A 60948-nucleotide genomic window follows, 5' to 3' on the forward strand; every position below is an offset into this window, starting at 1 on the left:
TTGGAATGTGGAGTACTGAAGTTGTAGGGAATTTACACAGCAAAATTTGTCTTGTTTCATCAAGGCAGCACAGAGCTACGGAGGTGCGAAAATTGCGTTTTCTTTCTTCCTGTCAATATACTCACGGGGTTGCGCGCCGGCTTCTTGGGCCGCACGACACACTACCGTGTGTCTTGATATAGATAATTAAATTTACAGAAACACTTGATGTAACGCATGTAGTGATAAGTATTAGATTAATAATAATTGTTGTATTGTAGATACTTTGCATATATGTACATATGGCAGTTCAAAGTGCTAATAATTGACTATAGTACACATTCATAACATGGTCACATAGTCAAATCAGTACTTTACTACATACAAGTTTGTGGGGAGGGAAGAGGCTGTGTTTTTAACAGTCTCTATTCCCATATTCAAGCTAGTCTGCACAAACCTTATAGCACTAAAATTTAATATTTATAGTTAGCTAATGCAAGGAAAAAGTTGCATTCATAAAACTCATTAATTCATAGTGGAACCAGGAAGTGTTTGATATGTAGCAAACACAATGGGGATATATAGAATAATTTTCACTTCAGTTTGTGTTTAGTTAGTAATAACACTCAACTATGTGTCTACCACGATATTAGGGACTCTTCCCTCCAAACAAAACAATAACTGTAAAACTAGTCATTTATATACTAATTCTTTATTAGAACAGTCATTTAGTTTATCAAATGTACATACTTGTATAGTAGAGCCTCAGTGGATATTTACTAAAATTGTTCACTTTGTGATAAAACACTAACTTTTTTTTTGAGTAAGGTGATGGTCCCACATCAAAATCATTGCCTTGGGGCATTTTGGAAACTTTTAATAAAACAGGCCATAAAAGCGATTCTAGCTAACCAGGAAGCCATACACCCAAAATTGTATTTTTTACATAGCATGAATTTATGTAAATAATACAGGTGCAATCAAAAAATCTCTCAAAAATGTGATAAAATAAACTGTTTTAGTGCTCTTATGATGGCGCCAATATTTCATAGTAAAAGTACAGACACAATCCAATCAAAATAATGATATGTTACACTTCTATGGCTTCATGTGGTGTAGTCCTCTGTGCTTTTAAACTTGCAACCTAGTAGCTTGGATGGATGCTTCCCTTTGGACCTGACTAACCCTTGCTTTTCTATGAAGGCACAAAGTTCTGTTGAGTACTTTTAGGGCTTTACCAATACATTTTATCTTTGTTTTGCATGTTCGATTCTTTGTGTGTGTAGTATGATAGGTAATTTTATTGGCACCGTATCTAATAGGAAATAATATGATTTGAGCAAAAAATGTACCAAATTTGGTGCTTTTATGAAAAAGTGAACATTTTTTTTGCTTAGCCATGGCTCTACTATTAGATGCTTCAACTAACCTAGCACACAAAAATTTTTCACATATGGAACAGTACGTATGTATTAATATAGTTATTGTAATTATCTCCTCTTTCAAGGAAAGCAGTAGTATACGTACCAGTAAAGGTAGTTGATATGTCAACTGTGCATTTTAAAAACATTCATAACACTTAGTGGAAAATAATGAATTTACTATTATTGATTGTTCTGGTCAGTTTCATATTCAGACAAGGAAGTTGCATTAGTATAAATAGTTGACAGCATTTGTGTTGTTTCAGTCAAACAATTGAGCCAAATACAAACAGATATTAAAATCTCTCCAATCAAGATGAGCTTTATTTTCTTCACTACACTACTGATGCCATTGCTGATAGTTCATTCTCATCCAATCAATATGGTTTGTGTACCAGTTTGTAATACAAGTATTACAGCCAATGAGATACTTATCAATCACTGGTTGAGCAATGATGACTCTACAGGAATAGAACAACTTCTGAACAAAGAGGGTACTGTGACTGAAGAGCTACTGAAATTATCATCCACTGATGTGAGTATGCGTACTACATACATTGCTATAAAACATGCTACTTATGAGAGAGTACATGCATGCTAGCTATTATTTGTTCTGTGTTATTTTTTGCAGTTCAACGATTGTTCTAGTGAATACAACTCACTTTCAACAGTTACCACTGATGCTGAGAATATATCAGTTGACAATTTGAGGGAATTTTTCAATGCATACCTTGTGCACAAAATGTTTGTGAAGCGTTTGATGCTCTTTACTAAAGATCAGCTACTGCTCAAAGACTGGGTGAAACAAGCAAATATTGATGGCTTGCTTAATGAGCTTCAAAAACTGCAAATTGTTCTACACTACAACTTAAAAAATCTTGCAATTATGGTAAGAGCCATTACTATTCTAGAAATTTGTGTAGCTGAGTTAAAATGAATTACCAGGAAAATGCATGCATGTTTTAATTACATATAAAGTTTAATGATTTTACTATGTCCGTAGGACTTAATATTCATCTTTATACTTTTATCCAGCTCAATATTAATGGTACATGTGATGCTTGTAAGAGAAACTGTTCAAGATCAGATGAAGTCAAAGATTATTTTGTTCAAACTATGAACAGCTGCTCTAGTCCTATCTATAACTTCATTGTGACAGTGGTCAATCACTCACACAAACTATCTCAAACATTAAACAAGTTAAAAGAGACAATCACAAACAGTGGTGATATACAAACAATGGATGTTACATCTCATGATGATATCAGTATTGATGAGCTCTGTTGGTGTACACCTAGTGAATGACGGAGATTTTATTAACACTCTACTAATAATATTATTGATACATACACACAATTAATACTTCATTGAACTATTTATATGCATATGTACGTATGTAGCTTTGCAATTACTAGCACTGTATAATACTGCAATTTAGTAATGTACTAATTATGTACAGATTCATACATGTAAATATACTTAAAATAATAAAATGAAATGTGTATTACGAAACACCATGCAGTATTTAATTTGTGCCACAGTATATAATTAAATGCTGTAAATGCACAACGCAATCTAATACATAACTATGGGTGGCTAGTGTACACTGTTATGGGTGGCTAGTGTAGACTGTTAGTAACAAGCAGTCTAAAATCACTATCTACTAATGATCTTGGGCTTTTCTAAATAACTTTCAGTTGTGCAGTTATATAGTCTAGTCTCCTATCACATACACTTCTACAACAATGATATAATAGCTATGATTAAAACATGTCATAACAATCATGATGCTATTAACTAATCTTCATCTAATCTACACAAATTAAGACGTACATTAGTAATATACATACATGTGAATGAATACATTATTTCCTGTTCTTTTCTTTTATTGAAATGGGAACAGTTAAGTCAGTTGCTTTCCATTACCAATAGCTTCTAGATTGATTGATTGATCAATTGATTGATTGATTGAGTGATTGATTGATTGATCGATCGATCGATTGATTGATTGATTAGTTTAAACTCCAAATAGTTAACCCAATACTCTTTTTCTGTACTGGAGTGTCGTCATAACAACAGCAAACTACAGCATATACAGAAAACAATTACAACAACAAAACTGTGATAATAATAGTAATAATATTATGTATGGTATGCACAGGGTATGAGGTGCTTCCATATATGATGTAACTATATTTGTAACTGAAGTCTATGAAATACTGAGCTTGTTTCTCATATTAATTATAGGAAAAGTTTTGTAGATCATATACATTTGCACCACATGAGGATTCTTATGGTTACTTGTGCCACACGTAATTCTCTAGCTGTTTATGTATTTACTATCTCATTGGCAGAAGTTTAAAAGCCGATTATATTTTACAGACTTTTAAATATGATTTACTGGTAAAGAAATATTTACACTTACCCTCCAGAATTGATTCCTATCTGAACTCTTTTTTCCCAGAGCTATTAGATTGTGGAATTCTCTTCCTGATCATGTTGTAGAAACTGACAATGTTAACACTTTTAAATCTTACCTAAGTTTAGCTGCTAGCCAATCATGTACTTTATACTCATTATTGAGGTCCTGTACATTGCACAATATATATAATAATAATAAAGGGTCTGGATAAATTTATTTAATGATGTTTCATTATTTGATTAAACTTATGTGTATATATACATGCAAGTACCAGGGTTATGTGTATACTGGCATGGAAGACTTTGTAGCTCATTATGTGGAACAAGGTTAGTTCACACTGCTACATAATTTCACCCTATTTAACTGTTGAAATGTTATGAATTAGCTAGCCGAGCTACAAAGCTATGTAGATATAGTTTATGATAGTACATGGGATGTTAGTTCCTGATGATTGTAACTGTCACTATATCATAATCAAGCCACCAAACATAGTAGCTATATATGGCTCTATCATCTGTAATATGTGAGATGTTAGAGTTATCGTGTTCTTATATACCAGTAAAGTCAAATAAGGAAATAGTTCCAACAAACATAAGTATCATACGTAAGTGAAAAATTAGTCCATAGTTACAATAACACCAGTAACTACAGGTACAGAAGTGAAAGTACACTGGGATAATACGGCCACCAGCAGCTGCTTGCAAAATTACGCTAAGTAATGAGGTGACTTGATGTTTAGGAATAAGAGATATAGTTTTGGTTCTTAACTATAGTGTCTGCTGAGATTAGCTGGCTGGGATTACATAGGTGTGGTCATTTTTGAGAATACACACACACATGCACACATGCACGCACGCACACATAGTGATTACTGGTAACTAACCAGAGCTTGAGTGATATTATCCCTTTACTTACTGTGCATAATGATTAAATGCACTTATTTTTGCTATAATTATGATTGGTGTGAAGGCAGCTATATACAAAGCTTATACAGTACACTCACAAAGTACAGCATTGAGATTTAGTTTATGTGCTATGTTGATGTCCATGTAAACTTTAGCTGGCTTTAATAGCAGATAAGATGGAAGATTGGCATAGCAATGAGGCAGAAATGGTCACCTAGTGCCAACCCTTACTAAACTTCTTTGTATAGCTAGTTGATTTATACTCTAGAACTGTGACAACTTAACAACTACAACTATATAACAACTACAATTATATTATACAGTAGTACTGTATATAGTAGGAAAGCAGTGGTGGATGGATACAGGGGGGTTGTAATGGTTTCAGCTGAAACCCCCTCTGAGAATAGCATGCTCCCCAAATTTATTGACAACTCATCGTGTGGGTGATAAAATCACCACGAGTTGTACATAGTGTATTATAGTAGGACTTTCTACTGGCAAAACTTCATACTTTTGCCTTTGAAATCACAATTATGGCATTTGTGACCTATTTTTGATCTTCGATTTATAGCTAGGCTGAAGTTGAGTGGGTCTGAAACCCCCGCTGAAAATTTCTAGATCCGCTACTGGAAAAGATGAAAGGTTGGATCTTAATGCCCAGAAATATCACCCTAAAACCAGACTCACTTTTCCTTTCTGAGAACTTGTGGTTATGCAAAAATTAAACCTGAAAATGAATGCCTTCAGAGTGAACTCAAACAGTGGTACCTTCAACTGAACATAACTCAAGGCTACAGAAAAGTCAAGTTCCTCACCATTGTAGAAGTTGGATAACAATGCCACTCCTGAATATGTATGTGACAGATGTATACTGATAATATGAAAGACCTTATTCAGTGTCAGATGTGGCTGTGTATTAGGCGTGAGAAGGTACCATCTGAGAGATGATCTGCTACTTTAGTTATCACCTATGTAGGAGTCAGTGTTCAATGTTACTTCAGCCCGTTTTTGCCAATTACAGAAGCAACAATGCATGCATCATACTTTGTCCTTCATTCAGTTCATTGTGTCTTGTGGTAATAAACATGTTATGGCCAATCGCTCCTTATTCATAGTGACTGAATTGATTGCAGAGGCACTGATCAAAATCTTTGTAACTCTAGCACTGTGTAAAGGGTGGAACTGACATGAAAAACAAAGGATATTTTGCTTTTCAGTAACATTGGTTCACCATATGGTTCACCAAAAGAGTGAACAAATAAATTCAAGAAAATTTGCAGTTGAGCGTAGGGATTACTATAAAAATACAGTATAGCTATAGAGCCACAAAACCACACCTATAGCCATCATACAGTACAATAGTACTGTATAGTAGGGACCACAAAGGTTGGGCACTTTTCCCTGACAAGGATGAAGCAGTATTGGTTAGGTAAAACTAAACCCTTCAGGTTGACCCGAAATGCTTTCAACAAGTTGCTATGGATTTTTTAAAAAATGCTATATGGTCCCTACTCTAGTTGAAAATTGCATTTTTTATGTACTTGTATACTAATGGACATTTAATCCCTATAGCTATACTTTTGCCAGGCCGTATATGACTGAAGTAGAAAACTAGTATAGCACCAGGTGTAGATGATATCCCTGTTTATTTATTTCTGGCATCCCTATAGGCTATACTCAAATTTAAAATTTCTGATATTCCTTACAATATCTAAAGCGATAATGTCGTAAACGTTTCATAGAGCAGACTGTGTAGTCTGTATTTTAATACATGCAGGTATTGGCTTACAATTTCAACTAGTAGAAATGCTTTAGTACAGGGAGTTCTGGTAGAACAACCCAAAATCAGGGTAACAAGTGGCAATATTTAAACCACAGATTTTCCTTGTGTGTGTGTTTCCTGTAAGTTTAGATAATCAAAGTGAAGTCATCCACATGAAGTTAAGTAGTTTGACCTTGGTGAAATATTGAATTGCATCACCATATTACAAAAAATTGTGCAGAAAGTCCTTCCAGAAAGGGGATAAAAGCCTTTTGTTAGTGTAAAGAGCTCTAAGTAAAATGATAACACTTAACAATACTTAATAGTTTTAGAGGAATAGTATACAGTAAGGTACACACATCAAGTCACCACTGTTGGGTCTAGGATTTTTTTCTGCATTCCACTGAGATTAGGATACATGTTTCTGACTCCATGTATTAACAAGCTTAGCCTTCCTTCTTACAGGTTCCTAGTGTACACATATACGTGATGGATACGAGTATCTTCTTTATTGGGAGCCCCCTGACTTTTGAACATCATGCAGACATTTAACCATGCAAATTATAATCCTGGTTAGTCTTTCTAATAAGACTGCTGGTGCAGTTCAGTTTATAGCTTGAATATTAATATATATCTAGTCTTGTTATGAAACCGCCCTGGCACAATCAACACAATTACCAAATTGTATACAACTTGGGGGCAGCTACATTTATACAAACCATATGTGTGTTTCAGGTTACTGGTAGGTATATAGCTTCTGCATAGCATGCCATGTGCCACTAATATATAGCATATTGTAAGCACCAGTTGTAGAGGTTATATAACAACCTCTACATTCTTTACAATATGCCAGCTTTAATTTTATTTGTTGATTGGAAATTTTCTTACACAACTCTTTATATTCATACTATGAAATTTACTGATCATGTCTACACACTTTTTGAAAAGCCTATAAATCACTCCAGGTTTTATATATATGCATATCCAATTTGAATTTGTCTGCTTTATTCTTGATATTTGAAATATTGTTTAAAATATTTTTTTATATGTATCCTATACCTGTGAACACATGAGAACATGATTAAATGTGTAGTAATAATAATTATCGAACATACCATAAATTATAACTCAATAAAGGAAACAAGGAAAGTTTTTTCCTTTGTGCAAATATAGCTTACTTCATTTAACCATAAATGTGTACTGTTATGCATTCAGGCATTGATGGCTTCCTTTTTCACACAGTTGTTATATACTGACATAATGTATTGACCTTAACACCTTGGTAGAGCCACAGTTATGCACTTGCATGGTCATTCACTCAAGTTATATGTACAAGCACTTGACCCACAATACACATTAAGATACATACAGTATTTCTTCTCAAAAAGAATAATTTTGGAATGTACCACCAGAACACCCAGCATCATCAACAAGACTTCATAATTTTAAGCAAAAGTTGAACATAAATTATAATGGCTAACTATTTGTGTGACAGTTTATATGCTACTGATTAATGTAGATACAGTATAACAAAGACTAAGAGATAGCAAAACAATGAATACAAGAATAAATGGTACACAGCTGTGGAGGAGATTTCTGTTGGCAAGCCTGAGCATCAGTTTCTCATGCAGGCTTCATGATACTGGTGGGCAGTGACATCAACAAAGTTCTAGTACATGTTTAGGTTCTCAATAACCTGAAGAATACTATTCAAGGTTCAGCAATTCTAATTAAGCATCAAATTGTGAACATTTTAATGATGATAAATCAGGTTACAGATGTTACAATATTACAGATGTAACTAGTGCTACAAATTGATCCATGTAGACAGCCCACCCTACAGAAGCTAGCTTGCTAACTTTCATTTGCTGTTGGGGGCAACAAGCTACATTTTTTTCAACCCTGCTAAAATTAAACCCCATACACAGTTTAGCTTGATAATGTGACAACATATAATCTATACAGTTGGCACGTACGTATGTACAGTTAGATATATCTTGTACAATATTTCTTTCTACTTTTACTTCTGTATTCTATACAGTACACATACCATATATAGCTAGGTGATAGCTTGTCCTGATGTTTTATACCAGTACTATACATATACATATATAGTTATACATACTATATATACTTCCAAATGCTATTTCTATATATATAGTCAGACCTTGGATAATACTTCAACTGTAACTATGGTGACCATAACTCACAAGATATCATCATAGTATACCTGTTCAACCCTACTAAACTTGGTAAAAGAATAAGTGAATACTCAAAACAATTTATATCACTGAAACAAGATTTTGATATTCTACAAGTTTAGTTGAAGATTATAAACAGTGTTAACTTGACCATTAGTCTATGGGACCCACTATGCAGACAAGGTGTGTCAGAACAATAGGGTTAGCTTGATCACTATGCATTGTGGTATTCATTAGAAGGTATCAACAACAGGTTTGGTTGGCATATGTGGCAGCCAGTGTTGGGGGTAACATATTACTTATGTAACGCGTTATGTAATAATTACTACTTTTGTGATAACTAAGTAATATAATGAAATACGCTATATAAACAGGTAAATTACTTTACTTACAAATGTAATGCGTTACCTAAGTAATATAGTTACTGTAACGAATCTAATATTATTACTACAAGTAATGAAGTTACTAATCTTGTTAGTGATCCACTGAGTAACGCCTAGCCACAACAAAGTAATGAAGGCTACTGAATGAAGCTTATTCACCAGCTTCATACTTATGACCAAGATTTGCACATTGTCCAACAACGCAATCATGTTACGTGATAAGGTGGTAGTTTCACACCTGACATCTTAAGGTTGTGGACACAAAATAATATAATATGTAATATTATTATAGTTACTTTATTTTATGGGTAATATGTAACTAACTAAATAGTTCAGTTGTAAGTAATATGTAATATGTAACTAGTTACTTGTAAAAAATAACTGTCCCAACACTGTAAATGTCTCATTAAGTTGATAATAACTAATGCTGATTAGCCATTCAACCATCAGCGACCTGTAATCAAATTTAACTGTTAAATCTGCAACACATTAAGGAATGAACATAAGTGTTTTCCTTTGTTCATATTCACCTTGTTGGTGTGTATATATAAACTGACAATGGGTCATTGCCATTCAGGAAGCTTGATTGATATAAAACATCAGCACTACAGGCATCAAGCATATTGTAGTTTTAACAGCTCATCCAACGAAGCAACTTGATTCAAGATAGAAGAGATGCAATCTGTATTAGCTTCTGTTTCACTACTGGTACTAGTAGTGAATTCTCACCCAATCTGTACTTCTGACACTGGTCATGGAGATCAAGCCTGTACCGATGCCATCACTACTAATAAGATGTTCTTGGATAAGTGGTTGGATGTTAGTGATAATTCTAAAGGAATCGATCAACTTCGCCGTCGCAGTAGAAACAGTGTAGCCAGTAAGCTGCTAAACTCAGCATTTACATCAGTAAGTCACTTTTATTTGCCATTCCACATGTGTACCAGTTACTATTTTGTCTAGTTTGATGACTGCTTAGTGGATTATGTGACAGCAATAACAGTTCCTTATGCTAATGACACATCCGTCACTACTATCAGACACTTCTTCAATGCTTACTTGATGCATAAACTTTATGTTGAGCATCTAGTTGGATTAGGAGCTATTAACCTACTAGAAAAGGAATGGCTACAGTTTCCAAATGCTATTAACACTTATAATGGCCTCACCAAGTTAATGAACATTCTAAATTACAATATCAAGAACCTTGGTCAACTGGTAAGGGTATAATTACACACTATGTGTTACTAGTTATGTGTAATTCTTTGTTATACAGCTGAACACAACTTGTCATGGTTGTACAAGAAATTGCTCAAAATCAAGCGAGATGGCAGCATCACTTATCTCCAAAATAAATTACTGCTCTAGTCCTATCTACAATGTAGTGTTCACTATTACATCACACTCGGAGAAATTGTATAAAGTGGTAAAAGATTGAAGCATATGGTTGATGACCAGTCGAATAGTAACAAAGCAATGAACAATTTACAGACTGCTACTATTGAAAATGTTGACAGTCTTTGTTGGTGCAGCTAAACTATGACAACTCACTAATCAATATGTTATAGTGTGTACGTAATTATATTTTTATTAAATTATTACTGCAATTTCTTTGAAGGAAAATAATCCTAATTCACTTTTTTTGTTGCAATATAATTTTCACATGCAAAACTTGTACAAAAAATTTTAGAACAAAAAATTATTGCACAAAAATAAAGCGAACTACGGTACATACATATACATAGTACGATGGGAGCTTACCACACTTATATAGAAATTGTGTGTATATATATAGAGATTGTACATTTAAACATGTAGTACATTATTTATATGAGAGGTCATATTGCAGTGAACATCTTGTCAAGTGGCGTCAGGGCTCACATAATTATGTAAAATTATAAAATTGCTATACTTCTCTGACACTACTAGAACACAGTTATATGCATGCAGATGTAAAATAAAGCACTTGATCTCAAAAACAGTTAAATGGTTATCAGGCAGAGTAAATTTTTAATTTCCCACACTAAGATGTGGCAATCACACACACAGACACAGACACACACGCACACACGTATACGCGCGCGCGCACACACACACACACAAACACACACACACGCACGCACGCACACACATGCATACACACGCACACACACCTTTATTGTGGCTTTCACACAGCAACAAACAGGCCTCAAAGCGCACTCCAACAGATCAGTATCACAACAACATAGGTAGAGCTATTGCATTCCCATCCAAACAAAGTAGTGGTAGCATTCAAGAGATTGTCCCTAATCACCTCCCACTTTGAATTGAAGTGGAACCTACTTCCTGTGTATAGTCTTCAGAAAATATAACTTGTTAGCTTGAACATTTAATCCCTCACATGTACCATCATCCTCAGCGTTGGGAGTAACGCGTTACTTATGTAACGTGTTATGTAATATTACTTTTGTGGTAACTAAGTAATAAGTAATATAACGAAATACACTATAAAAACAGGTAATATAACTCAAGTTACTTTACTTACAAATGTAACGGGTTACCTAAGTAATATAGTTACTGTAACGAATCTAATATTACGTAATATTATTACTACAAGTAACGAAGTTACTAATCTCGTTAGTAATCCACTGAGTAACGCCTAGCCATAACGAAGTAATGAAGCCTACTGAATGAAGCTTATTCACCAGCTTCTTACTTATAACCAAGATTTGCACATTGCCCAACAACGAAATCATGTCACGTGATAAGGTGGTAGTTTCACACGTGACAGCTTAAGGCTGTGGACACAAAGTAATATGATATTATAGTTACTTTATTTTATGGGTAATATGTAACTGTAACTAAATGGTTCAGTTGCAAGTAATATGTAATATGTAACTAGTTACTTTTAATAAAAAGTAACTTGCCCAACACTGATCATCCTGTAGAAGAGTAACAACATAATTATATTCCCTTTCAATTTTTCAACTATCCAGCACAACACCTTTTCACTTTCAATCCCAACTTAGAACAAAGCAGCTTACCAGCATTCTGCATAATTTAAAACATGCACATCATGATCTGTCAAGTTGATTGTGTTAAAAGTGACTTGATCACCAAACCATCTAGCAACCATATTGCTCATTATACTAGACTTTTTTGAGACAGACTATGTGACATAGTATCCCAGCTCCTACATCTCATGGGAACTATGAAATGTATTTCATTTTCATATTGATACAAATAATACATGTAACATCTCATGATCACAATATGAATAGTCTTATTTTAATTATTTTGAAAGGATAGTAATACATGATTGTATCCATGATATGTTAGTGTATTATTATGCATGAATATATTACTAGTACAGTTTTCTACAATGGGTGATTACATTATATTGCTTAGAATAACTAGAAAATTGTTTAATTGTTTACACATGGCACCGAATGTTGCAATTATTTTAACAACTCAGTTGAACAGTTAAAATTTTCTATATTTCACACAAAACATAAAAGAAATGTCAACTATGCATTTCTTAAATTACATTCATGGTACTGTTGATGAAGGTTGTGATCAGTTTTATTTTCAGACCAGGAAGTTGCACTATGCGATAGTGTAAAGTTTGGCAACATTTGTGTTGTTTCAGTCAAATTGAGATCCAATTAATAATGGTTTGTGTACCAGTTTGTAATAGAAGTATTACAGCCAATAAAACATTCATCAACCACTGGTTAAGCAATGATGATTCTACAGGAGTAGACCAACTTCTGAACAAGGAGGGTACTGTGACTGAAGTGTTGATAACATTATTCTGTGCATTTTCTCTTAAAGTTTGCAGCACAACAACTGCTTCAGTGAGTGTAACTTGCTTGTAAGAGTTGCTACTGATGTTCTTGCACATGAACTGTTTGTAGTTCACATGATGAATAATAGGCTATTACTTATGATCAATGAATGGGTGAAAAAGCAAATGTTGGCAACTCACCCTATCTTAAACAGGATGCACCAAATTGCCTTATATACAAGAAATTTGCCATACCTACAAAGTACACTCCTCACTAGTGTTCCCATGCTAGTTTACATACACATCAGATTTCCCTTAAGCTGTATTGCCGCTACATCACTCTTTTGTCAGATTATATCCTATACTGAAGCCATGCAGGCTTGTTATCATACATTATTTACATAGCTAGTTAATTAAACACTGGCATTTGTTCAAAAAATTGCAATTCAAACTTGATCACTACTCAATGCTCGAAAATGATGTCTGTTTAGGTCTATATTACAATTGTAGCATAACTCAAGTGGGACTACTATCATACAGTATATATATGGTAGTACTGTATAATTATTATGGATGATGGAGTTTTTCAAAATCACCCAAAAAACAGCTTCAGTTTTCCTTCAAAACAGCTTGGCAATACATAACTAAGTCCAAAAATACCTTCACAGTGACTGCAAACCCTTCCAACAAATTTCTGCAGAATTTTAGAAGTTGGCTTTTTAACTGAATCTTCTACTAACTGACTTACTCATGCCTTCATAACTTGAAGCTACAGGCTACAGGCTTGATTTTTATACTATTCGATGTTGATTTGTCCCAAGAACTTCAGTGGATGATAATCTCATTAACACTTCAGTCACATTACAAACTGGTACAGAGATCATATTGATTAGATGAGAATAAACTATCAGCAATGGCATCATAGTGCAGTAAAGAAAAAAGCTCATCTTGTCAGAAGAAATATTGAGAGCTGTTTACATTCTGCTCACTTTGACTGAAGCACTAAATGCTGATGGTTATTTTATTGCAATACAACTGTTTTGCTCTGAAAATGAAACTGACCAGAGTCTCCACTCACAGTATATTCATGCTTGACCAGTTGAGTGCCATCACACTACCATGAATGTCATTTTAGAAATTAAGAAATTACATATCAACTCCTTATATAGGTGATCTTCTGTAACTATCGATATTGCTGCTACTTTAACTGGAAAGAGGAAGTATAGCAACTATACACTACATGTATGAGCAGTTATTGTGTGCCAATTTTGATGAAAGTATGCAGATCATTAACGTATAGAGTTATCCATCCACTCTATATGATAACTTCTTTATACTTTCAGTTCAAATCAGCAAAACAACTTGCAAAGTGGCTATAACTTATGAATGACTCTATAGCCAGTGATAGTTTCATTTTTAGAGATTTTCTGATATAATAATATTTCGATCCACCACTAAATGTTTGTTGTGTATTAATAGCTAGTAAATGTAAAATACATAATTGTAGTTAATTTCCAGAAAGAAGGAAATTGTGTACCATTATGTCAGAGGATATAAAAAATGACTTGAATTAGCTAATTGGTAGTGGATGCATATATTAACTTTCAACAACTCAACAGATATTTAAAAACTCTCTCCATATGTTAACCAGTGAATGTTACAGTTTTAAAAGGGCTTTTTCCAATATATTAATTTTTTACAGTTAGTTACATCTGATGTGCTACAATTTTAATACGAAACTATGAAAAATCAGTCATATATATTATTGATCTGTGTAGGATTGACCAGCAGTTATATTCCCAAATGTAGTATGCTTGTTTGTTACAAGTTTTCAGTTAAAAGTAACTAAATTTTAACTGAATTCATTTTCTACCAACATGGTAAAAAAGAACTACACATAATACATTAAGAGTTAATAATGAGTATTAGGTGTTGGGATACTCTGCATTCGCTAACTGCATCCATGTTATACACTGTTTATGAGAACTCTTGATTAGCTGTATTAATTGTTATCTAATTTATTTTAAAAGCAAAAACAAAGAACTGGTGATAAAAGATCCAGAGATATGTATGGAGTTGACTTTCTAAGGAAAATATAGCCACTTATTTGACTGTTTACAAATGAGTTCCAATGACCTCAGTGCATACATAGTATGTAATCTTAGCTATACTATATTAATTTTACTCTTTATTTGGCACATAATGACAATCAGTTCTAATTTATTGTGTGTATATTATGATGATTTTCTATGTAGGTATTGACTAGTAACCTAGCAACCTGTTCATGATAACATTTATGGTATATAATACTTTTCCTGTTCTTAAATTTTCTTTCCTTGATTGTTGGAAATAGCTATACTAAATAGGTGTATGTCCATTGCATATAGCTTCTAATTGTTGTTATTGCATGGTGTGTTACACAACAGTAGATAATGCAGTATTCTGATCTTTACTGATGCACTCTGGTTCTTAGTATACAGTGTTGGAAAAATCACAATATTTACTGTTTCATTAACTTGTACAATAGCCTGTTTAGATTGTTTTTCAACCACAAATAGCTGCTTAACTATGTACAAACAAACCTTGCAAACATTTGCAGGTAAGATCTTTAGACAGATGCTACTAAATCATAAACAATAGAACAAGCCACTGAATTTCATGAATTCAGTCAAGTTAGCAAATTCCTGTAAGATCAAATTTCTGCTATCCTTGTGTGTCATTCTTTGAGCATACAGTTGCATTGTTGGAACATGTATGCAAGCTGTAAGAATGGGGATATGGGTGAATGATACATGGTAATGCAAACAAATCCATGTTTAGCTATAAAGAATATGGTGTTTACCAGGAAACTGATGCCATGTCTTGTGGCTAGGGCATAAGTTACAATAGCTCTGTAATGAGTGTGCATTCAATCATTACATGTTTTCATTGATGTAAATTAAATGCTTGATGAGCATTATGTAATAATCATGTAGTTGAACTTAAATCATTAATTTATTAAGTAGATTAAATTCAGAGTTTGCATTAGTAAACTTTTGCATCTTAGTACTCAAGGAAAATAGTTAACTATACTGCTAATTATTGGCAAATGTATATAGGCCTTTTATTTTGTGGCTATGTTTTAAAGTAAGATCTGCTTTTACATCAAAGTTAATTTCTATTAACACATAAGATTGCGGCCATTTCTTGGCAGTTACCTTTCATTTCACAACATTGTTCTCACCCTGGGAAATGCACCCTTCTTTCAAAGCTTGGCTGTTTTTTTTTTGGTGTATATACTTTTCTCACTTAGGAAGGCATTTATGTAGCAATGAATTCGATAGACAGATGGTATTAGAATTAAATGCAAACATATAAACAGGGGGGAGCAACATGAGTTTTCAACAGAAAGGAAATATGCTACTGTTGATAGACAGAAAGTATATGCACTTTATATCCTTGATGTCCTAGGCAAAGCAAACCCTTAGTCTTGTATCTAGACCCTATTTCCTTGGAGGTGGTGCTTATCATACGCATTATACACTGGCTAGCCTCAATTGACAGAAAGTATGTGCTGGATAGAAAATATTCATGTCAGTACTACTGTATCATATATGGCTGCATAGAAGGAAGTGTGAATGTCAATAATAAATATAGATAATACCAATGTAATATAAATAAAATGTATTAAGCATAGTTAAATGGCTAGTGATATACATGTAATAGAGCAGCCTGCATTCATGGACATATTTATGGGAATTACTGAGGTTCCGGAAACCCCCTTTGAAAGTTTATCCTGTGGGAATACCTGACTATAGTTTAGTTTGGCAGCACAAATATAAAATAAAAATGGGAACAGAGCATGGCAGTATAGTTATAAGAAACTTACTCAAAAAGTAAATTTGAAGAACAACTTAAGAATATACACTGTATGTATGCATTGAAAACCTTTATGAGGACAGGTCTCCCTAGAAGAACTAGATACTCTAATAGAGCAGTCAAGATATATTCTAATGGAATACTCTAATAGAACATTTGTAATGGAATACAATTTTTAAATAGTTACCTAAGATTGTATATACGGTAATTAATGGAATAATCTAATAGCTATATCTTGATTTTTTCAATTCAATTGAAGACAGAGTAGCCATAAATAAACCATAATTGACATTTAGGACTTAAAGGGAACCAAAAATAGTTTATTTTATCCATGAAGTCATGAATCTAGTAAGTTGTAAAGAATTTTAATGCTAAAAATCTATCAGCAATTGGGGGCTGCCCCAGATCTCATTCCCTCCACCAATGTAAGTATAAAAGAGATAAGAGCATTTCTTGCTTCAGTCCAGTTAGTTCAAGGTGCAAACATTTACAAGAAGATAAAGACTACTTGCAATTGTTTGCTGTGGTACTACTGCCATTGCTTCTCACATATTTTTCATCAGTTAAATAAATTGATTTGGCCTTTAATATTTCAATCAAAAAAAGCATGGCTCCTCCAAAAAAGGAAAGGGGGGGGAGAGACATTTGCCACAAATTCCTACCAGTTATCAACCTCAATCAATTAATGTACACCATCAAACAGTAGTTGAAATCTTTCCCATTTAATCATTTTTTGATCCTAATAATTCATGCAGTCTACATTTTCTATGTCCATTTATAAGATGCCAATCCCAATCTACTCCTGGCCACTACTCTGATATCATAAGTAGAAACGTTAACTTTAGAATTAGTAAAATTAAATATGTGTCAGTAAGTAGTGTATTTGTAATTGCTGTACACGTACCCAAACTGTGAGTAGCTTGCCCCCAGACCGTTAATGCAAGACTTACATACTCAAAAAATTAGCCCAAAATTTTTGCCTATTCTGCTGTTCAGCATTCTAATTATGTTAACAGCATTTCATACAATAATCTTGGAACATTTTAATCAGTGAATGCTCTTCACTGCAAAGTGGCTGTTCTATTAGAGAGTACTGATCTAAAAAGCTATGTACAATGCATTTTTGCAGTTTGCATTTTCCACTGACTGCTCTATTGATCTGTTTTCAAGCATAGTTTGAAATATCCACCTACATAGTATGCTAGCACTATGCTGGTATAGCACTCCAGCCTATTTTGCTTTTTATTATGCTGGCACATTTGATGCAAGTGTATTTAATTTCTGCATTAAAAAGCCTGTAAAATGAAAATAAAATAAATAAAACATAAGTGCTATACTATAAACTGCAGTCTGCAAATATAGTCAGAAAAGTATTTCAATTTTTGGTACCTATTGCTTCCTGAACTGTAAATAAGGCATGACATTATTACTATGGCAGAAAGTATACGTCCACACTGACATCAACAACAAACATTTCTTTCCCGATACTTCATATCAATAATAAACACCAACAAAATATCAATGTAATTAAACCAACATGAGTTGCACATAGCTAGAGATGTGCATGTAATAGGGAGAAATATAATACATATATTGGTTAGCTAAATGTGTGCAGACCTGTTTTATAAATACTTAAAGGAAAGCTATATAAATTAAGCAATAAAATAATAATAATAATTACATAATTTATAGTTATTGTGAAGGTCATTCACCACACCAACAGAGCTCATCAATACTGATATCATCATGAGGTGTAACATCCATTGTTTGTATGTCACCACTGTTTGTGATTGTCTCTTTTAACTTGCTTAATGTTTGAGATAGTTTGTATGAGTGATTGACCACTGTCACAATGAAGTTATAGATAGGACTAGAGCAGCTGTTCATAGTTTGAACAAAATAATCCTTGATTTCATCTGATCTTGAACAGTTTTTTTTGCAAGCATCACATGTGCCATTAATGTTGAGCTGGACAGAAAAGAGGAAGATGTATGCATATGCATATAAGGAAGATGTATAGAAGATGTATGCATATAACATAAAGAAATAATAATGCCAGGAACATCAATATTACTATACAATTAAATTGCTGGATACATAACTTCTCTTACCATAATTGCAAGGTTCTTTAAGTTGTACTGTAGAACATTTTGCAGTTTTTCAAGTTCATTACACAAGTTGCCAACATTGGCTTGTTTCACCCAGTATTTGAGTAGTAGCTCATAGACAGTAAATCTCATCAAGTGTTCTACAAACAGTTCATGTACAAGGAATGCATTAAAAAGTTCAACAAGAGAATCAACTGATACATTTTCAGAGTTAACAGTAACTCTTACAACTGAGTTATACTCATTGAAACAGTCGTTATGCTGCAAGGAGAAAATGCACAGAATATATTATCCATAGGATCAAGAGTTTATAATATACTCTTACATACAGCATGTTTCCACACTACTAGCTATATGCAAGTGTGCAGCTGTGCATATATACTCACATCAGTGGATGATAATCTCAGTAGCTCTTCAGTCACAGTATCCTCCTTATTCAGAAGTTGGTCTATTCCTGTAGAGTCATCATTGTCTAACCAGTGATTAATGAGTGTCTCATTGGCTGTAATACTTGTATTACAAACTGGTACACAAACCATATTGATTGGATGAGAATGAACTATCAGCAATGGCATCAGTAGTGTAGTGAACAAAAAGAAGCTCATCTTGATTGAAGAGATTTTAATATCTGTTTGTATTTGGCTCAATTGTTTAACTGAAACAACACAAATACTGTCAGTATTTATAGTAATACAACCTCCTGAAAATGAAACTGACAGTAAGTTCCTGTTTGCCATTAGCTGTTGCCATGAATGCTATTTAAGAAATGAATATAGTTGCATTTACTACTTTTATGTCACATATAGACAATATTGTTTCTTTTGTAATTTAAAGGATAAATCCTTAAAAGAGGAAACATAAAAACAACATTCAATTCCATGTGTATCAATTAAGGAAGCAACTGCCATATATTTTTGTAGTTGCTATGTAGCTAAATGTTGCAACTTGTCCCAGTACATGTTATCTGGTTAATCTGGATTAACATATTAACAGATGTACAATGACACAATGATATGACCAGTAATTCATTAACATTTTCCAGGCACACATATATGCACCGTGCAACGAAACTATATTCATTATGATCCTGAGTTTGTTTCATGTTATGACAATGCCATAATACAGTGGAACCTCAGTTTTCCAAACAGAGGTGGTCCATAAGTCTGACTTGTTTTGACGTAAGGATACTATGCCCCATACTGTCGGAGGTTACAATCTTCCTAGTTTTAGTCTGAATTAATGCATTTTATGGATATAAATAACTAACCACCAGGTACTTTCCACATGCATGAAGAGTATAAGGGACCTTCTGTGTTTATATGAATACTGTGGTGTTTAAGAACTATGTACGTACATTCAAAATTAATGCCATCTACAACACATTTTAATATGATGTTGGTATATACATATTATTTGGTTTTCTTGCAAAACCCTCTACTTCATGAAAGCTCTTACTTAATGTGACATCATGCAAGTGTGATATAGTTGTAATAATCATAATTATCTTAAACAGGACATATTTGTCAAGGATTAGGCTATATACGCAAACTTCAGCAATGGTATTTCATTAACTGCCAGCATAAAGAGGTGTTTCTTTACTTGACCAGTCTTTCTCCACATGAATGTGCACATGATGCAATGGTTGCAGCCATAACAAATAACAAAATTTGAGGTATAGTACAAGAAGAGATGATAAACTAGTTTGTGTGGCTCCACCAAATTCATAGTCGTTTCATCATTTTATTTTTCATACAAAAACAATATTGCTTAATTTCTACCATCATTGGACCAGTACTATTCCATTATATACACATATTGGGCATGTTAATGGTGTGGACAATAATTAAGTTGACACATGCAACAATGATATGGTGTGATCATGCATCAACTATAATATATAAACTGATGATGTGTCAGTGTATAAGTAAGTATTATGTGTCTAATCATTGGTGGTGGGAAACAAGGCAAAGAGTGATTTTTAGTGGGATCCTGCAAATAACACATTACTTTTTGAAGCATACCTTAAGAATCCATCAATATTCAAGGGTAGGAAGCATGCATGCCCCCAGAAAAAAATTGAAGCTTTAAAATAGTGTCTAGACCATTTCTGCTGTGCTCTACAAATAAGTACACTTAAGTAGCTATTGAAAATTGTTAAATAGACAATTTGTTAATATATCTTAGTAAGATGTATAGATATACGTAGAGTGGTTGACTGCTGTACTAGAGTATCTCTACTTTTTATGACAGTTTATTTTATTACAAGCATTTTCCAAATAATGAATTTCTATGTGTGAGGTAAAATTCAAGTCATGCCTTCTCACAGTGCCTCAGAGGCAGTAGTTAAAAAAGCAACTGGTACTCTGTCATTTGGTTTCTGCTCTGGTTTCATCAGTGGCCTGGTGAAAAGCACTATTAGAGTTACACTACTGTGGTGTTTCGAGTTACTGCTTGTAACAGTGTGTATATCAACTTTACATTCAAGCTCAGTATGGTAAGACAAGTAAAATACCCTAGTAGTTCTAATTACTTTATGTGGGGAGCTGGATGCAAAAGACCTTGTGCAAGAGGTGGACATCACAACTTGCATGTCAAGTAAAGTTCTTGGTATGTAAGCTGAAGACGTTTAAAATGGACATGGTAGGGATCAATGGGAATAAGTGGTTTGGCCAAACAGCATATATCTGCATGGAATATGGTTGTACTAGTACTGTAGTGCATTCTGGTAGACCTTTGTCAATCCGTAATGTTATTCATAATTGTGATAAGACTGTTAGTGTTGTTCTTGAACTGGAATGAAAACATGCTAGAGAAATTTGGAAAGTAGTGTTTTCCTGTATACTTCGAGGCTATTTTGTTGATTAAGAAAGAGGTTCCTGGATTGTCTTCTATTAATATGCTTCCAAGCTTTAAAGTCACCTACCATTATTAGCCCGGGCACAGAGTCCAGGACACCCAGGCTGCAAATGTTTATTATAATCAGGCATAAGGTGGTGCTATTAGAATCAAATGAGTTGAACAAACTAAGGAAGGAAAGGATGAAGATTATTATTTAAGATTCTGGTTATCTACTAGGCCTAATGTATTATCTTTAATGAAATATTCACTTGTCTTGACTTGTTTTCAGGAGAATAGTAATGACAGTAAAAGTGTGAAGAGCAAACATGTGCAGTTTAGCTCCAGATATGAAAAAGCTGTAACTGATTATGGCTTCCCCATAGGTAATATTTGGGCTTTGATTCATTGCAAATAAAGTGACAGACATTTGAATAAAAATAATTTGGAGTGGTTTAGTAGTACTACAAATGAGCTAAATTTCAAAACCTTGCATAATTTCATTCCTGGCTTACATATTAAATGTATTTGAGGATCCAGCTTGACACATACATAGCTACTATAGATTATGATGTTTTATATCTTTATGACATCAATTGTAATAGTTATTACTCCAAATTTCTTTATACAGCAAGTTTTGGTAAAAGTTAAACACTTACAACACAATTGTTCTTAAAATTTGTATGGTTGCTATGTAGCTATTTACTTTTGTTGCTATGGCAATGCTCAATGCTGACACCAGTCCAGCAGGTGGAATATTGTTTTAGGCATAGAGGACAATCTAAAACTGCATTAAAATAAACTATAGACCATTTTGCACACTTTACCCTCCTGTCTGCTGGACTATAAGCGCCAGAACACCACTTTGGCAGCTGCTGGCTGCTGCTCCTCCTGCTGCTGCTGGCTGTTGCTACTGCTGCTGCTGGTTTCTGCTGCTGGTTGCTGCTGCTGCTGCTGCTGCTGCTGGTTGCTGCTGCTGCTGTGTGCTGTTGCTGCTGCTGTTTGCTGTGCTTGCTTGCAGCTGTTGTTGCTTTTATTTGCTGCAGCTGGTTGCTGTTGCTACTAGCTTAGTGCAGCTTGCTGTTCCTGTTGCTTAGTGCTGCTGACCATAAGTACAATGTGGGATTTCAAGAAAGTATTTGCTCACACTGTGATGTTGCTAATCTAAGCATAATTATACATAACTGTCTGGTGCTGAAATATCTTCACAACTGTTTCACACTGCCAACTGATTGTTCCTTACTAAAAACACTCAAAATTCAATCTACAGGTATAGCTCTATATATATATATACCTACACATTCAGGACTTAGCTCATTATTACAAATGACCTTATAATGTGCTTACGTATCTTGATTTTGACTGTATAGATCACAATATGCCTTTAGTACATGTTGCTGCAGACCTTCAGTGCTGGTCACTGTAAAGCATTAATACAATACAATACAGTATATTTGCATCTAAAATGCTGTGTGTACATAAATATAGGTAAGTGATTCTATCCAGATTAGTAAGAACTGCATGGGAACAAAGCATACTTCATTGCTATCAAGTCATTATCATTCTCATTAATCATCACTGCATGCAATAGATGTCTGCTTGGAATAGATATCCGCATTCTGGGACTTACATTATAAAAGGTTGATCAGGGATGGTCTAATCTAATGGCTATAGTATAATTTCATGAAAGTCATAGTTAATTATAATGCCAAGATTTTGAGGCCACATGCATTTTCTGTTGTTACAGCTATATGCCGTTGGATGATTGATTCACTACTCCAAAATAAAACCCTCAGATTACACAGGTTTTCATCCAGCTTGACATGGTTATAATCATTACTCACTCACTATTAATCACTACTACAGCCAAGCTGATGCAAGAACTTACTTTATACAATTTGCATACATTTAATGACCATTTTGTTATTAGATTTTGCTACATATACTTAAATCTTGTTTATAAACTAGAAAATTAATGGATTTGTCAAGACTCTCATTTGATTGTCTTCAGAGGTGAATCAATGATTTTCATACTCAGACGTACATTTTAATGTTTTAATAAGATAAATCAGTGTTGGATATCATAAATCTTTTCAATATTAAAAAAAATGATCAGTTGTTTACAATAATGCTTGGGTATGAGTGAAATTCTGATGTGAATACATTTAGTACTATGTAAATTTATTTTGAGTTTTAAAATTATCGTGGAATCACAAAATTAATTCAGAGAGAACAACCAATTACATCAAAGGAACCATAACACAGAATGTGATTGATGGAAATAAATGAAACTTGGTGTATGATTTTGTCTCATGGTAGAGTGTCCCTGTGCCAAGTTTGAATAAATTGGAGAGAATGTGTTAAATTTTCAATTTTTATGTATGGCTAAAAATACTAGAATTTCCTGAGTCAATATCCTATGCTGACAGAGGTACAGCAGGTGATTTTGAATAGTTCATAATTATGGAGAAACATATTTTAGCATGAAATAAACTATAGACCATATTGCAAGGTTCACCCAAAAAGAAGTACTGCAGAAAGAGTAGCATGATGGAGAGATGAATAAAATGGTGCGACTTGTGTGCTCTGAAACCATACTGAATTCAATGTTTGAGAAAGTTAATGTCTTTAAATATAGCTTCTTGGCAACAGTTTGGCACTGCATTGATTACATTAGCTATAGCTGACGGTGCTATCAAGTTAGCACAGATTCACGTTTGTGTTATTTACTCAACTTAAAAGGAAGCTACAAGCTTAAGCATGCTTTTATGCAGCTTTTTATGGTTGTGCCAGGAAAATATATAATGACTTAAAAAGCTGCCAACCTTATAATGGAAATGGACTGCCTGCTTGCATGCAATATTCCTGAATCCAAAATCGGAAACAGAGAATTTATTTGGAGTGGCCTTAGCTACTAGAGGCAAATTCTTCGAGGTTGAGCAATGTTGCTAAAAATAAAATTTTCGTGGATTTGTAAACACTTCTAAAATGGAGGTCTCTAATGGATAAAATTTTCACTGGTAACCCCCTGCAAAACCGTGAAATCAGCAAAAAGTTGAAATATTTAGGCTATAGCTAGCTACTTGGCATATATGGGAGCTACTCTATGTTGAAGTTTGTAGGCCAGTATTTTCACAAAGCTATACCCAAATGTATCTTGCCATCTGGACCCTTACAATCTCACGTGGCCAGGGTATGAAAAACACTGCTTTAAACTCTGCAATGCTTTCTTGGAAAATAACTCTTTATCTACCAACAGTGATGTGCTATGGGAATAATTCAAAGTCGTATGCTCAGAATAGTATTATAGTAGTATTCCACCACTATCTCAAAATAATTCAGTACATACAAACCCACATCAAAAGGCAGAAATTCTCAACAATTATTTTTCATCTGTTACAAAAAATCTACACCACCAACCTTGGAAGAATCTATTATTTCAGATATTGCTCCAATCACTATTGACATGCTTGGAGTAAAGAGTTTATTAGATAACCTAGACTCTCACAAAACCACTGGCCAAGACAATATACCTACACAACTGCTGAAACAACTCAGTCCTGAGCTTCACTCCACGGTGATTTTTTCAAGCCTCTTTGCAACAATGTCAAGTACCAACAGATTGGAAAACAGCAAACATCATCCCTGTTCATAAGAAAGGCAACCGTAGCACTCCTAGTAATTACCATCCTTAGGCATCCTATATCACTAACCAGTGTCTGCTGTAAGCTACTTGAACACATCATGTACACATATTATCTCTCACCTTAACTCTCATCAAATACTATGTGATAACAACACAGTTTTAGACAGGGGAGATCCTGCAAAACTTAATTACTCTTAACCATTGACAGCTTGGCAAAAAAATCTAGATAATAACCTGCAAACTGATGTGATCTTCTTAGACTTTGCCAAGGCCTTTGAGAAAGTTGACTATTCCTGTTTACTTCACAAACTTGATGATTATGGAATACATGGTAATTTTCTGTCCTGGCTAGAAAACTTTTTAACTCAAAGAACTACCATAGAAGAATATTACAGCTCTACAACCAATGTCACCTCAGGAGTACCTCAGGGCTCTGTCCTAGCTCCTCTACTGTTCCTATATGTTTTATAGATTACCTACCAGAGAGTATAAAAAGCAGAATAAAACTTTACACTAACAATGTACTTCTGTACTCAACAATCACAACACTAGATGATTGTCACCAGTTGCAAGCTGACTTACACACCCTAGAACAATGGGCTAAAAAGTGGAACATGATATTTAACACTTATAAAATGAGAGTTTCTTAGAGTCACTAATAAAGTAAATCCCATTCAAATGTCTTATCACATACAAAATGAAAGGATTAAAGAAGTGCCTCATGCTAAATACATAGGGGTTAGCCTAATACTATAGACCAACACCTAATATGGAATGAACATACAAGACAGGGCTAACAATGTCAAAAGTTTTCTCTAAATCATGCCCTGTAAATGTCAAAGCTGATCAATCCTTGACTATATTGATCATTTGGTCACCATACACATGTACACAAAAAAAAAACAAAAAAAACAAAAAAAAAACAGTCAAGCTCTGGAACGAGGGGTAGGTAACGAGCCAAAATTGTCTATGAAATTTCAAAGATGACTGCCCATATTTCATCTTTCAAGACAAATTTCAGCTAAATTTCTCCGCAAAATTCAGTAATTTCAAAATTAATAAATCTGTAAATTTTAGACTCTATAAAATTCCATAAATTTTTGTTACATTTTCCCGATTGTGAAATTTCATCTTTCAAACTGCATAAATTTCAGGAAATATTTCATCTTTCAGAAATAATTTCAGAGATGATCTATGAAATTTCAGGTCATTACTTATCCCTCGCTCTGGAATCTGTGCAAAGGAGGTCTGCCAGATTTGTATTCAACAACTACTCACCTTACGATAGTGCATCTGACATGCTTACTAATCTTGGTTGGAGCCTTCTAGCTGACAGACAAAAAGAACATAGATTGCTGATGCAAAATAATTCACCATCTAGTAGATATTAACACTGACTCCTTACTCCCACCTCGCCTTTAACCACTCTACACGTGGACACCCAAAGTGATTCTTACAGTTAACTACCAGCAAGAATTAATGCTTACTCAAATTCTTTTTTTTCCAAGTAGTATCAAGCTATAAAACTCTCTATCAAATGATCAGGGGCGGATCCAGGGAGGGGGGGGGGGACTTTGGGAGCTGAAGCCCCCCCTTCATATTTAGGCTTTAGTTGATCAATATGCTGAGTATTATAATGAAATCTTGTCTTAGCATAATTATATGATCACTAATAATATAAATACCCATAAAACCACCTTATAAACATCTTTCCAAGGTATTATCAGTGGATTTATGCTAACGTTTATGCAACAAGGACCTGGATCAGCGTTGGAGGTGTACGAGATCGAGATACTCTAATAGAGCAGTCAGCTAACTACTCTAATAGAACATTCACTGGAAACATGTAGTTGGTTCTGTTATGGAATTTTTCCAAATCTGCCTGCACCTATACATACAATGAAGTGTATTGGTCTGTTTAAAGGGCTTCATTCATCTACTTGTGTAGTTAATATGTATGGCAATACTTAATTCAGGTACACAATTTCCATTGAAAATGCTCTCAGATTCAGTCTTGTATTGTTCAAATTTCAAAATTTTCCACGTTCAACATTATTATTCTAACATGCACCTATTCAGTGTTGTGCAATTGTGAGAGGGGTGCATCATGTACTTGGTTGTCTGTACCTACCCAAACTTTTCCATTAGCAAACTGCTTCAGAGAGCCATACCTATAATCTAAAGGCAGTATATAAAATATCTACTGGCAGAAAATAAATATGAATTTTATGTGGAAATGTCTCCAAATAAATTGCAGTATTTTAGCATCTATTTTTCAAAAATTTCCTGGGGGGGGATGCCCCCAGACCCCCTGGGAAGTGTGCTTTGCACACCTCTCCCAAGAGATTAGTATTTGAGTTAGCCCCCCCCCCCCCCCCTTTTATAAATCCTACATCCACCCCTGCGGGGGTTACTGGTATCCATGATAGGTGCATTAAACAGACCTTCTCATACTTTTACTTGTAGCTACATGTGCTGGAGCATTCTGGAGACTTGAAAAGACATCAATACTTTTGTGGCAGACAACATCTATATCCACCATCAATGCTTATCGGTTTTCCTTTATCATCAACTCACCTTTTCTTTGGAACAACGTACCTTCCAATATCTTACAGATAACTGACCCCAAACTATTCTGTGTTGCCCTCTGGTGCTTTCTTTTTTATAACTAAATGTTGTTTGCTACTGTACTGTTTTATTTGTTGTTTTTGTATGTGCATTGTCCTTGTATCTTGTACTGTTTTGTCTTTTTGGGGAGCACGTTTGCAGGCTCAGCCTTTTGTGCAACCCTTGTCATTTGACTAAAATTGAGGTGGGGTCTAATCGACGGAAAGGAACGGAACAAAGCGGAACGGAATCAGGGCTAAACTACTGAACCACGGAACGTAACGCTATCTTAAATCAAGGTGTGCAGCTTACTGTTGCCCTACGACTTTATTAGCGGTACCTCCAGCTGATCAAACTTTTCACACAACCAAATCGCAATAATTTACGGATTGATTGTGGGTTTAGTTGCCTTTAGTAACGAAATATCAATTGTGGCATTAACCCTAGTGCACCCTCAAATCAACCCCTACACTCTGCATACCGGCGTCATGACAAGGAAAAGAGACGTGAATACCAACAACGGGTTTATGAAGTAGAGAATGCCTCATTTACTCCCATAATTTTTACTACTACTCAGTACTGGTGGAATGGGTGATGCTGCTACTCAGTTTTATAAGAGATTGGCCAACCTTTTGAGTGTAAAGCACAGTCTTTCCTATGGAATAGTGATGGGATGGCTGAGATGTAAATTAAGCTTCTCTTTGTTGAGGTCTGCAATTATGTGCATTTGCGGTGCCAGGTCCAGTTTGTGCTGTCCCATTGCTGAGGCACCGATTGCTGTGCAGGTCGCTGAGGCCCATATTTAAGATAATTTGTTTTTGTTTATTATGTACTGTTTTATCTTATGTCATTAATTTTTTATTTTTTTTTAAATTGTGGCATTAGTTGTCTCAATTCCTGGAATGGATCTGTAAGGGCTTTTGTTGTTTCTGCTGAACAATTTGACGTGATATTTACTACCAATCAGTCTCAATTCGAATCATAAATGTATCCATAAAGAAAGCAGAAAGAAACTGGTGACAGAAGGCCAATTCACTTGGAGATTTATAGTGCTGTGTGTAGAAACCGTTTTTAAAAATATTTAGAGATGAGTGAAAGGCACAAGAGGCTATATAACATGCCTATTCTGTGATGGTCATGATATACAATGACTTAAATCACCTTTACAGATGGTCACAACTCTGGCAATTGAAGTTTAACATCTCCAAATGTAAGTATCTCCATTTTGGCCCAGCTCACCATCATGGCTTCTATTATCTTAATGGAACTCCACTTGACACAGTTACATCCCACAATGATCTCAGAATTCTCTTTGATGACAAGCTTAAGTTTTATGATCATACCACTATCAAGAAATCTTTTGAATACCTCGACTCGGGTATGTTGTCTAAGTTGTTTACCACACTAGTTTGACCTATCTTGGAATACGGTAATGACCACTATTTACCCTTGATCAGAGAAAGGTTGAAAAGGCACAACATCGAGCTACCCGTCTCCTCCCATCATTACATGACAAATTCTATACTTAAGAGGCTGTCAATACTACCCTTACCATCACTGTTGTATAGAAGCCAGAGGGGTGATTTAATTTTTCTATACAAAATTCTTAACAACTACTTCAGCTCTGACTTTACTAATCTATACACCTATTCCACTACTACTACCAGGGGGTTAAATTGTTCAAGCAACATTCAAGATTGTTATGCAGATCTAATTACTTTATGAACAGAGTGATTAATGATTGGAACAGTTTACCTACCTCTGTTGTAGAAAGTACTTCAATTAACACTTATAAATTACTGTTAGATAATTATTTATTAGATTTTAGATTTACTTTTGTATAATGCATTGATCGGGTATACAGGCTTTGCCTTTACCCATATTAATCATATCAAATTTTTATTGCAGTGGAATTCAGTATTGAGTTGAAAGAATCTTTCTGTTACTGACACGTGTATTTCAAACCAAAGATTTGTTTTGGAAGTCTTGGACTAGATTAAGTCCAGTAGCTACTCTTATCAAGACCAACAAAATTTTCATAACCCTTAGGTTAATGTCAGTCACCTCTCCCAGTCTCCTCATGCAACATCTGACAAAAATGTTTAATTAATACCGTGTGTCGTGCGGCCCAAGAAGCCGGCGCGCAATACCCGTGAGTATATTGACAGGAAGAAAGAAAACGCAATTTTCGCACCTGCGTAGCTCTGTGTTGCCTTGATGAAACAAGACGAGTTTTGCTGTGGACACTCCCTCCAACTTCAGTACTCCACATTCCAAATTTGAGCGTAATCGCTTCAGGCGTTCCCGAGATATGCGACTTCAAAAATTGGCTTAGTTTCTTCATTTTTCTTCTTATTTTTCTTCCTCTTTTCGCACACTTACAAAAACTGCTATAAAACGCGAACGCGTTATCCGATTGCCTTGAAATTTGGCACACAGAAGGGGGGGGGGGGGGTATAAAGGCGCATCTTGGTACCAATTTTGGCTGGAACACCATAAACAGGCAAAGAGTTATGAACGATTATTCACGACAAATAACACCAATATGTTGTCACGACTACAGGGTAAACCGCTTATGGGAAGAAGCTGAAAATCGGTGGGTGAATAGGTTAACTATTGAACCTCAAACCTTTTGTGGTTTGAAAGAAACCGAGCTTAAAACCAGGAAGATACAACGAAAAAACCAATAGTGTGTAACAATTACGCAATCGAGTAAAAAACGACTACTTGCCACGCCTACCAGATAAACCACGTGGGGTAACGCTTTGAAATTCGCTGTACAGATGGAGTAATCATCTTAGAAAGGTTCTTCAATGGTGTAGAAGAATCAGACTTAAAGCCACGGAGTTACAACACGAAATCCAACTTGGTGTAGCAAGTGCGAGATCGAGATACTCTAATATAGCAGTCATCCTAATAGAGCAGTCATCCTAATAGAGCAGTCACCCTGACAGAATTCAAGAGATCTGTTAGAAACAAGTAACCTGTATAGAGATCAGCTACAAACAAATCACCCTGTAGAGAGTTCAGCTACAAACAAATCGCCCGGTAGAGAGATCAGCTAGAAGAAGTTACCTTGTAGAGAGTTCAGCTACAAAGAAACCATCATGTAGAGAATTCAGCCGCAAACAAATCTCTTGTAGAGAGTTCAGCTACAAACAAATCTCCCTGTAGAGAGATCAGCTAGAAGAAGTTTCCTTGTAGAGAGTTCAGCTACAAACAAATCACCCTGTAGAAAGATCAGCTAGAAGAAATCACCTTGTAGAGAGTTCAGCTTCAAAGAAACAATCATGTGAGAGTTCAGCTACAAAAAAATTGCCCTGTAGAGAGATCAGCTAGAAGAAGATACCTTGTAGAGAGTTCAGCTACACAGAAACCATCATGTAGAGAGTTCAGCTACAAACAAATCATCTGTAGAAAGATCAGCTATAGAAGAAATCACCTTGTAGAGAGTTCAGCTACAAAGAAACCATCATGTAGAGAGTTCAGCTGCAAACAAATCACCTGTAGAGAGTTCAGCTACAAACAAATCTCCCTATAGAGAGATCAGCTAGAAGAAGTTACCTAGAAGAAGTCACCTTGTAGAAAGTTCAGTTACAAAGAAACCACCATGTAGAGAGTTCAGCTACAAACTAGTGACCTTGTAGAGATATCAGCTGGAAGAAGTTACCTTGTAGAGAGTTCAGCTACAAACAATTCACCCTGTTCAGAGATCAGTTAGAAGAAGTTTTCTTGTTGAGAGTTCAGTTACAAACAAATCACCCTGTAGAAAGATCAGCTAGAAGATAGTTACCTTGTAGAGAGTTCAGCTACAAAGAAACCATTCTGTAAAGAGCTCAGCTGCAAAACAATCACCTATACAGAATTCAGCTACAAACAAATCACCCTGTAGAGAGATCAGCTAGAAGAAGTTACCTTGTAGATAGTTCAGCTACAAACAAATCATCCTGTAGAGAGATCAGCTAGAAGAAGTTACCTTGTAGATAGTTCAGCTACAAACAATTCACCCTGTACAGAGCTCAGTTAGAAGAGATTTCCTTGTAAAGAGTTCAGCTACAAACAATTCACCCTGTAGAGAGATCAGCTAGAAGAAGTTACCTTGTAGAGTGTTCAGTTACAAAGAAATCACCATGGAAAGTTCTGTAATAAATATATGTATTACATATATAAAATGTACATTTACTGATAAAATCAGAAATATTTAAAGTATTCAACATTTGTTTCATCTTTTTCTTCTTCCTGTGGTAAAAAAAAAGATAGGTTAAAAAAACCTCAAAGCCGGCCATAGGCCGGCTTTGGGGTATACAAATACAAAAAGAAGTGAAATCTAATCCAAAACAGCCAAGCTGTAAAAAAAAATGCGGCCCCCAAAAGGCTATGGTGAAAAAAGATGTGAAATCCAAGGTGGCGGCCAAGAAATGGCTGTGATGGTAGGTTAATGGTAAAAATTTTAATAACGACAATTCAGGTGAATTTTGTGCCAAGACCAAGCGGCACCAAAATTCACCTGAATTGTTGTTATTAAAATTTTTACCATTAACCTACCATCACAGCCATTTCTTGGCCGCCACCTTGGATTTCACATCTTTTTTCACCATAGCCTTTTGGGGGCCGCACTCTTTTTTTACAGCTTGGCTGTTTTGGATTAGATAGTTATTATACAGGAGAATGCTGTGTAATAGTTATGTGATTTATTCCTGCTTTCACCAGGATAGAAATTCCACCAACTAAATATTCACAATGTCTCCCATTACACCTTTGATGCAACTTCTATATGCATATGATCAGTGCTTGTCAGAGTCTATTCCATTGATAATGTTGCTTAGCCTCTCTCATTTTACATCTACAGGAGGGACTATTTTAAAGTCCAGATGCTTATAGTCGACCGGGCCTTCCATTTGTCAGCAGAATAATTATCAGAATGATCCTTTTTGCTAAGCCATTGATGCCCATATGGTTATGTTCATCAGCTAAAATGGCCCTTACTGAAGCATGAGAAATTATATTGAAGAGTGGTGGTTGAGCACAGAGGAAATCCTGGATCCCAGGCTACATGGTTCCTTATATATGCGCTTGCCTTGCTGATTGGATCAAGTTATTCGAAGCTTCAATGTCAAGTTAAAACCCTTCTTGTCCATAGTAGGATATTGAATAAAAAATAGAAACCTATATACACTGATAGGTGATTCTAAGGGGAATCCCCCTCCCCCTGCTGAAAAATAAGTTTTGAAAAATCTTGGGAAACAGTTGCAATATAGATTGGCATTGTTAGTTTTACTGAGCATTTTCCATGTTTTTAGCAGCAATTTTAGGCTACTTTAAAGTCTTTAAATTGCAAAAATCCTACACCGCAACCCCCACTGAAATTCTACTTTATACTACAGCATCCATACTGTTCCCCTCTGTATGCCAGCTCTAGAATTGCTACTGCCTATACTCAACATGGTATTCAACCGACTTTGTATAAAGCAGTTTCGCACTAATTATCATCCTACATACAACGGTCATCTAAGTGCATTGATGTATTATATTGTCCACATGATCATTACTAGTCCACTGTATTTTTAGATCAATTGTATTAAACTTATGTAGCTAACTTACTATGTATAGTCCATTGGTAGTTACCGGTATTATATGGACATAAATGAAACCACCAGTGTTGGGAGTAACGCGCTACTTATGTAACGCGTTACGTAATATTATTACTTTTGTGGTAACAAAGTAATATAACGAAATACGCTATAATAACAGGCAATATAACGCAAGCTACTTTACTTACAAATGTAACGCGTTACCTAAGTAATATAGTTACTGTAACGAATCTAATATTACGTAATATTATTACTATAAGTAACGAAGTTACTAATCTCTTTGAGTAATGCCTAGCCACAGCGAAGTAACGAGGCCTACTGAATGAAGCTTATTCACCAGCTTCTTACTTATAACCAAAATTTGCATATTGTCCAACAGCGCAATCATGTCACGTGATAAGGTGGTAGTTTCACACGTGACAGCTTAAGGCTGTGGACACAAAGTAATATAATATGTAATATTATTACAGTTACTTTATTTAATGGGTAATATGTAACTGTAACTAAATAGTTCAGTTGCAAGTAATATGTAATATGTAACTAGTTACTTTTACAAAGTAACTTGCCCAACACTGGAAACCACAATAGTGATTATCAGCTCATTCAGCAGAAACAACTAATACATAATGTAACAAAACTTTCCTTGTCTTGTATTAATTGATTGGAAGCTTGACTTCAGGAGGTAAACCATTACTAACAAAACAATCCCACATTAATATTTCGTTACTAATGGCAACTAAACCCACAATTGATCCTTTGTTATTTCGATCCACTGCTTTGATCACCATAGATGCCGCTAATAAATTGCAAAAGCTGCATTCAGCAATAGTAAGCTACGAGCTTCATTTTAAAAATTGTTCCGTTCTGTGTTTCCGTGGTTTAGCCCCTGATTCCGTTCCGCCTCGTTTCCGTTCCGTCAATTAGACCCCACCTAAAATTGATAATAATAATCTAGATCATGCCGGGAGCCTGGGACCCAGCCTTTTTCATAGTTACTGTAGAAGGACCTTTCATAGGAAGGGACCGGGCATTCATGTTTTTGACCCACTAGCCATTTTCTAGTCATCTTATCCAGGAGTCAGTTCCCCAAGGATACTGCAATCATCTACAGATGGGCAGCTACAGATGTGTTTGTGTGTGCGTGCGTGACCGTGCGTGCGTATGTGCATTCGTGTGTGCGTGCGTGTGTGTGTGTGTCCATGCATGCGTGTGTGCAGTGTGTTACTAGACCTGCCCTAGGAGAATTTGCTTGCACAAGACTTAAGTACCTGAGTACATCGTGCACAGCTAGGTATCCCCGCAGTGCTGGTTTGCTGGGCAGTGTTCTGCATAACTGCCAGAGGCATTAATTGGTTTGGTTTGCATATGTATATGTGTTTGTAAGCTAGTGTGTGTGCATGTGAAAGAGATTTCTAACCACAATATCAGTCACTGTATGCACACCAAGCTACCAATTCTGTCGAGAACGATGTCGCCGTAATTTATATCAAAATAAACATACAACAGGTACATTTAGCTATACATCTTAATTAACTTGCTTATATAATAATATTATTATATGCATTCAAAAAATATATTTATTAAGTATAAAAAGTATAAAACTGAAAAATAAGTAGCTATAGTAGTCCATCAGTGACCACACCAACAGAGCTCATCAATATTGAAATCGTTGTGAGGTGTAACATCCCTTGTTTCTATATCGTCACTGTTTGTGATTGTCTCTTTTAACTTGTTTAATGTTTGAGATAGTTTGTGTGAGTGATTGACTACTGTCACAATGAAGCTATGGATTGGACTAGAGCAGCTGTTCATAGTTCGAACAAAATAATCCTTGACTTCAGCTGATCTTGAACAGTCTCTTTTACAAGCATCACATGTGTTGTTAGTCCTGAGCTGTAAAAGTACCCATAATAATCAACCCTATTCTTAAATTATTAATACCATATATGCTTTTCCATACCAACTAGCTACTACACATTCAGATACAGCAGCAATCACTTACCAAAATAGCAAGATTCTTCATATTGTACTGAAGAATGTTTTGAAGGTCGTTTAGGTGTTCATTTAAGTCAGATATCTTTGCATGGTGTACCCAGCCTTTGTTCAACAATTCAGTAGGAGTAAACGTCATCAAATGCTCCACAAATAATTTGTGTACATGATATGCATTGAAAAACTGTCTGAAGGCATTGACTGATACATTAGTATTTTTGGGAACTCTTGCAATAGAATTGTACTTAGACAAACAATCATTGTACTGTAGAGAAAAAAATAAATATATAAATTCACAGTAGCTACAACTATACCTATACACAAAACTAGCATGGTATTGTACATGCACTTACTCTTACATGCACACACACACACACACATGCACACATACACACACACACTTTACTCACATCAGTAGATGATAAGCTCATTAATCCTCTAATCACAGTGCCTTTGTGATTTAGAAGTTGATCAATCCCTGTAGATTGATCATTGCTTTTCCACTGATTCAATAGTGTCTCTTTAGCTGAAATGTTAGGACTACAAACTGGTACACATATCATATTGACTGGATGAGAATATGTGAGAAGCAATGGCATTAGTACCACAGCAAACATAAAAGTCTTCATTTTTCAAACCTGTTTTTACTCAAGCTAACTGGACTGAAAATAGAGATGCTGCTCTCACTTTTATACTTCCTTTCTATGAACAAATCTGATTCATTTATTATATTCATACTTCACTGTTAGTACCATATTACCAATGAATATAATTGTAACTGTCTAACATACTGTATTTGGGGTATGACTTAATAACAGGGACATCATGAAGGGACAATGGACATGAATAGACAGACTTGTGCATTATTGGCACAGAACAGTGTACATAGCTATGTATGTTAATCTTCATAGTATGCATGTGTTCTGATTCCAGCTACATATATACGTATATATAATATATAACTTACAGAATTGGTTAACATTTAGGTGTTCAGATAGTGCATCCACCATAGTAACGAAGTAAATACTGTTAGTTTGTATGTAGCAATTGTAAAGTAACTATTTACATGGTGTATTGTAGGATGACAAGCTACTTTGGCTTCTATCAATATTTGATAGCTAGTATGCGAGTGATATTAAGGTAGTAGAGATTAACTATGAACAGCTCAGGGAGTAACCCTGAACAGCTTATAGTACCCTTACTATTGCTACAGTTGTAATGTTATGGTTTCTTGCTTGACAAGACATGGCTTCATGGAGAGGGGACAACCACAATAAAGTGTTTGTGATTGCCATTACATTTATGTGGGAAATTCAAATTTAATCTACCTGATTAACTAGCAATTAATTTTATTTTCAAGGTCAGCCCATCATGTTTACTAGGCTCCCACATGTATACATATGTTCTGGACAGCCAGTATAGTATGTAGGAAGTATATAGCAAGTTTACACAAGGGAGATTGCCTGCCTGAAACCACCTGACTTTATAGGTGTTGACTCTACATAGAGTTGTATATTACAGTGTATGTTATGTGAACTTAATTCCTATATAATATTAATGTATTATACAGTTTGAATATACAGTCTGTAGTAACAAAGTTATAAATAGATTGTAGCAATCATTTAATAAAAATATATGCATATATACACCATTGTACATTGATTAGCCGAGTGAGTTGTCATAGCTTAACTGCACCAACAAAGACTGTCAACATTTTCAATAGTAGAAGTTTGTGGATTGTTCATTGCTTTGTTACTATTCGACTGGTCATCAACCATATGCTTCAATCTTTTTACCACTTTATACAATTTCTCTGAGTGTGAAGTAATAGTAAACACTACATTGTAGATAGGACTGGAGCAGTGATTCATTTTTGAGATAAGTGATGCTGCCATTTCAGTTGATTTTGAGCAATTTCTTGTACAACCATGACAAGTTGTGTTCAGCTGTATAACAAATAATTACACATAACTAGTAACACATAGTGTGTAATTATACCCTTACCAGTTGACCAAGGTTCTTGACATTGTAATTTAGAATGTTCAATAGCTTGGTGAGGCCATTATAAGTATTAATAGCATTTGGAAACTGTAGCCACTCCTTTTCTAGTAGGTTAACAGCTCCTAATCCTACTAGATGCTCAACATAAAGTTTATGCATCAAGTAAGCATTGAAGAAGTGTCTGATAGTAGTGAGAGATGTGTCATTAACATAAGGAACTGTTATTGCTGTCACATAATCCACTAAGCAGTCATCAAACTAGGCAAAATAGTAACTGGTACCCATGTGGAATGGCAAATAAAAGTGACTTACTGATGTAGATGCTAAGTTTAGCAGCTTACTGGCCACACTGTTTCTACTGCGTTGGCGAAGTTGATCTATTCCTTTAGAATTATCACTAACATCCAACCACTTATCCAAGAACATCTTATTAGTAGTGATGATATCAGTACAGGCTTGATCTCCGTGATTAGTGTCAGAAGTACAGATTGGGTGAGAATTCACTACTAGTACCAGTAGTGAGACAGAAACTAATACAGGTTTCATCTCTTCTATCTTGAATGAAATTACTGTGTTAAATCAGCTGTCGAAGCTACAATATACTGCTTGTTGTCTGTAGTACAAACTTTTTATACGTATTAAACTTCCTGATTGTCAATCACCCATTATCTTTTTGCATGCACTAATCACGCGTACTAGCAACACATGACCAACCATAAACACGTTACATTCACCTCTTAATGTGTTGCAAATTGAACAGTTAAAACTTAATAACAGCAGATTAGCATGATATCATTGACATACAGGCTAATGAACATATGTATGCTATCACCAATACTAATGAAAGAAATAGTTCACACCAGACTTAGTAGAGAACAAATGAAAGTATTTAGCACTTCCAAAGAAGTTGCAGTATAATTCTTTTTATATAAAGACCCTGCCAAAAGTATAAAAATAATATGTTTGCTGCTTGAAAACAGAATAACATCAGAGTAGCAGAACATAATAGGTAATAGTGCAGACACAATTTGTGTATGTTTTATACTGTACTAATTAATTTTCTGTATGATCGCTCATTTAAATATTTACTTAAAGAAATATCCTGTAGTTAAAACACAATAGCAACAGATTTGGTAGCATGACTGTATCTACGTATATGCAGCCAGGGGACCTACTTTTTGCTTTATGTGGGGAAGGCTGAATATTCCATATCTATATGCAGGAAAAAGTACAGGGAAGTTCCTGTCTGAAACACTGACAAGGTTTTATGTGAGCTCCCAAGTTGAACAGTTTACATGACTCACTAGGACAGTCTTTCTAACAAGACTGGACTGGAGCAGTTGATCATGATCAGCTCTATTATTTGTTTCAGGGTGAACCACCAGCAAAACTCTCTGGAGATCAAAGGTGTATACCAGTAAGGTAGATACTTTAACTAACCATGCATGTGCATTCCGTCATTTGAAACCTGCATCCTGTACCCATCCTGAAATTCATGTAAACCTTGTTAAGGGTCATTTTTTGTGAAGGTCATAATCAGTTTTGATTTCCTTTCTAAGAGGAATTTCTGCATTTAGACAAATAACAATGTTTTATCACAGCAATTAACTCCTTCATTCTATGTGTATGACTGCATTAAAATCTACAGGAAAATATATCACAACTATTGGGGAAACCTGTGGCTTAATTATAAGTATATCATTTACACAAGATTTATAACTGTTATGCAACAACTCTCATCATGCAATTGTAGATATAAACATAACAATAATTTGATTTCTGAAGTTTAAGCATGAAACTTTTACAAGTGATCAATATCTGTATAAAAATGTAAAGCACAACCTACACAGTCTTCTATGAAAAGATCTATGTGAGATTGTTTTAAATTCTGAAAGCTGTACACATACATTTTAAACTAATCGTTTGCTACAGCCTGCAAATATTACTAGTGCAACATCATTGTAGTCAACTACGTCGTATACACACAGAATGACATAGTGGTTTCAATTATGTGACCTTTTACACAGCTATGGTTTCACTTCATTGCTGATCTTCTGGCATATGTGGCACTAGAACCAAAGTCCACATGATGGATTGCACATAGCAGCAAATACAACAACAAATAACTCCCCTAGTGTACTAAAATCACTCCTAAATATGCTCAGATGCCACATCACTACACTTTGTGGGCTTTGTATATATTTCCAATTCCATATCCTTCTTATGTCAAATATTCATAAGTGTGCTAGTTTATTTTACTCACAAATGATATTGTAAGGTACTGTATATACAAAACTGTGATCAACACTAATGGACTCATATGCAAAATTAACACACTTGCATCATCATCCAGACACTTGGTTAAGGCGGCAGGCTACCCCTTAGCACAAAACCTTATAGGATGCTACTTTTAGTTGCCCTCCAGGTGCTTCTAATGGAGGTACTACTGAGTGCACTTACATCTGCTGTAACTATGGAGATATATTCTAGTGTTACAATTGTAACTATGAAAGGATGTTACATTAAATTTTGTTGTAACCATGCACTTTTCTCAGTTGTTTACTGCTAAAAGAACAGGCCAATACTGATATCCTACATTATACAGATGATAGAGTCCAGATTTTATGTTCTGTGACTAGTTACAATCATATGATAGCTATATACGTATGATATCTACAATATATATATGGTACTTAGCTCAACTGGCTAGTATCCCAAAAGGAGGAAAGTACATATTACATTGTCAGCAACACAGCCTCCTACATATGTATATGGTTTGATTAAATTGCAGAATGTCATGAAACACATTTATCCTGACACTTTAAAGTTTATTTAAATCAAGCCTTGGCTGACGAGATGGGAAATATTATTAACAGAGTATGTCAAAACGCTGTGAGGTTATATGTATGGCCAACCACTATACACATTTAGTAGATAGTGGATATGTCAGATATCAGTAACTATAAAGTGAATCTGAAAAATTACAAATCATTTCAAATTATATGGGTTAGTATACTGAATTCATCCAATTACAAATATACATACTACTGTGTAATGCAAAATAGTTCATATGGAAAAATTTGTGGATTTTGTGGATTGTCAGTAAACTGCAAAGCTTTTTCTGTGTAATGTAGTCAATGCTTGTAGATGACTCAAAAGTCAGAAATATTTCTGGCAAATTATGGTAGCTTAATGCATCTATGAATCTTTTTTCATTTTACAATATATGCAATGTTCACTGATGAAAGAACTATATCTATGTCCTATACATTACAGTTTTGTGGTGGTCATATTATGCAATTAATGTTCTTTGCATGTTGTAGTTAGTTTTGTTGCTAAATTGCTCTCTGTAAAGTACAGAAGAACAGCCCTAATTAATTGTATGACCAACTATTTGGAATTTAAACCAACCAACCATTCAATAAATCATTATGTAGCACAAATCAATAATTTTGGTAGTAAATTTTGATCTACCAGTAAGCAGCCAAGTGACATAATTGTAATTCTAAATTTTGGATAGAGGAGTAGCCTGTACATCCAAATCATACACACAATTAAGTAGCTATACCCATTAAAATCATACATTGTTAGTATTACTATAGTGTCTGTCCAGCAGATTCTTAAATTGACTTGTGTAAATTTAAAGGGAGAAATAAGAAAGTTTCTGCTCTTCACATACATCAGTACTTCTGATGTTATGTAGTACCAAGATATAAGCACTAATTAATTTTACCTTATAAGATATCCAGAAGCCATTTGTAATGGAAACCAACTAACTACTTGTCAAGAAAAGAAAAGAACAGGAAAAGTACTACTATAAATGTTATCATGAACAGATTGCTAGGCTACTAGTCAATACCTACATAGAAATCATAATACAAAGTAAATTAGAACTGATTGTTATTGTGTGCCACATAAGGAATAAAACTAATATAGTACATGTAGGTAAACAAAGTGAAATTATACACTGAGGTCATTGACAAATAGTTTCCTATTTAGGAGGCTCCTAGAGAACACATTGCTTTCTATGCAAGTCCATGTATTTCTCTAGTAGCTTCGTCAGATTGGTTTGCAGTTAAATTTATGAAGCTAAACTTCTAAGTTCTCAGTAAATTCTTGCATAGTAATGCATTGACTGGTATAACAAAATAGAACAAATGTGTAAACACAGTATTTTTGTTAAGATGAACATGGATATACTCCTAGATGTATAGAATGTAGAAAAATAAGAAGAAAAAAAATGAAAAGTACAGAAAGTATGTAAGTATTTGATTTAAAGTATTCAGCTAGAAATTTCCCTGAAACAGGAAGTTGTATTAAGTCACCAACACCAGTATAAATTTCCTGCTTTGCAGGTATGGGAAAGTCATAGGAAAGCAGAGAGGTTGCCTAAAACAACTGACCATACATGTGATAGCAATAATAACAATGGTGAAACTTGCCTCCATGTTAATTCCTTTCTTAAATGAATACTATACTGACTGAATCTATTTCAGTACAAACAATGGGATTTTCTTTGTTATAAACAAAATACATTTTTATTTTTTTATTTATTAATGCTTTACAGCACAAGTGCTGTATCTATCTATATGAAAATTAATAATGTTATGAATTCAATACCTGGGATACACCATTACAATGGGTTTCCAGTCCCAACTATCCTATTTGGCATGCCGCCTTGAGGAAACTCACTAATCCTATTGTATATGGGCTTTTATTTTTATAACATTGATGTAAGGAATGTATTGGGTCTAATACACAATCCCCTAGGGACTTTAGGAACTGCATGCAAAAATGGTGAGTTTGCTATACAGGTGGTTTTGCAACATGGTTATCATGTGGCTGACTGTAAAAGGTTAAGAGATTTAAAATCCTGTGGGTATTTGGGGATTGTATTCACATATTATTATGTCAACTTTACATTAACACAAAGTTAATGAAAAATTACCCAGCAGGTCTTGGTGTAATGATTGTTACATAGCTATGACCAAAATTTGTGGAATGACATAACGTGATGTTAAATCTGTAAGGTCAGTTTTTAAAAGCTCACATTGTTGTGATCCCTGATATGAAAATGTAAGCAACATGTTCCTATTTACCAGAGTAGCAGTGTGTAGCACCATACAACTAATCCTAAGGCTGCAGCACATGTTGCTGTCAGACCTTCAGTGCTGGTCACTGTAAAGTGCTAATAATAATAATAACTAATGAAGCTGGGATTGAGATAAAATATGGTATGAAGAATAAGAAAGTATTTAGGATGAAGACAGAAACTCAGTTCAAATCATAATCAAATCTGGTATATTGTGATCATGTGATCAGTAAGTTTCTTCAACCACAATAACAAAATTGCCTATAGCTAGACAGATCAATTATAAAAGCTGCAATTGGCAACATGAATAGCATAGCATAGCATAGGTGTTTAGTTGCAGTTTGCCATGCATGCAGTTGGTTTTACCTAAAGAAATCCAATGAGTTTTTGCTTTACACCTATTATGCATTTATAAGGAGCAATAAACAACAAGTACAGTGAGTCATTATAAGCCACATTAAAAGTAGTTGTCCCAAATGATGAGGGCTTTATTTGAAACAGAAGCTTTGGCATGTGCATGCAGTGACTGGCAAGAATTAATTTTTGGACATTAAATGAATGCAGACAGCCAGACAGCTTTATATATGTATAGAGTGATGCATGTACATCGCTCATTGGTGTTAAAAATTGTGTTGGATATGTAAGGTTGTACTATACAGTACAAGTCTTATTGGTACAACTAGAATGCACACAATATTCAACAAGTGCAGTCAGTACTTCATAAAAGGAAGTGTAGCTAAATGGCTACTTTCTTAAGTGGTAACTATTATGAGCTATAAATAATAATGTTTTAAAGTTGCTTTGAAGCCTTACATGTTGCTGTTAGTACAGCAGCCATACTGTACTAGCACAACAAAACTCCCTCATGTCTGGGAACTAATCTTTACATACATACATACATACATACATCCCATCACACTGTAAGGCTTCACACTGTATATATTTCCTTAGTCAGTAGGTTCCAAAAATGAGGATGAATTTGTTAGTAAACTTCACGTACTTCCCCATGTAGCTTGCTAAAGGCTTGGACATATGTAACTAATATAATTTAAACAGGAAATGGTACAAAGCAGACTACTTAGTTATGTATACAAAATTTGGCTAGTTCCAGCATTACTATTTTTAGTATCTCTAATTTTAATGTCAACTATAAGACTTTCAAACTGATGTCAAAAGACTGCACTATTTTTAAAGTATAGTTTGAAAAGTGAATGTCTCGAGTACAAAGAACTTGGTGAATTGTAAACAATTCCCAACACCAAATTCTTCCTTATGCCCAAGTATCTGTTGTCTCAAAATTAAAGCTAATTTTTTACATTGGTCTCAAGTAGAGTTGAATATTTATCCCAAAAAGCAGTTGAGATCCTGTACACATACCAAACCACCCCCACAATCATCAGCTTGTGGGAGGTGAGAAGAGTACTTAGGGCAACGGAGACTGACAGGTGAGAGAATAACAAGCGAGTGACCAACACTAAAGTATAGTTTGAAAAAGTGAATATTAACACTAAGTACTTTCTGACATACTTAATAAAGTTTGACATGCACTCCACCACCATCTGTCACAACTCCATAAAATGATTACTATAGAAATTCTGAGAAGGAGAAGAGGAATTAACAATGTACTAGTAGTATAATAAGTCAAGACACTTTTGGTAGTAACTTGTGTTATAAAATTAGTCAATGAATGAATAATAGCTATATAGCTACAGTTGTCACAAATTCCTGTATATGACGTTGCCATAGACCAAAAACCAACTTGTTACACTGTATATAACTTTCACAGGCCAGCTCTGTCAGTGGTAACAAAACTGATAGAAAGAATTCTATATACATATGCCGATTATTCAAGGTATAGCTAGCTAAATTGTAATTGATTGTGGGTAGCATTAATGAAATATGGTAGGTACATAGTAGCTAGGGTGTCTGACAAAATTTGTCTACTTATTCTCTGATAATTCTCCAAGCTTGGTTTTTTCATTGTTTGACGTCGCTTCCGCCCCACAGTGCCTTTTGGCATGCCACAGTACGTATACAATGGATTTATCTGTGTCCTCCTTTGTGTCCCTTGTGTAAAACTAGTATCCAACCACATTCTGTCCACATCAAGAAGGTCAGAATTTCTTTGGCTTATCATTCTAAACATAAAATACAGTGATAGACTTGTGTACATAATAAAGAAGTGATTTGTAGTGATTATGTAACAAATTGTGACAGCTACTACTGTACGGTTCTACATATCTATACCAAAAACAGCTTAATTGTAAAAAAGGTGTGGCCTCCATTTTTTGGAGGCCGCATCCATTTTTCACAGTTAGGCTGTTTTTGGTATAGATATCACTTTTGTGTAATTATCCAAAACTGGCCATAAGTAAGCTTTGGGATTGGATTTTACTTGTTGGAAGAAGAGAAAAAAAAATTAGATAGTTGTTGTTCTGTAGAAATCTCTACAAAGTGACTAGTTTGTAGTTGATAATGAACTCTATGTTGAGTGACTGGCAAGGAGGGATTTGGGAGGGTGCATGGGATTCTCCTTCAAAATTAATTTTTACTATGTGCAAGAGCTAGTGGAAGCTACATACAGGTGCAATTACTTCTTAAGTACACATGGGCAATGAAAATATGGAAAGAGCAAGAAGGGAAGAGCTAATATCTTCTAGGAATCAACAAGAGGTAGTAGAAATTAAATTTCAGAGGTAAAGCCACTAAAAGTCTGCTAAAAATCAAAACACTCTAATAGAACATTCAATATGAAAATTCTAAAGAACACAGACCAATGTGCATGCTGAAATTGAACCTCTTCTTCTCATTCTGTGCACTGCTATCTCATCAATAATCTAGTTGTTTAAAAGTTAAAATTCTGTACGTACCTTTTTATACCATGACATCAACTCTTCTTGAAGAGCTATTCTGAGAGTAACTTCTTTTATAGTAGGTATAGATTCAGATGTAGCTACAAACTAGATACTTGGGTTGAAATACTTCTTGTGAAATTTAAGCATCTATAACGTTAACAGAACTGCAAAGTTTGGAGCCTTATTTGATCAAATTCCACATTTTCCTATTTTAAATGACTTTAGAGCAAGCAAAATTTGGCCACTGTATATATGGAGAAACAGCTGCAAGATGATTGTTGGTTGTAGTTTCATCTTTTAGTGTTATTTGATTGCTAATAGAATATCTTAACTTCTGGAGGTTACACTGCTAGACCCCTTTCACTCAAACTGTGCTGCAGTATTTATGCTTATATATGACAGTTAGTATTATATCACTGATTTCACTTGGCTTACAATGCTAATATTTCAATAAGTTCAGTCAAAATTGTCTCTAAATTTAGACTAAATTTGCAAAAATTTTCTGTGGGGGCATGTATACCCCCAGACTTCCCTAGTTTTCATGCGCGAGTGTGCTTCGCACACTAGTTGTATCAACCAGTTACCGCTTCTCTTATAGATACTCCTAGCCTAGCACTCAACTTGCCCCTGAGTGACTTTTATTGTATATAGCTGAATCTACAGTGAGACTTGTAATGTAGCTGAACTATCTTATTATTACGCAGCTGAAATTTCTACATGGAGACTTTTGTAATGTACTTGAATGAACTCTCTATTGAGTGACTTAATTGTAATGTAGCTTATTACTACGTAGCTGAAATATCTCCATGGATACTTTTGTACTGTAGCTGAACTCGCTAGGGTGACTTGTAATTTAGCTGAACTCTCTAGGGTGACCTATAACGTAACTGAACTCTTTACAGGGAAACTTGTTTGTAGCTGAACTCTCTATAGGGATTGAGATTTTGTCTGCATGATGCACCACGTTCAGCCATTCAAGATGATGATGCATGAGTAGATGTTAGGGATTCTGGTTTTTGGAGGTGTTTACACCATCACACCTACTTTGATGTGTGGGTGTTTAACTGCTTTGCAGCTTCCAACCGCTCTACTACCCTGGCTGCTACCTTTCAAAGACACAAAATGGAGAAACATCGTGCTTATGAGGAATATGTTCTAGAAGTATAACATAGAAATTTTACACCCTTTCCACATCTGGAAGTATGGGGAAGGTAGCTACCACCGCTTATAAACATCTTGCCTACTTGCTCAGTGAGAAATGGATTTTCTTGTATTCTGTGGTTAATAATTATGGGTTGACTCCATTGTAGTTTGGGGTTCTCCTTGCTTCGCTCTTCAATAATGTGCATCAGGGGATCACGTTCTCAATCCTAAGTGTTCCAGTTGTTGACCTTGCTGTTGATGAGGGGCACCTGCCTCTCCATTAGAACAATAATGAACTAATACAGATTAGAAACTGATTTATATTATTTTTGTGATTGTTGTTATATGCTATTTTCTTTAGGGAGACTTTTGTAATACAACTGAACTCTCTACTGAGTGTCTTGTAATGTAGTTTAACTCTCTGCTGAGTGACTTGTAATCTTTATGAAAATTGAACTGTAAATACGCTTTATGAATGCTTCTACTCAGGGCTGCTGAAACGATTTAGGGAGCCAGGGTAAATTCAGAATGTGGAGCTCTTATACCGCATAATTTTCAATAAGAAAAAACAGACAAAGGACATTATTAGACTACATAAACTAGCTAATAACTGACAGCCTTTAGTTAGTAACAGTTTTAGCATGAAAAGCATGTCAAGTTAGGGGTATGGGGGCATGCCCTAAGGAAATTTTGGAAAATTAGACACTCCGAGATTGAATATGAGAGTGATTTTACATGAAAAAGCTTAGCTATGTTAACTAGCTACTAGACTACAACTAAAAGCAAATTAGCTACAAATGATAAGCATATTAACAGTTCTACCATGTGAAGCATGCCAAGCTAGAGGGGTCTAGGGGCATTATGCTCCAAAGAAATTTTGAAAGATTAGACCCTCTGAGATTGAATCTGAGAGTGATTTTAATAATTTATCACAATATACTTATAATGTTTATTTGACTGGTGACTGCTGTATTAGGGCATCTCGAGTTTAAATTTTATATCAAACTTTCTGCCAAACCAAGGAATTTTTATTATACCTTATGCCAGGCTGATATTAAAGTTACTATAACTGAATATTTGCCTGCCAACTGGTCTAATAGGGTAGCCACGAGGCAGTTACTACTGTATGAGGTCCCATGGGGCCTCTTACAAAGTGGAGCCCCCCCCCCCCCCCCCCCGTCAGCGGATCTGCAATATCTGCAGTGTAATATCTAATGGTATCAACAAGGAGTTGTATATTACTTCAAATGTATGCATTTTTTGAAAGGGCGGTTGTATATATCAACTGAACAATATACTGCAAGTACTCCCCTTTCCTAATTACATTAATTACAAAGTGTTTCTCTTTTGTTTGTCTTCTTTTTTGCTAGGAAAAAAGTTAGCTACATATGTCACAGTATACTGGACATGCAGCACCATACATTCTTTTCTATTTGTGTTTTGCAGTACATTAGCCAATGTTAGCACTGTATTCACTATTTTCCTTACATATATAAAGCAATGAGAAAAAAGTATTATCTGTTACAAGAGGGGTATACCTTCATGAGATGATTAACACGAGCTAGTAATTGTGTGTTGACTGACAACTGACAACCGACAATACAAATTGAACAAACAGCTAAAACGTAAAAAGGGTGAAGCCTGGGTGAAAATGTTGCAAAATCAAAAGTGGCAGCCAAGAAATGGCTGCAATGATGTTAATGGCAATTGCTACAATTCCCTGTTGTATTAATAAATCATTATTAATACTAAAGGGAATTTCAGTGTGAGCTATTAGAACTATAGAAGGTACATATTTTCAAAGGTTATGCCACAATCATTCATATACTTTATTCATCATTCTCTTACACTGGATAAACATTTTCTAAATGGTCTATGGCAAAAAAATATATGAAGCAAAGTCCCTCAACAAAGGTTACATATTATAGAGTGACTGCAAAAATAGAGCTGCCATTATATGTTCACTTCAGCTTAAAATGTAGTTATGTGCACACATCTCATGTATTCAGATATTACACTAATAGTAACAGGTGAAAATGCACATTCATACATTTTCTAAAAATAGAGGTAATTTGCTATGTGTTTGTTAACTTGATGACAAATGATGTAATGTAGTCATATGTAATTCAATATTCAAGTACATTCTAATGTGTAACACAGAATATGTGCAATTGCTGTATCCACTGGAACAACCAAATCACTGGAAACTATACACTAATTTCTAACACAAAAGGAAAGCAATAATGAGATATCCTATCTGCAAAGAAAGTGATATAATAGACTATGACCATAACATAATAACATTCATTTATATGTAGGCATTATAGTACTGAAGGATATGAATATAAGTGTATGGTTGACTAACACGGAAGTCACATTGCTAACAACTCAATCAAACTGAGCTTTTTGCAAACAGTGCATGCATAAGAGTTTTTCAATCAAGATGAACTTTATTTTCTTAACTACACTACTGATGCCATTGTTGATAGTTCATTCTTTATCCAATCAATATAGTTTGTGTACCAGTTTATAATACAAGTATTACAGCCAATGAGATACTCATCAATCACTGGTTGAGCAATGATGATTCTACAGGAATAGACCAACTTCTGAACAAAGAGGGTACTGTAACTGAAGTGTTAACAAGATTATCATCTACTGATGTGAGTATATGCAGCTCCATGTAAGTAATGTAATAGCTATATAGTATATACACACAACTTTACCCACTGAATTTACTATATGTTCCACTATTTTTCTTCAGCTTAATGATTGTTCCAGTCAGTATAACTTGCTCACAACAGTTGCTACCGATGCTGAAAATGTATCGATTAATTCACTGGTGGAATTTTTCAATGGATACCTTGTGCATGAACTGTTTGTGGAGCACTTGATGAGTTTTACAATTGATGAGCTACTGTTCAATGACTGGGTGAAACAAGCAAATGTTGACAATAATCTTCAAAATTTCCACAACATTTTACAATACAACTTTAAAAATCTTGCTTATATGGTAAGAGGAATTCAATAGGTACTTACATTAACTGCATGTACTAGGTTACTTTCTTCATTAATACATTAATGTTTGAGAATTGGTGACATATTGCAGCAATCTGTATGTGTAGTTATTTACTCACATGTGTGTATTTATCCAGCTCAATATTAATGGCACATGTGATGCTTGTAAAAGAAACTGTTCAAGATCAGATGAAGTCATGGATTATTTTGTTCAAACTATGAACAGCTGCTCTAGTCCTATCCATCACTTCATTGTGACAGTGGTCAATCACTCATACAAACTATCTCAAACATTAAACAAGTTAAAAGAGGCAATCACAAACAGTGGTGATATACAAACAAGGAATGTTACACCTCACGATGATATCAATATTGATGCGCTCTGTTGGTGTGGTGAATGATTTACTCTATCTAGTTATAACTGACAAAAGTAGCAATCTTTTAGATTTAGAACAGTTACTAATTCAACTAGTAATTACATGTTATTTTTATCATTACATAGTGCATAAATCTACACAGCAGTGAATGTATAGTGATTGTGTATTTGATTAATGAAATGCTGTATTACTGCAATATAGAATTATATAATTCCAGCTTACCTCTTTACTATAATAATGTGTCACTCGTCTGAGCACTACAGATAAACAAAACACATAGAAAGAAATGTTAAATAACTGCATATGGTATCGTTGACCATAATTTCCTGAACACTTGCAGATGAATAAATTAAATCAAAGACTTTAAATGTTATTCTGTAGTTAATTGTCAGAAGGCACAAAGCTGAGAAATTGACAAGTTTTCTATGGATCCAATTGGTCTGCTTTATTGTGGCTATATATACACACAATGACATGTTTTAGGGTAAATCAACAATGTAGCACTCTGTAGACTCTGTAGCTGTTGTAATTGTTCTACTAGAATCTGATCAGCTACAAAGTTAACACCTGTATATTTCACAGTGTTTTTTGTTCACCAAATGCCTTTGGACACCATGTTCTTGCAATACGAGTGATTAATTTTATTATAAGCAACAGTTACATATATAACTACCCATTCTAATGTAAAACACTTTACCGTATTAAAAGTTAAGGTGATACTTTGCATGAACAAGTAATTCTAAAAAATGATTATGATAATATTACATGGTATAAATACATGATGATTTATTCTACAGTGTCTCAAATAAGCATAATTACTGTAGCAGTTTTCAAACAAAAAACAGTACATAATTCATCATTAATACTATACACACTTTAGCTATGTACAAACTGGATTGGTAGAATTAATAGTAAAAAAAACAACAACTAAAACACAGTCATTGATCCATCAGTGATCACACCAACAGAGCTCATCAATACTGATATCATCATGAGATGTAACATCCATTGTTTGTATATCACCACTGTTTGTGATTGTCTCTTTTAACTTGTTTAATGTTTGAGATAGTTTGTGTGAGTGATTGACCACTGTCACAATGAAGTGATGGATAGGACTAGAGCAGCTGTTCATAGTTTGAACAAAATAATCCTTGACTTCATCTGATCTTGAACAGTTTCTCTTACAAGCATCACATGTGCCATTAATATTGAGCTGTAAAAACAGGCAGCACTAAAATTACTGGCAATATAAATTTAGAGAAAAGTTAAATACATGTAGAGATAATTATAGTTAGCTATTGCTTACCAAAATTGCAAGGCTTCTTAGATTGTACTGAAGGATGAGTTTTAGCTTTGCAAGTTGCTTGTTCAAGTCATACACCTTTGCCTGATGTACCCAGCCATTGTGCAACAATTCACTAGGAGTAAATGTCATCAAATGCTCCACAAATAATTTGTGTACAAGATAAGCATTGAAAAACTGTCTGATAGCATTGACTGACACATTAGTATTTTTTGGAACTCTCACAATAGAGTTGTACTCAAGCAAACAATCATTGTGCTGCAGGATAAAATGATATTGCAAATGAAATGTTTCAATATACTTATAGTAAAATTTAACTATATACAAATTATCACTGCATGTGCTTTTAAAAGTCAATCTAATAATTAAACACCTAATGCATGTTGCACATCACAGAAAAACACTCTCTATGAAGTATACTCACATCAGTAGATGATAAACTTATTAGTGTTCTAATCACTGTGCCTTTGTGATTTAGAAGTTGGTCTATTCCTGTAGATTGATCATTCCCTAACCATTGATTCAGTAGTGTCTCGTTGGCTGTAACATTTGGACTACAAACTGGTACACATATCATATTGATTGGATGAGAGTAAACAAGAAGCAATGGCAGTAGTGCCACAGTATACAAAATAGTCTTCATCTTCTTTAAACTGTTTGCACTTGAATCAACTTAACTGAAGCAAGTAATATTGTCATCTCTTTATACTCTCTTTATTGGAGGAAACTGATCCACTGTTATCATATTCACAGATTATTTCTTGTACCCTAAGGCCGTGAATATTACTGAAGTTCCATAATAGTCACGTAATCATTATATGGAGCTATATGATGAACAAGGATATTATGACATCATTAGGTAGTTTCAGACTCATCAAATTATCCATGCACTTGTTCACAGCTATAATAATATTATTGGGAGATGAGAAACTGATAATGAACTTTACATGAACTCAGTTTACATGTCATGTGCTAATGAGACCATCCAATATAGTACTTAACATGATTATGATCCTTTGCTGATTGTGCAGATTGAATTTTTAATTTTCCACAATAATTTTAGAAATAAATGTGGCAATCACAAACTCTGTAATGTGACAATCCCTTCTTTGTTTTAAAGATGCATTGTGAAGTGAGGATTCATAACATAAACTGTTGATGTGATCAAAGGTTCTTTAATATGTTTAGGGTAACAGGGTTACTCCCCTACCTAAAGATCCTAGCTACATACTAAATACCATACCTCAGTCGTATGTAGGACACACAGTATTTGTTCATGTACACTAAGTAGTTGTTTGCAATACCTAAAGTTAGTTACATGCATTACATCAATTTCATTTATACTCAGTTAATTCCATTGAGTTACATGAACATAACCTGGCCATGTGATGACAAATTCACTTATATGGACCTATTATCATTTTAACCAACTGTACGAGCAAGATACAATTGGAATCATAACACTGCCATGGTATGTACATATAGTGTATGTGTCAGTATGTATAACTAGTTTCATTGAGGAGAATCATGTATATGGAACTCCACCATGCATATCTCAATCAACGATGCAGGTACATATCATAGATCTTTAAAATAGATTGTTGAAAAGTATACATGGCTAACATAAGTACAAGTGTATACAAAATCAAACACACAGAGAGGGACCAGCAATCAATCGACTATCTAGTTGCACCAACAAAGACTGTCAACATTTTCAGCAATAGAGGTTTGTGGATTGTTCATTTCTTTGTTACTACTTGATTGGTCATCAACCACATGTTTCAATCTCTTTACCACTCTATACAATTTTTCTGAGTGTGAAGTTATAGTAAATACTACACTGTGGATAGGATTGTTACAGTGGCTCATTTAATTTAGAGATAAGTGATGCAGCCATCTCAGTTGATTTTGAGCAATTTCTTGTACAACCATGACAAGTTGTGTTCAGCTGTATAACAAATAATTACACATAACTAGTAACACATAGTGTGTAATCCTACCCTTACCAGTTGACCGAGGTTCTTGATATTGTAATTTAGAATGTTCAATAGCTTGGTAAGATTGTTATAAGTATCAACTGCAGTTGGCAGTTGTAGCCACTCCTTTTCTAGTAGCTTAACCTCGCCTAATCCAACTAGATGCTCAACATAAAGTTTATGCAACAAGTAAGCATTGAAGAAGTGTCTGATAGTAGTGATGGATGTGTTATTATAGCATTAATGTTGTTCACTCACCTTACGCTGCTGACTCGCGACTGCTTACTACTCCACTGCTAATCATCTGGTGGTCCTTCACCCGTCTTCCTGCGGCAGTTGCCACAGACCTCTCCTAATCAAATGATTGTAGAGGTGTTTGGTAAATGTACAAGGCCCCGACAGCTGTAGGATATTTTATTTTTTGAAATATTCTTTGTTTATTGTAATGTAGGGGAGAAAGTGTCAGCCGTTAATATCGGGATTTTTAAAAACACAGATACTTGGGGAGCAAGATGTCTGGGGGCAAGACTAGCACTAGTCCCACCCCAGACTCTTGCAACTTTTTTAAGCCAAATAATATTTGAGCTGTGCATAACATGGAACTATTCAGCTGTCATCCTATTGAAGCCTTGTACTGTCACATTCCCTCTATAAAGGAATGGAGAGGCTGCATGAGCAGCAATAACTCTGCTGACACCCCCTTTTTGATGTAGATGTTGTATGTCTGTATTTTGTTTTTTGTTATAATGCATGTTTAAATGCTTGTTTGATGGTTTAACATTTTTGGCTTAAGTAAGGCGGGTGTACTGAAAAGGCAGAGGGTGAACCAGCATTTACCCTAGTGGTAGCAATACTGGTGCAATTATTAACTGTGCGTAGCGTGTTGCCGTCGCTGCTACTGTGCTGTATTGCTGGCGCTGCTGTCTGTTACTGCTGCTACTCTTGTTTGCTTTTAATCTGCAGATGGAGTTTGGATGGGAACTTACAGGCTGTGGTAGTAGGTCTAAAGGGGGGGGGGAAGAAAACAAAACAAAACCCAAGAAGGACAGGAAAAGGAACAAGAACAACAACACACACGACACCACAACATGTATACAACACTTATAGTATGGGTTTTGACGAGCATGAATGCAACTGTTGTGTAGAGTGGTATATACCCACATGTGTGCAAAGTGACCATCATGTGCATTGGCATACAGCTAGTAAGTTAACTAAACACTTTTTGAAATTGTGCATATGGCGGTGCAACAAGGGTGGGTGGGGGCTGAATGGGGATAACTGTGTAGGACACAAGGTGATAGGGCACGAGGTGTTTGTGCTAAACGTGTTCGGTGCATGTGCGCTGAGCATTCTATTTGGAACCCAACTTAATTTTCTTTTGTGAACGCTTGTTCCCTGTGCTGATTCATTTGTAATACCCTGTTTTGCTATATGCCTGTTGCTCCTTCCAACATTAATTCATTTAAACAATCGTTTAAATCCCATTAAAGAACTGTTACATGATGTCATATTAACATAATCCTTTAAGCAGTCATGAAACTATAGACAACAAAATGATTTACTGTATGCATGCAGATGGCAAAAGTGACATACCTTTGTAGGGTTTTGGCTTTGAAGTGTAAGTATTATACTGGCCACACCGTTTCTACTACGACGACAAAGTTGATCAATTCTTTTAGATTTACTACTCAGATCCAACCACTTATCCAAGAACATCATATCAGCAGTGATGTTATCAGTACAGGATTGATCCATCACACTAGCATTTTCACTACTTCCAGAAGTACATATAGGATGAGAATTCACTACTAGTACCAGCAACGAGACAGAAATTAAGACAGCTTGCATCTTATTCTGATTTTAATTTATCGTGTTAAATTAGCTTTTGAGATTATTAGTGCTTGTTACCTGTGCTGCCGTCGTTTTATAGGCTATTGAACTTCCGGATTATTACCATGTAATGATCCATTTTCTGTTTGCACACGTTAGCAACACTAATGATGTGTACCATAATGATAAATACATTCCATTCTTAATGTGTTGTAAAGTATCATATAACAGACAATTAACGTGAAAGTGCGGCAACCAATTGGTACAAGTTATCACACTTAATGATGCAGTCAAATAGCTTTATGTGACTACAACCACACATCACATTTCATAACCTACATATCAACTATATAGGTGAACTGCTTAAAGAAAAGGAATGATGACAAACTTCATATGAATGTAAACTTGCTACATGTCCTTCCAAAGAGAAAAAAATTGACTGTTTGTTTTTCTAATAGATTTTGAACCCTTTCAAAACTCAAACATTATCATCATGTTATTACAGACAAAAGGTCAAGTCAATTTGTTAGTCATCATGTACCAAAATCAAAATGTAGCTAGAGTTAGTGTGTAGTTAAGGTTGACTAAGTAAACTGATATCTGTAGTTATGATACTAGAGGTACAGTTACTTGCAGTAACAACTAGACCACATCAAACAACAATTGGAAGTACACATTTAATGGTATAACAACATATATAAAAATAATGTGAGCCATGTAGATACAGTTTCAGGAAAAGTGAATGCCTCCACCATTAAATGCTAAAAATAACATTTTAAAAGATAAAACTGAAAGTGTGTACATGGATACAAACTATGAGACTAGGGATATTTGGGCAGAACAGAAAGTATTACATAACTCTGATGGACTCACATGCACAATAATTGGGAGTTTCAATCACAGATGGGAGTAATACAAAATGTGTTAGAAAAGGAAAGTTGTATTTACATGAATCAATAACCGAACACATTTATGGTTAGCGCACTTTAGTATTAATTTTGTGTTTTCACCGAAAGAACTTTAATTTCCTTGTTTCTACATGATACATTTATTGATTCCTATACTACAGTCCAGTTGAACCTCACAGTAAATCATTTATAATGTGCTGGCCTATATGCTGACTTGGTGATAGGCTTTGCTAGTGACTTAAGTAACTCAAATAGTAATTCACAGAAAGATAAAATCACAGGTTAGGTTTAAACGTTACATACCTATAGCACTGAAAAGATAGCTACATATGAGACAGGGAAAATCAGGGAGTTCATTTGAGTTTATAAATTTTCACAGTATCAAACTTTCCCTCCATACAAAGATATGTTTAATAACCTGTAGAGCTGGTACAGGGGTTTTAGTAACTTCTTGCAACACAGAAGGCAACATTTAAAAGCATAATGCATCATATGGTTTCTTTAATTGACCAATGATTGCTGTTCTACAGTCCATGTTAGGAATGGCAACACTAAAAATGGGAGTGAACTATGCATCTTTCAGGCACCACACTCTATGCATTTTCAATGTTGGTACATCATACAGTACGCTAGTACAGTACGCTAGTACTGTATAGGGACCATGGAAGATTGGGCTTTTCTGGCCAAGACTATCACCAAAACCAGCTTCACAATGCCACTTTGGCAGTATTAGTTAGGTATAACCAAGCCCAAAATTGCTTTCAGTGCAACACTAAATGCTTCCAATAGATTGCTACAATTACAAAAAATTTTTTAATGGAATTCTCTACTAACTGCCAATATGATGCCTTCAGGTAAGTGTAACTCAATAACGGCTAAAGGTTATGGGCTTGATTTTTTCACTGGTCAACACTGTTTCATCCCAAGATGTGCCTTTTGGCATACCACAGTATATACAATACGTGTTTACCTTTGTCCTCCTTTGTGTCCCATTTCTTTTTGCTGACAACCCAATGTGTAGATTTTCATTGTAGCACAGTACAATGGCTTCTCTACATTTGTAAATGGGAATTGTCCATAATTTCTGTGGTGGCTGAATTGGTTGCAAAGACACATCTCCTACTGTTCTTCATTTGTGACATTGTGAAATGGTAGCTGAAAGTGAAGTGTAATGACCACTTCACTTTTGAGTCAATAATCAATAACTGAGGTGCACATACAGACAAAAAAATTAACTCAGGTGCCATCCTTTTTTTTGATACGGTATGTGCAGTCATAATAATGTTACAAAACAGTAAACAAACAAGCATAAGACAAATTTGAATTTAAGTTTGGTTAGGGACCATAGAAAAAGTAGGGAAACAAAGGAGGTCAGCTGAACCTGCAAATATACTAGTGGACATTCAATCCCTAATTCAGTATGGAAGTAGTGAATAAATGTCCACTAGCTAGTATATCTGCAGGTGTAGGCAACCTCCCTTGCTTTCCTACTTCTTTTTCTTTGATCCCTAATCAAACTTAAAATTTTAATTGAAAACTAAAAATTTTCTATTGGACAGTACGTAATTACATAAAATATGCAGACATGAAACTTATGCACATTATTAACACTAAACACTCCAATTGAATTTTGACTGTTGTGATAATATTGTAATGAGAACAGTGGTTTGAGCATTTGAAAATTTCACTATTGCCCCTATAACACTTTTGGGAATGCATTTTTATACAATACAGAGGCACATATGGGGGACATTAAACCAGATATCTTGACTCTTCAGCGGAAAACTACACATTGATTGAAAGCCTATTCAATGGACTACTCGAAGAATGCACACTGTAACTGCAAAGGCTTATTTGTTGTAAAGTGTTGAACAACAATTTGCAATTTGATATTCTTGCCATGTGATTGTGTGTCTAAATCATGTAATTCTGATGGAAAATGTAATGGTGAAGTGAACGACGCTTGATAAGAGCACCTATCAAGTTATACATTGTCTTTAAAAGATTTGCATGCTTCTTTACCAAAATATTGCATGGAGAGTTACAACTTCATAATTTACTGTTAGAATAAAACCCTAGGTATAATTTTAATCCTATAACATCACAAGTAGAATGATGTAAATTGCATAGCCATAGGAAATATGCATCAAAAGTTTACAGCACTTTGTTTAAGACACACACATTTTTTAAGTTAAGATCTATATTCATAATGACAGTCAATGACCCTATACATGCAATTACCATTGATTATTCCAGGCCATGGCTAAGCTTGAACCATGGATACTCACCGGGAGCATATTACATTGACCTTTCAACAAGTAACGAGCTTAATAAAATTGAAAATGATGATGTGACTGTGTCATGCAACAGATGACTACAACTTGCAGTGATTTATTTATAGCTGTGGGATTTAGCTATATTTATTCCTTGTGTTGTCAATATGTATATCCTATTCTTTATACTGATCTATGTACATGTCCTAGACAGTAGCAACATCAACCTCAATTATTTCATAGCGAAAGTTTGACCTATTACTTTTGGGGAATCTACGTATGCATGAAAAGTACTGGGAAGTTCCTGAGTGGAAACACGGTAATCCAAGTTGTACACAACCCAAGCAAATTGTACATGGTGACTATGTCAGGACAGCACTGTAACACAAAATGGGACAGATGAAGCTTATGGTACAAGTACAGAAAGGAGAATTCTATAGTTGTGCATAAAAATATGACCTCTAAGGTTTATCTCTGCATATGTGCACGTAATTGGTTGGCATTTTGTATACTGTAGTTGTATAAATATGCAAAGTTTCTTGTGTTTGTAATCATAGAAAACCCTTTACAAAAAGTTAATCCTTTTTTCTAAAAGGATTTTCTGCATTCTCAGAGTTGTAATCATGGGGCTACACAAGCAGGCAATCTAATGTTACGTCAAATCAAGCTACGTACTTAACTTCTGCATTCCATCTAAATGACTTAATTAGAGGAGAACCTGTAGTTTAATAATTATACAACATTTGTAGCTGTTCTACCCCGATTTCTAATTCATTCCACTGTAGTTTTATACACTAAAATGACCAAAAGTATATTTGCTTTGAGAGCTTACAAATGGGTTTCTATAAGAACATTTGAAAGTGCACTGTAGTCTTCCACTTTAATAGAAAACAACTTGTTAAGAACATCATTATGAAAGTTCAGCATGAGACTTGCTTTCATCTTTACATTTTAACACCACCTATAACTTAACTACATATACACATTGAAACCTTGTCACTATTACAGCTGGGTAGTAAAAGTAACCCTTTGCTACAGATCAACCATTCTAGTGGTGGAGTCATTCTATAGCACAACAGCAACCTAAATAGCTTTATAATTGTTTAGTACACAGAGAAAATTATTGACACACATCCTGGTGTGCAACCTGTTACACTGACCAGACACTTGAAAATGCAAATAATCTGAACACTTGGTAATGCATTTATATTAGCACATAAACTGGCTTGGAAAATCAGGATACTTTAATAATCAGGATACTTTTGGTTGGTACCAAGGTATCCTTCATTTCACTGTAGCTACGTAAGTTTAGATCAGTTCCTTCCAATTGTTGTTTGATGTGATCTAGTTCTAACTGTATGTTTTAATAGCATCATAACTACACGGATGCCAGTTTTTTTTTATTTAGTCGACCTTAGCCACATAATAATACTAGCATGGTTGCTAACAAGCTGACTTAGTTGACCATAAAGCCATTAATAAGGGTAAAATAAACAGACCAACATGGATGGCATAAACACAAACATAAAGTAACTCCCTGGTCAATATACATACTTCATGCTTACATGCTCAATTGCCACACATCACTACCTTTTGTGACCTGTAAGCTTTGAGTACACAACCTTATCCTACACATTACACGACGACCTCATCATGTTCTAGGCCCACTCGAGACAGAAAATGGTAATGCTGGTTGTAATCTCCATAACATTAAGTAGAGTTGCACCGATATGCATTTTTTCACATTTGCCGATACCGATTATTTGCCTATTCCTTTAACCGATATGCCGATATTTACCGATATTCTTCATTTCTTCAGAACAGAGGAGGAGGAGCAGAAAATCACCTAAAGTTTATGCGTATAAACTGCATTTGTAATGATAATGTAATCAATGTAATTAATTACGTGGGCGGCCGACTTTTACAATGTTTTACAGTTTTGCTACTATCTCCTTTCATGGAAAAGGAAGCCAAGTAGTTATAAAACAGCTAATCAAACAGTGTTTTAGTGGGACTACAGACCCTTTGTGAAGAGTGATCAACTAATTGCGTGGGCGGCCGATAAATATACACAGCCTACTATAGCCTTGCAACCACACTTGTGCAAACAAACAAACTCAAATAGTTACAAAACAGTTACAACAAACCACTTACTGCTACATTCACCACCTTCTTTACTTTCACCTGTTCATTGTCATCAACTTAACGATTGATTGTGGGTTTCGGTTAACCGGCAAGTTATTTCCGCTTCGTTGCCGATACCGATACTTGTAAAATTAGCTAATATCGGTTGTTACCGATAATTCAACCGATTATCGGTGCAACTCTAATATTAAGCTAGCTGAGTAATATAACCAGCTGCGATATACTTACATAAAAGGGATTTTTTGTTAACTCAATGATGGAAAATGGGACAAATCTAGGCTAAAAGTGACCTGAGTAGATACATTTTTTTCATTTCACTAATATATTGACTTCATGAAAGATGAGTATAATTTGACATATTTGAAATAGTATGCAATTTATTTGTCCAGCAACTTTTTCAACAGCAGTTGTAATACACCATCTTATGTGTGTAGATTGCTTATTAGTACACATTTAATGATATAACAACATATTTAAAAAAATGTGAGCCACGTAGATAGTTGTAGGAAAAGTGAATGCCTCCATCATTAAATTCTGCAAGTGAACTACGG

The 60948-nt window shown here is 34.9% G+C and overlaps 2 protein-coding genes and 1 long non-coding RNA gene across 3 annotated transcripts; all 3 read right to left on the bottom strand.

Annotated features, from left to right (window-relative positions):
- Positions 1 to 37120: 37120 nt before the first annotated feature.
- On the bottom strand, positions 37121 to 38023 carry LOC136255142 (uncharacterized). Its single transcript, XM_066047861.1, has 3 exons — positions 37790 to 38023; positions 37481 to 37735; positions 37121 to 37422 (listed from the first exon to the last, which is right to left on the bottom strand). Exons 1-3 carry the CDS (start codon positions 38021 to 38023, stop codon positions 37162 to 37164), a joined length of 750 nt encoding a protein of 249 aa, XP_065903933.1. The 3' UTR covers positions 37121 to 37161.
- A 12859-nt stretch (positions 38024 to 50882) lies between these two features.
- Positions 50883 to 52071, bottom strand: LOC136256868 (uncharacterized). The gene is made up of 3 exons (XM_066049930.1): positions 51690 to 52071; positions 51269 to 51523; positions 50883 to 51175 (listed from the first exon to the last, which is right to left on the bottom strand). Exons 1-3 carry the CDS (start codon positions 51906 to 51908, stop codon positions 50912 to 50914), a joined length of 738 nt encoding a protein of 245 aa, XP_065906002.1. The 5' UTR covers positions 51909 to 52071; the 3' UTR covers positions 50883 to 50911.
- A 768-nt stretch (positions 52072 to 52839) lies between these two features.
- LOC136256775 (uncharacterized) lies at positions 52840 to 60579 on the bottom strand. The gene is made up of 4 exons (XR_010701646.1): positions 60407 to 60579; positions 53500 to 55012; positions 53272 to 53449; positions 52840 to 53213 (listed from the first exon to the last, which is right to left on the bottom strand). It is a non-coding gene; the product is annotated as an uncharacterized lncRNA (long non-coding RNA).
- Between the last annotated feature and the right edge of the window lie 369 nt (positions 60580 to 60948).

This window comes from Dysidea avara, chromosome 5 (assembly GCF_963678975.1).
Source record: "Dysidea avara chromosome 5, odDysAvar1.4, whole genome shotgun sequence".
NCBI classification, from domain to species: domain Eukaryota; kingdom Metazoa; phylum Porifera; class Demospongiae; order Dictyoceratida; family Dysideidae; genus Dysidea; species Dysidea avara.

Excerpts from the sequence above, each read along its gene's own strand:
- LOC136255142 (XM_066047861.1), bottom strand. The coding sequence starts at position 38,023 with ATGAAACCTGTATTAGTTTCTGTCTCACTACTGGTACTAGTAGTGAAT. Across the intron at positions 37,736-37,789 it reads TAAACTTAGCATCTACATCA|TTTGATGACTGCTTAGTGGA; the intron begins GTAAGTCACTTT and ends TATTTTGCCTAG. Across the intron at positions 37,423-37,480 it reads TCAAGAACCTTGGTCAACTG|CTGAACACAACTTGTCATGG; the intron begins GTAAGGGTATAA and ends TTTGTTATACAG.
- LOC136256868 (XM_066049930.1), bottom strand. The coding sequence starts at position 51,908 with ATGAAGACTATTTTGTATACTGTGGCACTACTGCCATTGCTTCTTGTT. Across the intron at positions 51,524-51,689 it reads TAAGTTTATCATCTACTGAT|CACAATGATTGTTTGCTTGA; the intron begins GTGAGTATACTT and ends TTTATCCTGCAG. Across the intron at positions 51,176-51,268 it reads TAAGAAGCCTTGCAATTTTG|CTCAATATTAATGGCACATG; the intron begins GTAAGCAATAGC and ends CTGTTTTTACAG.